Source organism: Musca vetustissima, unplaced genomic scaffold (assembly GCF_032173495.1).
Source record: "Musca vetustissima isolate MV318-11 ecotype Yass unplaced genomic scaffold, APGP_CSIRO_Mvet_v1 utg33277, whole genome shotgun sequence".
Taxonomy (NCBI): Eukaryota; Metazoa; Arthropoda; class Insecta; order Diptera; family Muscidae; genus Musca; species Musca vetustissima.
This window is the reverse complement of record NW_026881784.1, coordinates 186,641-258,729: the sequence shown is the minus strand read 5'-3', so window position 1 is coordinate 258,729 and position 72,089 is coordinate 186,641. Positions and strand designations below refer to the sequence as shown.

At 32.8% G+C, this 72,089-nt stretch overlaps 1 protein-coding gene and 1 long non-coding RNA gene across 2 annotated transcripts; one reads left to right on the top strand and one right to left on the bottom strand.

Annotated features, from left to right (window-relative positions):
- Positions 1 to 30,058: 30,058 nt before the first annotated feature.
- On the bottom strand, positions 30,059 to 30,795 carry LOC133327782 (uncharacterized). The gene is made up of 2 exons (XR_009754270.1): positions 30,311 to 30,795; positions 30,059 to 30,200 (listed from the first exon to the last, which is right to left on the bottom strand). It is a non-coding gene; the product is annotated as an uncharacterized LOC133327782 (long non-coding RNA).
- Positions 30,796 to 35,125: 4,330 nt separating this feature from the next.
- On the top strand, positions 35,126 to 71,574 carry LOC133327784 (aminopeptidase N; the record flags this gene model as incomplete). The annotated part of the gene is given in 14 exon segments (XM_061536321.1): positions 35,126 to 35,388; positions 35,459 to 35,705; positions 35,891 to 35,970; positions 38,254 to 38,425; positions 48,597 to 48,742; positions 52,613 to 52,763; positions 52,878 to 53,572; positions 53,635 to 53,818; positions 56,768 to 56,961; positions 57,016 to 57,330; positions 57,399 to 57,635; positions 61,451 to 61,579; positions 71,289 to 71,346; positions 71,407 to 71,574. Coding segments are annotated over 14 exon segments (3,039 nt in total), but the record flags the coding sequence as incomplete, so codon positions are not given.
- Positions 71,575 to 72,089: the final 515 nt, after the last annotated feature.

Here is a 72,089-nt window from a genome sequence, read left to right as displayed (position 1 = left end):
ATTGTGATGTGCAACTAACCGAAAAAAAACTGTATTTACATTTGCCCGAAGCATTACGAACACATATAACATTACTTTTAGCCATATTCATTTTGATACCCCAATCAGAATAAAAATGCTTACTTTATTAAGACGCGTTGAGACACGCTGTAGTGCAACCAATGGAGATTCATCATGAACATCGAGAAGGGAATCATCGGCATAAAGTATACCCTTTGATCCATTTACTTCATGTGGGAAATACCGAGCCTTGCGGCACCCCACATGTCATTTTACCCAATCTAAACACAAAAACCTCTATTATAAAAAGCTCTTGAATAATTTAACCATGGCAGGTTGAAAACCAATTGAAATCAATTTATACAAAATACCATTATGGTAGGCTTTGTCGAAAGCTTTTTAAATATCAAGAGATACGGTACAATGTCATTATGAAATTTCAATAATGCATGAACAGTGGAATTTCCCTCTTTTAATCCAAACTCATACTGGGATATATAAGAGTATTGCAAACCTAAATTCAGTTTTTCTTTAATAATCTTTTCAAAGAGTTTTCCCAAATTAGAAAGTAAGGAAATGGGCTTTAAATAATTAATGTCATTGTTGTCAGTTTTTTCCAAATAGTTATAATTTTAGATATCTCCCATGCTCGGGGAAAATATATACAATTATTATACAATTATTAAATATAACTGTTAAATACTCAATGGCCTTCAACGGAAGTTTTTAAATAAATAAATTGAAATGTTATCCATACCGCTTGACTTCTTATTGTTGCTGAATTTTAATATTTCAACATGAGACGTCAAAGATGTGTAAATGGGTTTGTCCTGGTTGTTTAAAGATGGCGTAACTCGATCAAACGTACAGATAAAGTGCGGGACACTAGAAATATTTCGGTTTACAGTGTCATCTATGTGCCATGTGTCTCTATTGGGAGGGGAACCTTGATAAATGGAAGTAAAATGATCTTTAAGGACTCCTAGTTGATGATTTTTACCCGAAATATTTAGCCCATTAACCGAAATATCAATTAATATAGATTTATGCTTTTTCCCTATGTGCCATGTGTCTCTATTGGGAGGGGAACCTTGATAAATGGAAGTAAAATGGTCTTTAAGGACTCCTAGTTGATGATTTTTACCCGAAATATTTAGCCCATTAACCGAAATATCAATTAATATAGATTTATGCTTTTTCCCGATAAGTTTGTTATCTGCTTGTACGCCCAAGATCCAGGTTTTATTTTTTCAAGTTTTTTATTAAATATATTAGCTTGTTCTTTAATAATTATTTTTATTAACTGAATTTGTTTTAATATAAACAAATAATTAATCATATTTAATTTTTAATAATTTTTTTAAATGATTCGAAACTATAAATTTTGGGCTTTGTCCTTTAACTTCGGAAGAGTGGACCGTTTGATAAATTTCGGTCAATTGGGGGAAAATAATTCAATAATACATTTACAGTATGTAGACGTTTTTAACATCAAAATCAGTGTTCGCAAAAAAACGTTACACTATCGTAGTGTACCGTACCAGGAACACAAACACTAAAAAAATTTTAGCGTTAGTGTTCCGGAACACAAACATTAAAAAATATTTTAGTGGTACTGTTTCGGAGCACAACGAAATTCGTAGTGTACCGCTGTCGGAGCACTAAAAATCGTAGTGTACCGCGGGCGGAGCACTAAAAATCGTGGTGTACCGCGGTCGGAACACTAAAAAATCGTAGCGTACCGCGGTCGGAACACTAAAAATGTTAGTGTTCCACTTGACGGAACACGGAAAAATCGTAGTGTTTCTCTGACCGGAACACTAAAAATCGTAGTGTTCCATTTGGCGGAACACTAAAAATCGTAGTGATCCTCTTGGTGGAACACTTAAAATCGTAGTGTTCCATTTGTCGGAAAACAAAAAGATGTATTTATCTTTTATTTTTTGTATGAATAAAATTTATATTCTTATTGTTTTTCAATAGATTTAATAAATGTAATATCTTTTTAATTTGTATTTGTTTATATTCTACTAAAAATTAGTAATATTATATTAGCATCAACAGTTTAACATAATAAATATTTTATAACTAAAAAGGGCGTCTAGTGACTAACTCTAACTGAAAATTCCATTGGATTGCATTTTGGCTGATAATCGATTGCTCTGGTCGGAAAAATGTTTTTCATAAGACTACCTGCACAAAAATCATAAAAAAGAAGAATATTAATAATGGATATATGAAATACGTTTTTTATGTGGTTTTGTAGTATTTATCCCAAAATCCGCATAATTTGTTGTGTAAATTAATGAAAATTTTATCCAAAGCTGTATAATTTTGTCACAAGAACTGGCCAAAATACTTACCTTTTGTAATTACAAGTAAAGTTATATTCATTTTTTTATTATTTGATCTCATTTTACTTCAGAAAAACAAAACAGACGTGTATGGTACACTACAAGTACAGTTCAAGTAAGTGGAACGCTACGATTTGTATTGTTCCGACCAGTGGAACACTACGATTTTTAGTGTTCCGAACAGTGGAACACTAACAATTTTAGTGTTCCGACCGGTGGAACACAACGATTTTTACTGTACCGCAGTCGGTACACTACGATTTTTTAGTGTACCGCAGCTGGTACGCTAAGATTTTCGTTGTGCTCCGGAACAGTAACGCTAAAAATATTTTTAGTGTTTGTGTACCGGTACAGTACGTTATTTTAGTGTACCTATCCACCTTGTTACGGTACAGAACACTATGGAACGGTACCATAATGTTTATTTTCGAACGCTGATCAAAATATGCTTCGGTAGTATTCGGCAAACTCGTTATTAGGTGAACGGCGTAAAGAGCCCTACCCGACATTGGTGCAGCAGTAAAAACAAGAACTTGTATTATCGGAAAACGGGACTATGTTTCGTAACCCATACCAACATATTTCAACATTGCTTAGACGATAGCATCAACATTTTAATTAATCAACGTTTTATTGCGTCATATTGCCCACATATGTATATGCTATTAGAGACTGTTTCCACATTCGAGGTGTAGCTATTCTCACTCCCCTACTCCACTAATTGTGACATAAAACGAAATTCTATGATGCTTTAACATTCTATTCTTTTTTAATAAAAACTTTGTGTGCAATTGGATGGATGATCCATTTATCAATGGAACTTACATATGTTATACGTATACGAGTATATACTTTTACAGATGTATATAAGTATATACAGTTGGATTAAATGACTTTGACTGGATTAGTAAATAAATTTAATTCCTTTATTGTCGAGATGTATTAGTTGAGTATAAACGTGAGTGTTGAACGGTCATTTCTGGATGATCGGATCTAATTTGTGTCAAAGGAAAAAGTAGAAAAGAAATAAACAAAATATATATTTAAGAGTGTTTTGAAGATATGTAAATCATGTGAGTAAAATAGGTCTGCGTCCTTTAAAAACATTAATTCTAAAATAAAATCGATTAAGACAATAACATTTTCCCACGAGCAATATATAAAAATGATTATATGTCTGTTCAAGATCCTACGAGAATGTAAAAAAATTTAGTTGTTTTTTTTCAACACGTAAATACAAATTAATTTTTATTGCGATAAAATTTGAATATATTTTGTGAGAGGAACACACGCACACCCAGACAAAAAATTTGAAATGTGGAATGGAATGTGGAATTCAAATAATATAAGTCCCAATTTATATTAGGCGAGTTTAATTGCGGCAAGTCTTTGTTTGTAGGAAAGAGGGGAAAGGGGAATAGAAATTGAAAAAAAATTGCTCGTACCGGCAATTTGCTGGCAATTCGTTTTGTGAATTTTGTTTGTAATGTCAGTAGTTTGAAATACCAAACCAGAACATTGTAAATAAAATATTTTTGAAATCGAATTGCCTTGTATAGACGAATGAAGCAAGTTCAAAAGAGAACGATAAAAATTGCCGCAAGTAAACTCGCCTAATATAAATCAGGACTAAGTTTGAAAATCGTTTTAGAATATATTTGTTTCAATAAACAATCTTTTACATTTGCATATTTATTTTAAATAATAAAAGTGTTTCAAAAATATGTTATTGGCTTACTTTGAAAATGTTCAACTCGATCGGAACAAAATCGCTTAGATATAAGCTCCCGAAGTGAAGGACTCGCTGTGTTTTGCAAGTAGAGACGTAGATTAGATGTTCTGTCTTTACTATATTTACCCTCCAAAATTTGCTCTGTAAATTGTCGAACCCATTTTCTGAGAAACGTGCAGTCGAGTGTATCCGCTAGGGAAGAATGCTTGGAAAGCAACAACAAAATCCTATCTTTTATTAACACAAAATAGTACACAGAAGGACGCGATTTGAGCATAGAATAACATGTGTCAAGCTTGTGTTGTATTGACGTTACTTTTCCTCGAACCTGCACTTACAACCCAATTTATTGTTAATTTGGTTGCAGATCCTAATGTTTTGACTTGTTGTATAAATTGCGTCAACGATTATACATCAACTAATGATAACTGAATGAAGTCTAGAATGGTTTGTCATACTTCGTTGAGTGTAGGTTAGAATTACATAGAAAATCAAGATCAAATTTTTTGAAAGCGAGAATGGAGTGCTCCCTTATATATATATTATTATATTTCTTATAAACAAAAAATGGCTGAAAACGATGACGGTTTACGCAATAAAAATGTCGACCCCGCCAGTACATTTTCAACGGAATTATTGTTAAAATGTTTATATGTTTTTGCAGAGTGCGTTATTAAAGATTAATTTATTACTTCTTAAATCCAATGCTTACTTCAGACGAACACGATTATGGTAAACACTGCATATACGTACAAAAATTTTTTTATATGTAACTTTTTTATTTTTTATAAATTCTGAAAAAAGGTAATTTTGGATGTTATGGTTTTTTTATTGGGAAGTTGTTGGAGTAATTTATTTATATTGTTCACTGTATTTAGAATACCTTGTTACATTGAATGCAAAACATGTCAAGTAGGCTTTGTAAGATATTTTTCATGTATACATATTTTTGTCAAAAAAATATTATAGTTTTGTTACAAACTTCCAACTGCAAACAAGGTCTTCAAAATTTCTTAACAGGTTATCATGGTATAATAATAGAAGGTAACAGCAATGTTGTTGTACAAAAAACGATACAACAACCACATGGAAATTTGTTGTTGTAAGTTCTACTAGTGTCAACTCATTTGACAGAAAAATGTAAACAAACAAACAAATTATCATCAAATTATTTTTATTTTGAAAATGAAATATTTTCAAGTCCTCAAAATAAAAATTGAAAAACATGAATGGAAATCTATCAAATTTATATTTCTATCGCTTCCACATCTTTCCTATAATTGAGCCATTGCCATATATATGTGTAATACATCTTAAATTCTGGGAATAGCGAGTTATTCCTTGAAGAAAGATTTGCTTCCTCAAACTTTCCCAGCAGGCAGATTGAGTAAATTGAATACGGGAGCACATTTAATAAAGAATAATTTCAAATTGTATGCGTACCCAATTTTCCTGTTGGGTAATTTTTAAAAACATAATTTGTCAAATTCATATTGACACTAGTATTACTTTGGAATCAAATTAGCTGGGATTTGCTGTTACCTTTTATAATTGTACCATGACAGGTTATGTGCAAGAATTGTCTTTGGGAGGATCCCGGTATATGTTACTATTCAGAGATGATTATTCGAATTATCGTCACGTATACTGCATTAAAGAGAAATCTGAAGTTCCGATGGTCAGGAAAAAGTACTTGGATCAAGTGGAAGCAGAAACTGGAAACAAGGTTCGCATTATTCGTTCTGATAATGGTTCTGAATTCGTTAACAAGCAGGTATGTGAAATATTGAGTTCCTATAAAGTAATACATCAAAGAACAACCCCATATACTCCGGAACAAAACGGTCGAGCTGAAAGGGATATAAGAACTATTGTCGAAGCTGGAAGATCAATGGTCCACAGTAAAGGTCTTTCATTGAAATATTGGGGTGAGGCCGTGAACAACGTTGTGTATACGCTAAATAGGACTGGCAGATGTCCCAATAAAGGCAAAGTTCCCTATGAATTGTGGTTTGGCAGTACTCCTGATATCAGCGCCTTACACATATTCGGCTCAACTGCTTATGTACACGTTCCAAAGGAAAAGCGACGGAAGTGGAATGCAAAATCTAAAAAAGGAATTTTCGTTGGTTATGAAGAACATTGCAAAGGGTATCGCATACCAGACGAAAAACGAGTTATGATATCTCGGGATGTTTTCATAAAGGAAGAAGACTCACATTGTACACCGAATAATGAGCAGAATAAAGAAAAGTATGCGCAAATAAAATTTATTGAAAACCATGAACACAGTGAGGATTCAGTTTCTGAAATAAATAGTGAAGAAATTTCTGAAGAAGGTAATCGGTCAACTCGGCCAGATGTCAGTGAGTCTGTACAAGATGTTCCAGAAGTGTCAACCCAACCATCCGCAGCAAACAACAAAAGACATCCGTATAATCTTCGTTCGAAGGTATTTGAAGATATTGATGAAATGTTTTACGCATTCATAGATGAAGCCGATGAGCCTAATTCCTTTGAAGATGCTGTTTCATGCGAGTATAGTAAGCAGTGGAAGCAAGCTATGGATGAAGAGTACAAGTCTTTGATTAAAAATGGATCTTGGCACCTTGTAGATTTGCCAAAAGGAAAAAGTATTATATCTAACAAATGGGTGTATAAAATAAAGAAGAACAAGGATGATGCTATTGAACGGTTCAAAGTACGATTATTTGTTCGTGGATTTACACAAAAATTTGGACAAGATTACGAGGAAACATTTAGCCCTCTGGCTAAGTTCACGTCAATTAGAATGATTTTGGTTTTGTCATGTTTGAATAACTACCATCTGACACAATTTGATATAAAGACGGCTTTTTATACGGCACACTTGAAGAAGATATATACCTGCAGCAGCCAGTAGGATACGAAGATGGTTCTGGTAAAGTATGCAAGCTGCTAAAGGGGTTATATGGTCTCAAACAAGCCTCGAGATGCTGGAATAAACGATTCAAAGAAATGCTAATAAACTTCAACTTTAAAGTTAGCAGTGCTGATGGGTGTGTATTCAAAGGAGAAATAAACAATAAACTAATTATTTTAGCAATTTATATTGACGATGGTATAATAGCTGCATAATCGAAAGAAATTGCGGATATATTCCTTGGCTATCTACAAAGTGAATTTGAAGTAAAGATAATTGATTCTTTATACTATTTGGGAATAGAAATAAATCAAGAAAATAACAAAATTCATATATCACAGTCATCGTATACAAAGAAGTTATTACGAAAGTTTAACATGGAAAATGCAAAACCAGTGAGTACACCAATAGAAGACAATTTTATTCCAGGACAACTTACGAAAATGATAAAGTTTCCTTATCGAGAAGCAATTGGTTCACTAATGTATTTAGCAGTTGTGACGAGACCTGATATAACATTTGATGTTTCGTATCTAAGTCGTTTTCTAGATTCATATGGTGATGAACATGTAACATCAGTTAAACGTATTCTCAAATACCTAAGTGGAACAATCAATGACGGCAATATTTTTGAAAATAACAGCGACATTAATCTCAAGTGCTACACCGATTCTGATTATGCTGGAGATCGCGAGAATAGACATTCAACAAGTGGATATGTTGTAACATTTGCAGGAGGTCCAATTTCATGGTTTTCTCGCAAGCAGTCGATAGTAGCTCTCTCAACTACAGAAGCAGAATATGTTGCCGCTTGCGAAGGTGTCAAGGAATTAAAATGGTTACAAAGGCTTTTGGATGAACTTAGCACGAGTGATGAAATTTCTATGCCGAATATGTATTTAGATAACCAAAGCGCCATGAAGCTTATAAAGAATCCACAGTTTCATAAGAGGACCAAGCATATCGAAGTTAAATATCATTATATACGAGAAGTCTATGAAAGTAAATTTTTTGAATTGTTATATGTGCCAACAACAGAACAATTAGCAGATATTTTTACAAAACCATTAAAAAACAGCGATTCAGTGATATCAAGAACAATTTGAACATCAAGAAAAGGACAAAATAAATAAAAGTGGAAGTGTTGGAGTAATTTATTTATATTGTTCACTGTATTTAGAATACCTTGTTACATTGAATGCAAAACATGTCAAGTAGGCTTTGCAAGATATTTTTCATGTATACATATTTTTGTCAATAAAATATTATAGTTTTGTTACAAACTTCCAACTGCAAACAAGGTCTTCAAAATTTCTTAACAGAAGTTACCAAAAATCGCAATTTGAGGTTTATTGATATAAATTTATAAGACTTTCATTAATATATTTCTGGTGTCAAAAGATCGGACAAATTGAGACAATCTAGTGAAAGTCTTTCTAAAATAAATTAAATATAAAAAATAAACACAATTCTTTTTTATAGTCAAATTCGTAAACTTTGGATCATTCCACATCATTTGTTGTACTATAATTCCGAATTCCACCTCTATTCCTACATCAAATATTAAGAATATTGCAATTTCGTACTTTTCGTACTCATAATTACCTCAATCCCGCTTTTATATAGTAATCTTAAGTTCAAATTTAAGAATTTCAGCTCTATCTGTTCACCAAAATCCAAATTGTAGCATATTTGGTACCATTTTGTAGTTTTCAACACATATTCCAAAACTATCTTAACCCTACACTCCGACAGTAATCTTAGTTGCAACTTTCAGAATTTTAGTTCTACCCGTTCACCAAATGTGAAACATGTAGTAGTAATTTGTTCAATACTCCTCCTCTTTGTTTAGAAGTCCAATTAAAGATCTCAAATATTGCAGTCGATTTCTTGGTAAAGGTCATGGTATAATAATAGAAGGTAACAGCAAGTGTTGTACAAAAAACGATACAACAACCACATGGAAATTTGTTGTTGTAAGTTCTACTAGTGTCAACTCATTTGACAGAAAAATGTAAACAAAAAAACAAATTATCATAAAATTATTTTTATTTTGAAAATGAAATATTTTCGAATCCTCAAAATAAAAATTGAAAAACATGAATGAAAATCTTTCAAATTTATATTTCTATCGCTTCCACATATTTCCTATAATTGAGCCATTGCCACATATATGTGTAACACATATGAAAATGCTGGGAATAGCGAGTTATTCCTTGAAGAAAGATTTGCTTCCTGAAACTTTCCCAGCAGGCAAATTGAGTAAATTGAATACGGGAGCACATTTAATAATGAACAATTTCAAATTGTATGCGTTCCCAATTTTCCTTTTGGGTGATTTTTAAAAACATAATTTGTCAAATTCATATTGACACTAGTAATACGTTGGAATCAAATCAGCTGGGATTTGCTGTTACCTTTTATAATTGTACCATGGGTAAAGGTTTGGTTAACAAATCGGCTTCTGCATCTGCAGTCGATAAAGACATACTGGATTGTTTTCGGCAAGACCAACTAATTATTCCTCCATTTAGATAAAAACATAACCGCTATGTGATTGTCGATCAATCTTATTCTCTGCCCAATCAGCATCGACATATCCGTGTAAATTATTATTTGTCACAACACTGCCAAGCTTTAAAAATAATGTTGCTGTCCCCTTCAAATACTTCATAATACGTTTAACTTCATTCCAATATTCGGTTGTTGGCCCTTCCACCTTATGAGAAAGAATTGCCACACTTGCAGCAATCTCAGGTCTTGTATTTGTTGCTCGTTGATACATTTCATTATCCAGTAGTTTTTCTGACTCTGATTTTCTGCTGTAAGCTGGATTTAGAGGGATATATGAATACTTTGTATCTTGAAGTCCGAAATTATTGACTATCTTTAGTATGTAGCTTTCTTGATTTAGCATGTAACTCCCGTCTTTGTTACGAACTACCTGCATTCGTAGATAATGTTTGATTGGCCCCAAATTTGTTATAAGAAATTTATTACTTAGCTTCTTGAATATTTCATTGATAAATTCAGTACTTATACTGGCTACTATGATGTCATCGATATAAATTAAAAGGTAGTGAATATTTTCTCCGCAAATATTAGTGTATAAACATGGATCAATAGCGCTTTGTTTAAAGCCGAATTTTATTAATGCTGTATGAAAGCATTGGTTCCAAGAACGAGCCGCTTGTTTTAAACCATACAAACATTTCTTTAGTAGGTTTATCTCTTTATTAGGTTTATCTCTTGATTGGAATCCAGGTGGTTGTTTCATATAAATCGTTTCACGTAAATCACCATTCAAAAAAGCAGTCTTCACATCAAAGTGATATAAATGCATACCATTCTTTCCTGCTATTGAAAATAAAATTCTTGATGTTGTATTTCTAACAACTGGCGCAAACACTTCATCATAGTCATGGTCTATACCAAATTTTTGATTGAACCCTTGTGCTACTAAACGAGCCTTAAAACGTTCAACTTCACCTTTTTCATTTGTCTTTTTCTTGAAGACCCATTTACATCCGATAGGTTTTCTATCTGGAGGAAGATCGACGAGTATCCATGTACCATTTTCATATATTGATGCCAGTTCTCTCATGGCTGATACCCATTGAGTCTTCTCCTCCTTAATTGAAATGGCATCATTGAAATTACAGTATTTTTCGGTTAATTGCACATCAAAATTTGCAAAATTTTTTGTTCAATTAACCGAGGAACCAATTATCCGAACCCGCTTAATTTAATAGTTTGTTCAATTACAGTAATCAAGTATAATTGCAACTACTAATGATTAAAAAAAATCCAATGTCAAATACAAATTACGCTTTCTCGCAGTTGTTCCTTAGCAATAAACATATGTTTTGAATTAGTAGAGATGCCACCTAGTCTTTTTCACAAATTATGTCAAATATGTATGTAAGAAAATGGAAAATTATAATTATGCAATTAACCGGTAAAAAGTAAAAGGAAATTTATTTTTGATGACATGACTTTTAAACCAATTAAGCGGGAAAATCAATTAACAGGGTTTAATTATCCGAGAAAATTTACATGTACTTTCCTATGAAATATTTTTTGCCCCATCACGTGGTTCAATTAAGCGTGGAAACCAATTAACCGTAGGGTCAATTAACCGAAAAATATTGTACTTGGTTCTTTCGTAATAATAGAAGAATTTACTTTATATCTTTGAGGTAAGACTCCCTAATTAATGCGAGTATATATTCTCCTTGCAGGAATTGAACTTTGTATTGCATCTTCAAAATATTCATTGGAATCTGATATAACCTCGATTTCTTGACTCTGTTCTTCAAGACCTATGTTATAATTTCCAATTGTATCTCCAACATCATTATCTTCCACATTTTCTAAGTTATTGGCAACAGTATTTGTTCCTTCATTTTTTACTTTCCTCTTTGATATAATATGACAGATGTACTAAACTATTAGATTGACCGTGAGATACGTCATCACTGACCTCTTCCCCATCTAAAAACATAACATCCAGTGAAATTTCAATTTTGTTACTACTTGGATCAATAATCCTGAAACCTTTAGAGTTGGAGTCATATCCGACAAATATCTTTCGGTTTGAATTAACATCAAGTTTTTTCTTTTGGTACGTGCACATAACAATAGCAACCGAATACATGCAAATTGTTCAAATTTGGTTTTATTTTGAATTTCAATTCATATGGTGCTGATGTAACACTTCGTGAAGGCAATGGATTCTGAATATAATTTGCCGACATTAGTGCTTCTCCCCAAATAGCTTTACAGTTCTGAATATAATTTGCCGACATTAGTGCTTCTCCCCAAATAGCTTTACAGTGTTTTGAATCAACCAACATACATTTTACCATCTCCATTAAAGTGCGATTCTTTTGTTCTGCAACCCCATTTTGTTGGGGGCTATTTGTTGAATTTCTGTTCCACAAGTGCTCAAGAACATCTTCAGGTTTTGGTTTATATACTCCGCTCCTTTATCTGATCTAATTGCCTTTAGAAAACTTACTGTCTGATTCCGTACTGTATTCCATTTTGTAATAGACTTCATCTTTTGTCCTTAAGAGGTATACACCCTTATTACGGTAGGCGTAGTCGTTGTACGGCAGCTCTCGTAGGCGTTTTTGGTCGGTATTATGTAAAATTTTCGACAACGCCAAATATTGTATTAGATTTTTCTTTTACTCTGTTACAAAACCAAATCAAAAATTGTTCTTTTAGAACCCTTTTTATATTGTATTGGAAAAACTATGTAATTTTGTTTGTTTTCTAATTAATTTTTGTGGTAATTGTAATTCTTATGAATATTGAGTAATGCAATAAAATAAAGTTGAATGTAACAGTTAATCAGTAAATATTTTTAAAATGCAATTTTAACACATTTTTATATATTTTTGTATGCCGTCGTCAAAAAAATCGTTCGCGACAGATTTGGCATATTGTAACGACTTTCATAATACTGATTTGTCGTATAAATGCGACAGTGCCAAATTTTCAACACGACTACGCCATCCGTTATAAGCGTGATACAGTGCAATATCTATTATAGTCATCTATAAGAGTTATGAAATACTTATAGCCACTATACGTCGCAGGAGATATTGCGCCACAAACATCAGAATGAATTAAATCAAAACAGCTTTTCGATCGACTAAAACTTTCCTTCGGGAATGCAGTTCTGACCAGTTTGCTTTGCAAACACACCTCAGCATGTTTACTGCAAACACCAATTCGTATTTCTTCTGCTAAATCTTCTCTCTTTTATTTTCTAATATCCGCTTCATTATGATGACCAAGGACACGATGCCAATAGTGTATACAACCTTTATTACAATTATCGGAGCAAAGAGCTTTTTTCAGAATTAGAATTTAGAATGTATAAACCATTCTTAAGGACTGCTTTACAAATAAATTTAGAATCTTTCTCTATTAAATATTCTTTTTCAGAAAAACTGACTTTGTACCCTTTCTCAGTAATCTTTTTAACTAATAGTAAGTTGGAATTAAAGTCAGCGACAAAATAAACGTCTGTAATACATTGAATAGCTGAATTCGTTCTTATTTTGCATATACCTTTTACTTTTGATTGAAATCCAGTTCACTGAATAATCATCTCCTGCTCCTGCTGTCATCAAAACAAATTCGGTTTGTCGATTCTCTTGGATACATTCACTTATATTGGCAAATTTTTTGTTATTCTTGCACCACTCTTGATATTTAGAACATTCAGATTTAATGTGGCCAGGTTTCTTGCAAAAATAACATGAAGCTTTTTAGTCTTCAGTTATACTTTGAGATCCAATAGCTTGCAATTTATCGAATAACTCCATCATGACATTTATGTGGGATTGCATATTTTCCCCTTCGCTCAAGTGCATATTACATATCTTTCTCATTAGGGTAACCTTTGAACTTATAAAAGCAAATGTTTCTTTATCACGTTTTTCCAAGCTTCTGATTCTTCTGGCGTGGTAGAATCTACGACAGACCACAGATCCTCCTTTATTAAATACATTTTAAGTTTAAAGTTCCAATTATAGTAATTGTCTTGGTTAAGCTTTTCGATTCCAAAAAAACTTATTATTGTCGCCCATTGTAATCCTTTTTTTATCCTTGTACGTTATGTGAAAACTCCGGGCCCATAACCTATTGTAATATGTTTACCGTTTGGGAATTTTATTGGAATAAAAAATTATTTTTACAAATGTGAAATATGTAAATTACAAAGCATATATTGTTATTTTTAATATTTCTAAACAAATTAGTAATTTGTTCAACAAAAACAACCTCAACCTTGCAAAACTTTCAGAATTCCAGCTCTACCCTTCACATGAATCCAAATTGAACCATATTTAGTACCAAAAAAAAATTGGTATGCAAAAAAATAGAAATTGTTCTTTATTAACTCAATCTGCCTGCTGGGAAAGTTTGAGAAAGCAAATATTTTTTATGGAATAACTCGCAACATGTATATATAACATCTAATGACGCAATTAGAGGAAAGATGTGGACGCGTTAGAAATTAAAATTTGATAGATTAATAATAGATAGACAAATTTAAGTTTTTCAGTTCTATCCGTTCACCCATAATCCAAATTGTACTAAATTTAGTACCATTTACTACTTTTCGTACTCATAAGTACGAATTTTCAAAGCTACCTCAATCCTACACTCCAACAGACATTTTAATTCCCAATTTCAAGTCTCCAAATTTATCTGTTCACCTAAATCCTACTTGTACCAAATTTAGTACTTTTGGTACACATAAGTACAATTTTTTACTTTTCATACACATAGGTACGAATTTCTTAAACCATTTCGTACATTTAAGGGTCGAATTACAACAACCCTTATGTATATCTTTCTAACATACCATCAGTGACCCACATTCCAAATTTCAGAATTCTAGCTCTTCCCTAACACAAAGGGTACCATATTTAGTACCCTTCTCGTTCGAATTTCAAAAACCCCAGCCTTATATCACGCTGACACACCAACATCAATCCACACTAAAAATGTTAAGCTTCTAGCTTCAGTCGTTATGTCTGGGCGATGATCTGTCAGTCACTCATTCAGTTATCACCAATGTTATATATATTAGTTTGGGGAAAAAGAAATCCATTATTTTTTCGGCAGATGGCTGTACTGATAGATTTATCGTTAAGTATTAATCAAACAATTTCAGATTTATGCTCGTTGGAAAGGTGACATTTCGCAGTAAAAAAAATATATTTTGCTGTTTTTTGTTTTTGTGCATTCAGTTGTGAGTTCAGGGTGTTGAACTGTTCCTGAACACAGTGAAAATTCGGTACATTTTACAGTTGTTCTTTGACAAAAGCGAAAATGCAAACAAAGCGGCTAAAATTGTTTTAAACCATTTACAAAAACATAATAATTGTGGATTTATTTTTCCCCAACCTAATATTAAGATAAAAAGCTCACGCCACGGCCAACATTTTCCATGTATTAAATTTATTTTATTGCTTTGTATTTAATGGTTTCAGACACTTTAAAATATTGCTTAATTTTAAACCTTTTTTTTAATGTTATTTTCAAAAAGGTGTGGAGTTTGTCTGCGATCTACACCGCTTTTATGGTAGTTTTACATAAAAATATTACAGAAACATATTTTGCGACAATGCCATCAAAAATTTTCTTATTTTGCCTAAAATTGCCATATAGTGCTGTGGTGCGATTCGGGGACTGTTTTACGATAGAATTACTAACGATAGCCGATAAGAGCAAATTATTTGCGTTTAATTTTGTTGAAATATTTGACAAATTAACGACAAAAATAATGCCTTCGGTAATCCCTATCGACACATATAAAAATATTAAAATATTTTTTCGCACTACTGCATCAGCACTATTAGCCCTATTTATACGAATATTATAACACAATTAGTTGTTGTAAGTGTAATATGTATAACATCAATTCCAATTTATTAAAAAACATAATTATGCACATGAAAATAAATGACAAATATATAGAATTATTTCAATATACGATTTAAAAGGGTATACTAAAAGGTAATGGAAATACGCTCTGGTTCGCACTACCTAACATAAGTAAATTATACTGGTTCTAATATTCACTAAAAACTTTGTGTGGTATCTTTCGAACTGGATGCACTGTCTGCTGTCTGACAGTTGAACCAATTTCGTAAATTTCCCGACCACAGACGACGTGTCATTGGATCCATTAGTATAAAGTAAATGAATAGCACAAAGCCCTGAATTGTGGCCGTTAGGCAAAAAAGATAGGAAAATACCAAGCCGGCGCCAGCTGTTGTCATTAGGCCAAATATCCACGTAAATCCCAGTAGGAAAAACAATAACAGTAACAGTCGTACCTGGGATAGTGCAAAGCTTTTTTCTGTATGTCGGACAGATCCCGCCGGACTCTTGACAATGTTGAAAATCACCACAACAAAAATGACCAAATTCGCTAGAATTACTAAAGATATTGGCAGAACAACCCCAATATACAAGGATCTACCAGATGGATAGCATATGGGATTATTGACATTACCGTCGGGAGGAATGTATGATGAGCTATCGAATATCAGGACTAAGGCTACGGGAATAACGGGCAAGCCCCAACCTAGAAGTGTGGATTTTACAAAGAAACGTTTCGGTCTCGTATTTCCGAATACTTTGACATATCTTTTGAACTGTAGGTAGGCAATAATGACCATCCAACAGAACTGGACCAGGACAGAATAGTGCAACAAGGCTCCCAGTGCTATGCAACTCGACAATATATCATTCTCGATCAAATGAAGAGAATATTCTGAGGTATTGACGAAGCAGAATAGAATCATTTGGAGCGCTATTGCGACCGAGAGTTGCAGGAGCACCTTTGAGTTCGCCTTTTGTCGCCACGAACGGAAAGTGCAGGCGGTAACAAAGATCCCCGTTACACCAAATATGGAAAGTGAACAACCGAGCAGGGTAATGATGTTTAAGGCGTTCTCGTGGATTTTGGTGACTACCACTTTCACTTCGGAATCTACCGACAAATTGTAACTACCCCTGATGAGGTAGGCAAACGGCGTCAAATGTGAGGAGCCACACCAAACGGTGTTGTTGTTGAGAGACGAACGATTCACTAGAGTTAAACCATCATTTGCCCACGTTTTGTAGTTCCAGTAACTGCAGTATTGGGGTTCGTCGTTATTACTTTCCTTTTCACCGTCGCTCAATATTATAGGAAGCAATTCCGGGAGGTCCTTATCATGTCCAGGTATGGAAATAGACATAATCTTTCCCATTACTGAGCTGGCCAATGATTCACCTTCTTCATCGTCTTCTTGAAATAGTTTGTCATTGGAGTAGATTTTTATTACCACTGAAGGCTCCGGGCGATTCACTTGCAACGTCTTATTTTTATTCGAGAGACTTGAAATTTCATCAAGTCGCTGCCACAAACTCTCTGGCACAAACGTGCCAATAACAATATTCTCCGTATTCAGCAAGTCATTGGCGCTTTGGTTGGCATAAATGAATTGGAAATATTCACTTGCAAATGCTCCTCCCAGATGGTTGTAATTTTCCGAGACTTCATCGCTGTCGTCGCCAGCTCGAAAAAGGGCAACGCCTGTCACGTTAGCAATTGACGGATTTATCGCAAAAATTACGAAATTTGTTGCAGCTTTAACGACCACTCCAGCGTCTTTGAATTCCAAAACCTCAATTTCCTGATAGCTCTGCGATATTGAACAAATGTTGTAATTCGTCCAGTTGTAGGTGAGCTGTATGCCAGTGGCATATATCTCGTCGACGATAAATTCAAAAGTGTCCAACAGGATGTTGGTCGAGTTGAGCGCTTGAGCCGACTGCAAGACCTTCCGATCGACATTCAGCAGATAGTTGTATATTCGGTCAATTTCTAAAACAATATCCGATAAGTTTTGGGATACATGTGATTTTGGAATCTCGCCGACAAAAGAGCTATTGAATTGGTCAGTTGTGGAAAAATTGTGTTGTTTTAAAACAGTTTTAACCGTTTTTCGAATAATTTTGGCCAAATAATGCAAATCGGCCGGAATCAATTGTTTCAAATTGTTTTCCAATATTTTTCTCACATTTTTAATGGCCTTATCTGGATATTTCTTTGGAGTTTTCATAGCATACATGTCATAGAGTTTCTTCGTTATGTCATTGCCATGTGTGTCGGAAGTGCAGCTAGAGCTGATATGTGAAATGTTTTCCCAAAAGGCTCCTCCCATAAAATCGCCCAAACACTTACGAGTTAATGGCAAACCATTGCCTTGCACGCAAAATGTCAAGGAACTCGCTCGTTCGCCTATCGTCGCTCTTGGCCAATGTTTTTCGGGAATACAATATTCTGTACTTCGAACTGTGTCCACCTTATCTGGTTGAAATCGTTGTACCAGCCGTTTTAGCAAGTCCCTTCCTCGTATGAGAGCTTCAGTTTCCGTAAGTCCATCTTTAACATCCTCAAGACTCTGGCTTCCCTCCGACGAATCCTGTCGGAAATCGTACATTTTGAGTGCAATTGTGACATGACAAAGAACTGTCAGTTCTCCGCGCACCGTTGATCCACTTACTATATCCATTATGCGGACACTATGAATCTCCAGTTCGTCCAGTTTATTCTCAATAACATTATGCGCTTTCAATTTCTTTTCGATATCCTTTGTAAAATATTTTATGATTTTCCGGAGAGGGACATTCGTCCATATCGTGGACGCATTTCTTAGAAGAGAGTGGTTCAAATTCATTGCAAAATTGAAACCTTTTTTCTTTTTGGCAACCACGATTTTAGTCGATGTGACCTTCGTGAAATTGAAAATGGTGTGAGCTTCGCACCAGTAAGGAGCCGGATATTCGTTTTTTACATTCAGTTCGAACATTGTTTTGGTTTGTGATTCATTTTCCCAAACTCGATGGAGGTCGACATTCAGTAGCACGCCATAGCTCATGTACGCGAAACAGTGCAGTGTGAAGTCAATTTTATTGTTCAAGGACCAAATATAGAACTTGTTGTACACCGTCAGTACCAACATGTCGTCTTCGTCGTGATCCATGCGTAATATTATTTCGACATCTTTTCTTTTGGCGACATGCTCAACACATAGACTTTTAGTTCGCACCCGAGCAGGCTTTATTGCCAACTGGCCCCTCTTAAGGTCTACTGTCCATTTTGCATTGGGTATTAAAAAACTACCTTTGACTTCTACATCAGCAATTGTATTAATTCCCTGATTATCGAATATCGTGCGTAGTACATTGAATTTTTCAAAGAATTCAACGGCGTCCAGCATGCGCAGGTCCTGGGGAAACTTTTTACCATCCCATGTAAGGCCATAGCACTCGCTGGGCCGATAACCAAGAGCACCGAAATTTTGTGGGCATCCATGTTTAGCTACTAGCTCATCTTTAAAAATGCACACGGAGTACAGGGAGGCAACACATACCGTCGGTTCGACGTCCATCGTCAGATACGAGCCGTTTTTCTTTAGAAAAGCCGCCACACAATGTTTGTCGGACAAGTTGATGACCTTATCAAATGGTATTTCATATATTTTATTCCAACTTAGTCCGGGTAGCCGCATCACAAAGGGCTTAATGCCCTTCCCTTCGACTCTCTCTATCGGTAACCACAACCCGTCGATATTCTTCCCTAGTAGAAATTCAATTATTTCATGGTCGTTTGCATTTAATACGTAGTTGGAACCGTGACAGAAGGCACTATCAAAGTGCTGGCGGGTTTTTGATATCTTAACGCAAACGACTTTTCCATTAAGGACGACTTCGTCCAAATCTTCAGGGCATTTTATATTTTTGCGTTTAAATTTTTCACAGTTTTCGCCATCTGGCCTCCAATATCTTTGTTTACCATCTCGGAAGCAGTGACGCACAACAATGGAAGCGTTGTGCCAACAAACGTCGGGTTCCGAAACAGCAACATCTATATCATCGTACTTTAACGCCCAAACAAAATCACCATTCGCTAGCGACGTTTTTTCTCGTTTGCACTGATTAACCTGCTAACCAAATAAATCTGGATATGAAACTATTTTACAGATCTCAATAGATGTACATACTTTGGAGCCGCTTGTCCTCGCCACAACGAAACAGATCATCAAAGCCAATTGTAATTGTCGTATTATTACTGATTTTCCATGCATGGTGGGTGGATTCGTACGCCTTTGATCCGTTTGCTTCTAATTTCAATACAAACGATGATGCTACTGCCGCTAAGTTATGAACATCATTTTTGGGACCTGCTGATAAAATTGTTTTCGTTGCATATAGAGTTCTTTTATCTTTTTTTAAACAAGATTATTTGTATACAAAAACAAAATAAAAATAACATGTAGAACTGTGATAATTGGGTTAGGATCGCCTATGGTATACCCTTCGCATACGTCACTTCTTTTCTAAATACTCTATCAAACAACGCTAAGCACTTTTACAACTTCAGCCTAATGGAGGTACACTATGCTACGACAAAAAATGTGTCTCATCGAAATATTGGTTTTAGACCTCAAGATATTTAACTCAAATTCCGTTTCAGAGAATTTGGAGTCGATATACCAATGTCCGATCTGGATGTTGCGCACGATAACTCTCGAAAGGAGTATTCGATTTCATTTACAGCCTTACCTAAAATTCAACTAGCTCGTTCGACGTTTTTCACCACAAAAGTAGAACACATGTATTTATATGAAAGTTACCGAAATACGTCGACGTACGAATTTTCAATGTTGAAAAAATTCAACTATGACAGAACGTACTATTTGCTTTTTTCGTTTGTTGAAAATAAAAGCAAAACAAAATGAAAATATGAATTTTTGAATTAGAATATAAAATATTTGGGTAAATATTATAATTTTTCAATATTGTTGTAATATTAATATTATTTCCTTGAAGATATGAATTCGACGTATTTGGGTAATACGGCAGTACACAAAATATTGCCATAGAGGGGAAGTTGAATAATTTTGTACGCCCCGTCGGATTATAGGTAACGTTGTTAAACTTCGTACATTGTAATATTTCTTCCAAACGGAAATCAAGTTGGAATATGAGGAATATCGATCGACTACTGGTATCCCCTCTACAAAATGTTCACAATTTTGGTGAAAATAATTATACCCTCAGATCTATGGCTATGAGGGTAAATACACTTTGCTACGGTAAAAATGTGTTTCATCGAAATATTCGTATTAGACCCCATCTAATCTAGTAAATATGCCAAAATTAGATGGCAATACTTCAACACAGGGAAAATTATTAAAATACGCTCTTTCCCACGAATGCTCACGGCGAGAATTCAAATGTTTTCAATTTATCGCGAATGATAAAGTTACAATGAATGAACAAGTATTTCCAAGATTCTGTACTACTCGTGTATGGATCTATCTACCAAATGATGAATCAGATAAAATGACTATATGGTCGGCATAGAGCAAATTTTTTTGTGTTTTAAGTTATTGGCCCGCCTCCCGATTGTCGAGTATTAACAGCGCCACCACCAAGAGCAAAATTTTAATATGTAGTATTCGTATTATTTTCGTGGGCAAACATATAGTATGCACTTTTTAAAAGAGGCTGTTTCTTGGTATCAAATCGAACGCCGTTGACAATGAAGACCCATGATGGTTTATTTAGGTTTCTGTTAAGATATATATTACACTAGAGCCCCAACTTGCATCGTTTCGAGTTGCGTCGCTTTTCAAAAACCAGAAAATTCGATTTGCGTCGTTGCAATTTCAAGTTGCGTCGGTCCGAGCTACATTGTGGATTACTATTTTTTGCATTTGCAGTGCCTGATTTAGCATCTTTTCTGTCGTTTAACATTTTTACAACTTCTGGCAATTTTAATAACAGCCATATTGGTTGGTCCGCACACGTGCAGAAAAAACAACCGAAATTTCTTATGGACCAATGAAATAAAAATAAGTTTTTTTGTTCAGTAACTACTATGGCATAACTGTAAGACGCCGCAACTGAAAAATCTTGTGTAGTTTACCAGAAATGCAGTTAAACACGGAGGTTGTGGCGGAAGTGACAACCTAATGGTGAGAAGCTGTTTTTTCTTTTGCAGGGCGTTTAGCAATGCGCCTTGGTAGAGAATCATTCGAAAATAAGGGTCATATTTGGCATTTTATACAAAATTATGATATTACATTAATTTTGAAACTTGCAGCAAACTTCTAAGCAAACTGTCAAAAAGAATACAAATGTCGCTCAGAACAATGGTGGATGCGAAGAATAGTAATAATATAAATATCCTAAACGACAATCTGTGCTAAAACAACCCAATGTACTAATATAAATTTAGGATTTGTAAAATGTACTTATTATATTGTTCATTCATTTTATGACATTTTTCTTTCTATAGTGCATAGAAATTAATTTATTTTGACAATCTTCACAAACATTATTTTTTAAGTACAATTTGTGCTGTAAAAGCCAAATTTAAACTGGATACCGTTTTAAAATGTAAGAATTCCTTTAACTGAACGAAAACTGTGCATACTAAAGTGTGTACTTATTATTCCGGCCACGTGTGTATATTTGTATATTAGGTCTATGACTTTTTTGCGACTTCGTATCCCAGTTGACATTTTGATAATTGTTTTCATAATATTATATACATTTTTAATGATTAGGCGATTCTATAAAAAAACCAAATTCAGAATCATTTTGAGAAAAAAATCAAAATTCATAACCCCAGTGCACATTCTAAATACATAAAAACATCAATAATAGAAGGGAAATGTTTTCTTGATTATGCATATATGACTTCCGGAGAAAATAGGTTTCAGATTTAATGCAACAATCAAAGCACTCAATTTTTTCAAATGAAAGAATAAACACATTATACCCAACATTCACAATGGAGGGTATTGGAACAAAAACGATAAATATAGATAAAACTTGCGCTGGTAGACGATAATTTAAATACACAGAAGCCAGTGTTCCTCTTCTTCTAAATGTGTGGTTTCTTAAATGCCGTTTGTCTGCCTTATCTACCCGGCACTTGCAGCCATTGTATATCGTACTTTATCTCTCATATCCAGCAAAGTTTGTCAACGTATAAAATAAAAATTGAAATAACATTGAATTACAAACAAGCGATGCGCTGAAAACAATACACTTATTGAAGTTACCAAGCTACGGTGTTTAGGTTTCTCGTTTTATTCAGTTCTTCGATACGTGTTCAACATCTACATATTTATGCACTGCGTCGGCTCTCAAGTGTATTATTTATACGTTTCCACACACACACACATACTGAAATACAGTTGACATACAATTAGAGATTGGGGCAAATACGAAGTCTGTTCATTATTTGTTTAAATTATTACATTACATTTCAATAAACGGCACATTTTTTTGCACCTTCTGTTTACTAGACTATCATATGTTGATATAAATTAAATGTTGAAATGTCGGTATTGCGAATTTTGAACCAAAAAAAAAAAAAAAAATGCTAAAATACAACCAAATATGTTGAAATATAAGAAACGTCCATTTATGTGTCACATATTCATATCTAAATCACGGATTTTTCGAAAATGCATTACCACCAAATTAAGATAGATGTGGATAAAATGGATATGATTATGACTCGAAATGAGATACCCCAGATACTTGTGACCACAATCCTTTTATACATACTATTTGTGCTATAAAACCGTTCCCTTACAGCAATATCTAGTAAGAAATCAAATGTAGGGGAAAAGGGGGCACCTTTGAACAGCGCTCATTACATCTCGGTTTAAAATTTTTCCGACCCGCAATATTTGACTTAATGAATGTATAGACACCAATGTACTCAAAATGTGCTAGTGAAGTGACTGAAACAATTTTATGTAATATATTTATCCTGTTAGCTAACTCAATTTGAGAGAGCGTTGGCGAGAGAATTTTGGTGTCTATTCCTTCATTTTTCTATGGTACATTGTTCAATTCGAATCACTCTCTGAATAAGCAAGAAATTTGTCCCATCCCTAACAATTGAGAGTATTTTTCGAAAATAAATTAATTTTGACAGCAAGAAAACATTTATAAAATTTTCAAAAATTGGTTCTTATTACCGTACAAAACAAGACACAAATGTGTGATAAACAAAAAATCTCCAATTTTACCTACAATGTGTAGGTAAATTATTTAAAATCGATTGTATTCACTTCCTAAAATTTGACCATGGTTTAATTATTACAAGGTATGGCATAATACAACCTGATTGCAATTTTGTTCAAGGTAGCTTGTTTTATCAAATCAAAATACTGTAATAAAATACCTTTTACTTTTGTTGGCTTGCTGATAGAGTAAGCTTGATGGATGTCAGCACAAGTCTGACTTCTTTATTTTTCCTTTTCGTATTTATAATAAAATTCTTAATTCTAACAAAAATTCTTAAATCTAGATATCACTCAATACACTTTTCTGTTAACCAATCAGAAAAGAGTTCTTACAAATCTATTTTACAATGAAGATTTGTATGTGTGTATGTGATATTTTTACATATGTTGTCATGCATTTCATATTTTCATTCATACTCATATTTTGGAATTTCACTCAATCAAATTTACTATTGGGATATTCTTCATTCCCATTGGCCGAACTCTGATTCATTACAATATTATTTGAGTTTCCAATTGGAAACTCTATACTGTCGCCCAACATATGAGTAAGCATGAAGCAATGAACTTCATATGAGTAGCGCTTTGAAAGCAAAGAAACAATGAAAGCAATGAACTCGTTGTGGCACTGACCAACTCAACAAAACAAAATACTGAACATCAAAATGCATGGCAACATAATGTGATGGTGACACACTACACCCTCACCCTTAAGGGGACCCCCCATTCTCGGGGTCAAAAATTTTTTTGATTTAATTCGAATCTACACTAAATCAAGAATGTCTCTACAAAATTTCAAGTGAAAATCTCAAGAACTCTTGAAAATATAGCCGATTTATTGTGTCAGCATCAAGTGACGGCTAAAGGGATTCTCAGACTTTAAACGCGTTTTTCTCTTTTGCGAATGGCGGGCACGATAACTCAAAAACTAATAACCCAATCGATTCCAAATTTTTACACGTTTCTCTGTGAGTGTGTAGCTCTCGTATGAACTAGGATAAAGCCAATCGGTGAAGATCTTCCTTATTTTTTAACTTGGTTTTTGGTAAAAAATCAGCGATTTTCCAAAAATATTTTTTCAAAGGTCCGCCATTTTGTTAACTTTAGAGCGAAGTCAATAATCCTAGTTCATACGAGAGCCAGACATGTACTCTTTCTAACACCGTTGGAATTTTCGGATTCCGATGTTCCAGTGAGGAGTTATCATGCCCGCCATCAAAAATAAGGACTTTTCTTTAATTACAAAAAACAACAACAAAACAATAACAAAATTTTTTTGTAAATTATTTTTCTTCTCTTTTAAATCTTCAAATATATATGTGCAAAGTTACAAACCTTAACAAGCATTGGTATTGATTTATCAGCCCATTGAATATCTTGAAAAATTAAAATCGAGAATGGGTGGGGTCCCCTTAAAAGAAATGTATACAAATTTTTTTTGTGTGCATAAACAAATTGTGTGCATTTTATGACAAATTCTTTAGGTTTCAAGTAACACATAATTTTTGTTTCTTTTTTTCGTTTTTTTTATAAGTAGTTATAATTACATAATTGTTTTCATTGAATATGATCTTAAGTGGGCTAAGTATTTTTCTTTGTTCTTGTTTTTTTTTTTGTATTTGGTAATAAAATATTTTTTTGGCTACATTCATACATATTAAGTGTTTTGTTTAAAAATATTTTGGCTTAAGATTAGTTTTGATATTTCTTTAACAAATTCTTATGAAATGTTTTCTCTTTGTTATTAATTCTTATAGTTACATTTAAATTTTCAATATTGATTACTTCATACGGACCATGATACAAATTCTGAGCCTCTGTCAGATTTTAGAGTCTTAAATATTCCGTACTTTAATATTAAATGTTCATTTAAACTTCTAGCTATTGATTTTGTGTGCATTGGTACTGCTATTATATATTTTGTTAATTCACATTGCATAGTTAAAATATATCTATAATTATCTGAGGGTCTCAACGGTCCTACAGTGTCAATTACCACTGTATCAAAACTGCTTAATGGCGTATCAGTTTTCATTAATGGTTCTTTGGTATGTCTAATCTGTTTATTTCTTTGGCACAAATCGCATGAAGATACGTATTTCTTTACCATTTTGCACATATTCTTCCATATATATTTTTGTTTAAGTTTTAATAATGTTTTTCTTACTCCAAAATGACCTCCGCATGGTGTATCATGATATAATTTTATCAATTCATATTTTTCTTTTTCATTAAAGATTTTTCGAGGATTTTCATATAAAAGAATTCTGACGTCACTATTTTTCAAATATTTATTAATTTTTTCTTTAAATTTCCCATGGGTTATTATTTCAAATGTTTCGTCACTTTTACTAAGTGCGAAATTCTTAATACTCAATCTGCTTAACTCAGATGATAGTTTCTCCAAAATATTATCTAGATAATAAGGATTATCGCTACATCTTATGGCCAATTCGTTCACAGAATGATTATCAAGAAAAGTGAATTCTTTTGTCGACTCATTAATTATAAATTTTAATTTTTTAGCTAGCTTTATATCTTTAATGGATGTACATTCCAATACTTTGAGTTGATCAGGCTCATCAGGATATGTCATCTCATTTTCTTTATTTATAATATTGCGCAATTTATTTTTCATTCCTCGTGTTATCACCAGCGATTTCTTAATTTTTTCATCAATATTCTGAGGTATCATTGTTTTTAATATATCGGAGTCTATTTTTATACGTGAAAGTGCATCAGCATTAGTATTATTAATTCCTTTTTTATACACAATTTCAAAATCATAGTCTGATAATTCTAATCTAATTCTTGTCAATTTGGAACTTGGATTCTTATGAGAAAACAATGAGACTAGTGGACGATGATCCGTAACCACTATAAATTTCCTACCGTAAAGATAAGGATGGAAAAATTGAATTCCCCAATGTATACCTAATAATTCCTTTTCAATAACCGGCTTATTTTTCTCATGCTTGTTCAAAGAACGACTCGCATAAGTTATTGGTCTATCGTTTCCTATCTCACCTTGCGATAGTATTGCACCCAAAGCGAAATCAGAAGCATCAGTAGTTAAAATAAAAGGTTTATCGAAATCTGGATACTGTAAAATTGGTGGTGTTATCAACCTATTTTTAAGTGTCTCAAATGCTTTTTGACATTCTTCTGTCCATTCAAATTTAGTATTCTTCTTAGATAATGAATTCAAACATGTAGTTATTTCTGCAAAATTTTTAATGAAACGTCTATAGTAATTACAAAATGCAACGAATCTTCTAACATCATCCGCGTTCTTCGGAACCGGATATTTTGTTATCGCATCATATTTTGAAGGATCTGGTCTAATTCCATTAGGAGTTATCAAGTGACCTAAATAAACTACTTCTGATTTCAAAAAACAACACTTATTAGGGTTTAGTTTCAAATTGTATCTATTCAGCCTATCAAGTACCTTAATGAGATTCTCATTGTGGTGTTTGAAACTACATCCAAAAACTATTATGTCATCAACATAAAGAAATGCTTCAGACTCTAAACCAGATAAAGCTATAGTCAACATGCGTTGAAAACTGTTAGATGATATTTTGAGACCAAAGGGTAATCTCGTATATTGATAATGACCATTGGGTGTTGAAAATGCTGTTAGTGGCCTCGACTTACAATCAAGTTCAATCTGATGAAAAGAACTAGTCATATCTAACGTTGAAAAATATTTCGCTCTACCTAATCTATCCAAAATATCGTCCAAACGAGTTAATGGAAACTTGTCATTAACAATCTTATCATTAAGTTTCCTAAAATCAACAACTAATCTCCATTTCTTCAAATCTGTTTGCCCTTTCTTTGGAACTAATAGCAATGGTGCATTATAAGGACTAACTGACGGTTCAATTACTCTACTCTTCAAAAAATCTTGTACTTGAGCATTTATTTCTTCTTTATGTGCTTGTGGTAATCTATAATTCTTTATATAAACAGGACTTTTGTCTTCTAGGTTAATTTTCTGCTTATAAAAATTGTTCGTCGTTAAATCTTCATCTTCAAGATGGAATGTCGACTGATATTTCTTCAATATAGTTACAATTTCTTTCCTATGACTTTCGCTTAAATCATCCAAATTAATTTTGCTTATTAACCTCTCAAAACGTTCGTCAGTATAACTACCGTGTAAGTAACAATGGTTGACTGTAAGTATATCATAATTGCTCAAAGGAACTGTTTCTAATTTCATATGATCTATCGTCATGTCTTGGTCAGTAACGTTCAGTAATTTGATATGCTTATTTCCATCTTTCGGAATTATAGAATTAGCTAAAAACACACCTTTCGTAATTTCCCTATTTAATACTACTGCGTCTTCTACCAAATTGATGGTAAAAGGTAGAATGATTTCACTCCTCTTTGGCACAACTACCTGATTAATTTTGAAAGAACTATCATGTATAGGAATTGTGATGCTTTCACTATTTAAATTAAAGGTTAGGATATACCTGTCATAATCAACATTACATTTATACTTTGATAGAAAATCTCTACCTAAAATCCCATCTGTACTAAGTGGAATATCATTTGATACTAGCTGGATACTATGTTCAATAACCATACCATTTATATCTATTTTAACTTTAGTTGACCCAAAAGATTTAATAACTTCCCTCGAAATGCCTGTTAGATTGCAGTATTCATCTGGATTTTCCTCATATCGGTACAAAAATTTTTCTTTACATAAAGAAATATCTGCACCTGTATCAATCAAGAAAGTGAGTGGATAATCTACATCTATTATATTCAATCTCACGTAATTTTTGAGGTTAGATGATATACTGAAAATGTTTCTGTTTTTATTGTGTGTTCTCCGAAGACGAAGGTCTTGGGGTCTCCGGAACTTGAAAGTTTCCCTGATCTTGTATCTGGTTAACATTATAATCCCTACTATTGTAGTTATTGTTGTTTCTATTACTGTTGCCATTATTATTATTATTCTTATTCCAGTTGTTATTGTTGTTCCTATTATTTCTTATTATTGTTGTTATTACGTCCATTCTTGTTATAATTTTTGTTGTTTTTATTCCCTTTATTTCGGTTGTAGCCATTATTATCGTTATTGTTACCGTTATTGTTGTTGTATCGTTTGTTATTATTATTGCCGTTATTGTAATATTTCTTTTTACCATGTTTATTATCCCTATTAGCTTGTGCATTATGGTACATCACATCTTTCTGTTTTGTACGAGATACGTATCTTTCTGCAATTCGCAAAGCATCGGCAAATGTCGATACACGACTAGCCTCAATAGTTGAAACAATCTGTTGATCCTGAAGTCCATTCAAGAACGTATTGAATGCTGTCAGGTTATTAGTAGCTATAATTGCATCCCTACATTGCTCACCTAAATCAGAAATTTGAATCTCGTTGAGCTCAGAAACAAGACTTTCTATTTTATTAGCGAAACCTTGCAAATTGTTGTTTCTTTGAGTTAAACCAGACAACTCATTCAAAACAGCATTGGATGACTTTACGGGCTTATAGGCCGTCTTCAAGGCAGATATTAAATCATTGATATTCTTTGGTATTCCTTTCTGTTTAATTCTATTCTGGACCCGACTATCTAACCTTGAGCAAAAAACATATTTAAAGAAGAATTCTTTCTTTTCATTAGGAATTGTTTCGTATACTAACTCTAGGTTAGCAGTGAAACTTTCCAAATCTTCTTTTTTGCCTGTAAAAACCGGTACTAAAGCAACGATAGTCTTTAAATCATTAGTCTCCATCTTGTTTTCTTGTTTTACTGTATCCTTTTCTTTAACCTGTTGAGCTAACTCTGAGTGTTCTAACAACAAACTTAAAACTTTTGCTTTTAACTCGCTAAATCTTGTCTTATATTTAACTGAATCTTCCAATTTTTCCTTTTCTACTAACTCGTTGAAATCCGTCTGTAGGTTTACAATTTCTAATTTCTTTTTCTCTATTGTTTCCCTCGTATAAGGCTTGCCTAATGATTTTTTAGCATTCGACAACAAAATTTCTAACGATTGTAAAACCTTATCCATGGTACCAAATCAGTGATGTGTGAGTGGACTTATTGCTATTACAATTTTACAATATTAATCATTTTTACAATATACGATATTAATCATTAATATATTTTTGAAATTATTGCAACGCGCTTAATCGAGCTTGTTGCTTACGTGTTTGCTTCTTTACATATTTCTTTAAGTACTTAATAATAACCACCAAAGTTATTATTATGCAAACTAATATTAGTACCTCAATGCTAATACTAACGGCTGTTGGTGCATTGGCCGTAGCCTGTATCACCTCGCTTATTTTTGTTTGGGTACTTCCCATAATTATCAAAATATAGTCCTATTTTTCCCTTTTTTTTTGTTTTTATAAACTCATAGTTCTTCCTTTTTTTCTATTTTAATAATATTTTTTTTTTATTTAATTTTTAATAAAGTCATAGGTTTTGTTATTGTTATTTAAAAAAAATATATATAATCTGTTGACCACGAGCGCAACGCGCTTACTGGTCCTAACGTCTGCAGATTGATGCAGCGTTTTATTTATTTTTCTAACTCCTAGTGCTGAGATAGTTCCTCAAGAGGAAATCTATTTCATCGATGCGTATCCAGAGCCTGGAAGTACGTTCCCAGGGAGGTGGCGGATCGGCATTTATTTCACGTGTCAGGAGAGCTCTCTCCTTTTTAAGCCTCCAAGTGTAACCTCCTCTCGTCCTCGGTCTGGTCACCTTCGGGATCTTTATTTCATCCTCATTTGCACTATTTAGCCTGTTTCTTCTTCTATACTCGTCAATCATTAGTGGCTGCGGTCCCGACATCTGTTTTTAATCCACGGCTTGGATCGGACTGCCCGGACAGTATGGCAGTGTCTTCAAAAATGTCTAGCAAGGATCTGCGGCTGATTTTTTTTTTAACTGCGGATAGAACGCAGGAACTGCGGATGGAACGCAGGATACTTGCTGACTAGAGAGCAAGATTTGGCAGGATCGCCATGTAATATGTTACTTTTATGTTTTGTTGGCTTGCTGATAGAGTAAGTTTGATGGATGTCAGCACAAGTCTGACTTCTTTATTTTTCCTTTTCGTATTTATAATAAAATTCTTAATTCTAACAAAAATTCTTAAATCTAGATATCACTCAATACTCTTTTCTGTTAAACAATCAGAAAAGAGTTCTTACAAATCTATTTTACAGTGAAGTATATTTGTATGTGTGTATGTGATATTTTTACACATGTTGTCATGCATTTCATATTTTTATTCATACTCATATTTTGGAATTTCACTCAATCAAATTTACTATTGGGATATTCTTCATTCCCATTGGCCGAACTCTGATTCATTACAATATTATTTGAGTTTCCAATTGGAAACTCTAAACTGTCGCCCAACATATGAGTAAGCATGAAGCAATGAACTTCATATGAGTAGCGCTTTGAAAACAAAGAAACAATGAAAGCAATGAACTCGTTGTGGCACTGACCAACTCAACAAAACAAAATACTGAACATCAAAATGCATGGCAACATAATGTGATGGTGACACACTACAATACACATTTTGTGTATGTGTGTGTATTGTTTTAAATATCTGTCAAATTAATTATAATATATTCAAAATAAAATGAAATGAATATTATTTATTACCGCTTTCGTCTGGAAGTAATTACATACTCTGTTTGGGATGAATCAAACATTTCATGGTATTTCCTACTGGATTTAGGGAAGAAATCATGCCTTTCATTAATTTTTCCCGTTTTTAGTTTGGTTTGAAAAATAAACACAACCACTTGCTGCGTATGTTTTATATAGTTGACAGTCACTACCTACATAGCTGTTTTTTTATAATTTTTTTTTTGTTATAAAAAATTGAAAAAAATATATGACAGAACATATTTTTTCATTTGTTGAATATTGAAATAAAGCAAATATGTATGTATTTTTTAATAAGAATGTGAAATATTTTAAAATTTTTTTAATATTTGGACACATTTATACTCGTTATGAGGGTTAACACTTTGCTACGCCAAAAATGTGCCTCATCGAAATATTGGGTTTAGACCCCATGTTTTTTGGACCAAATCCGTTTCAGACAATTTTGAGTCGATTTACAAATGCCCGTCTAACATTATATTTACCAAGCCTACATCAAGTCTGTAGTTGGCAACCGCCCGCCTTTTCCTTCTGGTACCTACGGATAACCGATTTGATCAACATTAAATCGGAAACCTCTTTGATAATAAAATATAACTTATATGAAGCGAATAATAAAAACCGCGTGTAATTCCGAAAACCTTCACAAACCATAGGCTGAGGGTATATATCTGTCGGCAACACCGACTGACACTTTTTTACTTCTTAAGTTTTTAATTTTATTCCTCGTTTTTTTGTTAGTTTGAGATGAATGGATTCCGTGTACTAGGGTAGTACGGTCGAACAAAACATTTTTTCCGTAGTGGGGAAGTTTAATATTTTTTACGACTCGTTGGAATATTTAGCTCACAGTGACTCAAACAATTTTCAAAATTTTTTAGAAATTCGCTTACGTACAAAAATATTTTAAATGATTGTGAGTGTGAAAATTTTTTTTCATAAAGCACAACCATTAAGAATTTGTCTAATCTTTGGTAAAAACTCATCAAAGTATTATATAGGGATACGATGTTGTAAAAAAGTCATAACCCTAATGTTTACCAATTTTTCAAATTATAAATTTTAATGTTTTTAATATTCACATATACGTACTTTTATTTCAGATATTGGAATACGATGAAAATCAGTATATTAACCTTATTGATCCTATATGGATCAATATACCATGGATATGCGGTAAGCATGCTTTTTTTTGGTTATTGGCTTAACCATATGGCCAATAACCAAAATAATTATATATGGATCAATATAGTCCTGTAGCTCATTTAAAAATTGGACAATCATGCGGTTTTTTTTTAAATTAGTCTATACAGATCTGAGATAGATGATATAAATGATATAGATGTATACATTATTTTGATCAGCTCTCTTTTTATTTGTATATTTTTATTCCAAAACAATTAGATGTAGTGTACTATAGAGATTTAGTGTGAAGATAGACAAATATTGCATGCAATTTTTCCATAAATAACGGTTTTCGTGAAAAACATCGACTTTGAGCTGGCCACATAATTAAAACATCGAGTGATTATTTACTTTACTGCAATTTATTTGAAAATATATATATATATATATATATATATTTATTAAAATAATTATTATTAATTTATTAAATTTAATATTAATGGACATATATATTATTTTTTCAATTATTATAAGAAAAAACACCTCAAGTGTCATTACTCAAATATCTCCAATATTGAAAATTTTACAGCATGTTTTATCAAAAAAAGGTACAAATGTGCCGGGTTATTGATTGTAGTGTTAAATATACTATAACTCTCATAGTAATACTGTGCGTTATCTCGATTTAATTGTAAATCGAACTAAATTTACAATAGAAACTTCAAGCGAGTTTAGTAGACTACAAATTTGTCGTGAGCTCGTTTTAACATACAAAATTTAAACTACTCAATATCTAGATTAGCTCGAAATTCATATTCATATTTACTGTGGCAAATTTTCTATCAATATTTTCATAAAAGTCTCGTTTTAAATTGAATATTCATTATGAATGTATCTCAATTTTCATTCAGCTGCCATATTTTTGGTAGGCAACTATTTTGAATTGTAACATATTTTGTAGCATACTTTAAGGAAAATTAATTATTTTTTTGTTGCAAACCACCATTTTTTAAATGAAATATTTTTATGCATGTGTGACCTAATGGATAACAATTCCAATCAAACTTATGAAAGAATGTAGTGTTTGGCGGGTTATTTGGGATACCATTTGTATTTTGTTTTTGCAAAATAGTCAGGCTTAATCCCAGTTTGTTGTTTTTATAAAAAACAACTATTTATTAGTGGGGAATGTACGGCGTTGTCCGCCGAGGGGTAAGGCAGGGAAGACTATAGCTTCGGATCTCGCCAGTGATCCTCATCAGTTCCCTTAGTTTTTTGTTGGGATATTCTCCCCAGAAGCTATTAATAGCTTCTTTACAAAAAATCTTTCAAACCCAAATGTCTCTTGTGACAATTCGAAGTTCTTACGTTACCAGCGATACGACCCCAATGAGAAGTTCGTTTCGTTGGCGCCTGACTTCGTGGTCAACAAGGCATTTACAGACAACTACAATACATTTCCCACTGCTATGTGTCGTCACTTTGTGACGAATGCGTTGTTGTAACGTTGTTGTTAGTATTGCTAGTTAAAGCAATAAACCAAACAGTATGACCGTGCCTCGTCTACAACTTCAGTAGTGAAACTATAGTCTTCCCTGCCTTACCCCTCGGCGGACAATGCCATACATTCCCCACTAATAAATAGTTGTTTTTTATAAAAACAACAAACTGGGATTAAGCCTGACTATTTTGCAAAAACTTATGAAAGAATTTGAAAAAAAAACACTACATTGCATGTTCTGGAAGAAAATATTTTCTATCTATGTATCTTTTTGTAATGACAGTATACCAATGTTTCCATTATCTATTATTAAACATTTTTATCCATTATTAAACATTTTTCAGCATTTGTATTCAAAAAAAGGTACAGATGTACCCGGTTATTGACCGTAGGGTTAAATCGAATTTATAAACTTGTAAAGGTGGAAAATAACAAATATTGTTAACAAAATTTATAAAATCTAGGATAAATATATTAATCTTAGTAAGAAATATATTAAATAAAATTGTTCTACTTTTGCCACAAACTGTCATTGATTTTTGTTTTGGTTTGAGTCACTTCATTTGTCTATGGTAGCAATGGATCGCTCTGCAACTACTTCATTGCACCTGCCAAAAAAACTGCCTTTGAAGTCCGCAACCATTCTCAAATTTTAATTTCGACCATTTTTAAAATTAGCATATATTTATTTGAAGGTTTAAATTCACAGAACAAGTACACCTAAGTCTGTTTTTACACGGTCTTTTTGTACACGGTTTTGATATAACACGGTTTGAAAATTGAATATTTTTAATTTTTGTAGACGATTTTATTCCATTTAGCACGATTTGAAATTTTATGTACTTCTTTTTTTTTGTCAAATTTAATTTTTGCGAAGTATGTTCATATCACAAAAAAAGTATTTATTTGAAAGAAAAAAGTCTGAAACCATCAATAGTATCGATAGTTTGCGAACACTAGCTTAAAGATTTAAGTGAATTCCCCTTTAGCGCGTACAAACAATTTTTACTGGTCAAAGCAAATGTGAATAGCACTAATTTAGGGGAATTCCCTTTATGTATAAGATCAATGTCTTTTTTTACACGGCTCCTTCTGGAACCAATCTACCGTGTAAAAACAGACTTAGGTGTATACACGTGTACTTTTTATTTTAACCATGTGTGTATATATTAATACATATTTATTTTAGATAAAAATAAAACGTAGCATTAACTTGTCGGCATCATATGCCCTTATCCCCGATGCACGCCTATCAGAAGATATAACACCATATGGGTATGAAATAGATTTGCGTCCCAATATTGACGATAATTCGTTTTCGGGACATGTAAAAATTAACTTACGTTGGGGCGTACCTACCCGAAAAATTTCTTTACATGCACACTATGATTTACAAATAATAGAGCGATCTATACGGCTCTCCAAAATAACTTCGAATAATGGGTAAGGTAATTTATTGAAATTTTCATTTTTCGCCAATTTACTGTGTTTCTTTTATAAGCAGTAGCGATCCAACGTTTGAGAACATACCAATACTTCGGGGCGATCGCTTGCCAAAGAAAACTGTATTTGTTGTCTATCTGAAGGATACCTTAAAGGAATGTCCTCACTGTGAATTAAGCATGGACTTTGAAGGCGGAATTTGGAATACTAACGATGGCATGTTCAAAGGTTCATACATCACTTCAGATAAAAGAGAACATTTTTATCTGGCTACTTTTATGAGGCCGAATAATGCTCGCAGACTATTTCCCTGCTTAGATGAACCTGGATTCAAGGTATGTTTTACTGTGCATACTTGCATAATTAATTTAAAATATAAATATATAATTTTCACACAAGGATTAAACAACAGTGAGCATCATATACCAGATTACTTGTCTTTACTATTGTAGTTGATTTATTGTTGAAAATTGAACATTATGACCCGTCGTAATAAAACCAGTAATATAATCGTTAATAGGTTCCATTCAATGTATCTATTTCGAGGCCAAGGAACTATATCACCCTATTTAATACCCCTCTACTTCGGACCGAAGAACTGTAAGTATTTATAAATTATACATTTACGTATTTTATTTCTATCTCCATGATTGATTTACTTTGGGAGTGTCAATTTGGCGGAACCGCCAATTAATGCTTAATGTGTCTGTCCGTCTGCTCAAATCGTTTTGTATTATTGCAATAAATCTTTTATCTATATATTACATATATATATATATATATATTAAAATTAGCTAGTAGCTATACTATACCTTGAAATAATTATACCATGTACAGTGGCGAGCAGAAACGAGTACATGTTTGGACACTTTCTACGTCATAAAAATAAAACTAAAAAAGCTAATTCAAAAATGTTGGTTGCATTTTATTGGGTATTTTGTACTTAACAAAACAACCTAAATTTAAAAATCTAACTCTTTAAAATGACTAAGAAAAAATAAAGAAAACGAGATCAATCCCAATGTACTCACTTTTGTACGACTGCAATTTTTTAATAATGTGCAGAAAAGGAATGTAAAATCACGTTTTTTAATCTGTTTTTTGGTTTTCATTAGTTTTTTAAGAAAATATATAAGTTTTACATCATTTAAATCCCGTTTACTAAAAAATTTACAAGGTTTTGAACAAAAATCAAATAAATAACTAATAATAATAAATCAATAAGAAATATATATAATAACCACTGAAGAGGCCATTCGGAAAAAGCTGAAAAATCTGTTCTACCCTGAAAATTGCAAAGGGACTTAAATTGTGTCAATTATTGGTCATATAGGTACAAAAACGGTGTTCCGTTGTTACCAAACCTGAAATTAGAGGTCGTACGCCGCTTATAAGTTGTGTGGACCAACGTCTAATGATAAGGGAAATGTAATTTGATAAGTTTTAACACCAAAATAGGCTTCGTAAGTACTCGTCAAACCTGTTAGTCATTGAACGGTGTGAAGAGCCCTTCCCGACATGGAATATAACAGCATTAAAAAAGACTAAAAACCTGTATTATAGGTAAAAACTGCAAAATAAGGGTAAGGACTTTTTAACTAGACCAAAAGTTGAACTGTGGTCGACTGGAAACGTGTGATCGGGTCCGACGAATCCAAATTCAACCGTTTTCAATCCGACGATAAGCATTTTTGGTGATGAAAAATAATTCAAAGGCCCAATGTGAAACACGGTTAAGGTATTGCCATGGTATGCGTAGGCTTTAATTTTGGGCCCTGGACCGATGTTAAAAAATTGACAATATAATAATGAAAGAAGTCCATTTAGATCATTGAAAATCATATCAGTCAGTTTAGGTAGCTAAGTACGCCTATTCTGTAGAAGAAGTTATTATGTGCATGACGGTGATCAAAGATATACGTCAAAATTCGTGAGAGAATTTCTTCGTGAGCAAAATTTTGAATTAACACTGTGGTCAGGACAAAGTTTCGACGTCAATCCGAACGATAATTTGGGGCCAATCGCAGAAAGAGAGGTGAGACAGTACCAATCAGCCCCTAATAATTTAGACGAACTTTGACAGTGGATCTGAGTAGAGATAAGTAAATCGACTTTCGACTAATCGATTATTCGACTCTTTGTATTGAAAAGTCAAAAAGTCGAAGTCGACTTTTGATCTTTGAGAAAATCGTAAAGTCGACTATTTAAGATCGATTTTCAATTTTCTTCATAAATACTTGGTTTATTATCACAAAGCCGAAATTGCCCAAAAACTACACATTCCAGCACATTATTTCATCTGTTGACAACAATTCCTATAAATAATTAAATTTTTAGTCGATTTTGCTTTAGTTGGTAAAAGTCGATAATCGATTTTGAACAGGTTTGACAAAATCGAAAAGTCGACTTTTTAGTCAAAGGCAAAAATTTAAAAGTCTAAAAATCTACTTTTTGGTCTGTGGCGAAAATCGAAAAGTTTAAAAGTCGACTTTTGGAAGAATAATTCCAATGAAATTGTACTAAAATTGGTTGAAAATATGCCAAATTTCATAAATCATACATTAAAAATATAAAACTACGGTATAATTAATACAAACATTCGAATTCTGCAAATTTGTTCAAAAGTGCTAAAGTGAGTACATTGGAGTTGATTTACTTTTCTCTGTTTTTTCCTTAGAAATTAAAGAGTTAAATTCTTTAACTTTAGGTTGATTTGTTAGGTACAAAATACGTTATAAAAAACAACCAACATTTTTCAATTTGCTTTTATATTTTTATGGCGTAAAAAGTGTCCACTGTACAAACATGTACTCATTTCTGCTCGTCACTGTATATATAGATTTGTAAGTATTAATTTGTTTCGTTTCATTGTTCTACTTACAGGAAAGCTGATTCGGATTATGTCCTGGATTATTTTGAAATCACTCCACCAATGTCTACATTTACCTTTGGCTTTGTGATGACTACGTTGGATAAATATGAACCCAAAAATAACAACAATAATATACCTAAAATAAATATTTGGGCAACGAAAGATTTACAGAATGATTTGGAAGTAAGAATACACAAATTTGATTTGTATATAATATGTATTGACACTTCACATATGTATGGATATATGTATACATCGAAGTATGACTAATTTCAAATCTACAGTCGTAATCGCTTATAAGGGACCGGCGAATTTGGTACTTATAAATGCTATTAATAAAATTTGGATGATTCATGCTATTTATAGTAATGTTTAGATATATATTTTGCTGTTTTGATAGAAAGAATGCAAAATGTGTATTTCGTAGAAATTAAAGAATTAGGAACAATGTAGGGCCGAAATTCGGTACTTTTGGATTTCGTCGTTATAGCCGATATGTCGTTATAAACGATGTCAGTAGAATAAGGATGTATGGTTTAACATACAAAGGATTAGCCAAAAGTCATTAAAATGGTCAAAAACTCATTAAAGTATCAAATTACAGTAAACAAATCGTCTGTCCGTCCGTGTATGTGTGAACACGTGCGCTTTTGTTTACAAATAGTGTGTGTGTGTGATCCTCCGTTCTGAGTATGGCAATTTATGTATGTGCGTGTGTGTGTGTGTGATCCTCCGTTCTGAGTATGGCAAAGTATGTGTTTGTGTGTGTGTCTCCGTTCCCAAACTGTGTTGATCGACGTGTGTGGGCGCGCTCTTGACCTTGAGTATGGCAATGTGTGTGCGTGTGTGTGTGTGTGTCCGTTCGGTTTAAGAATATTAGGGATGGCAAACTATGTGGGCATGCGCGGAGCTTACCGAAATGTTTACAAGGGGAAGGGGGAACAGATATGTGGAACAAAATATAGGGAATAACAACAACAACAGCATGGTTAGCGATAGAAATGGTCAGGGGCATGAAGAGACAGACGCAGTTATGTTTATTTCTGATCGTATCAATACCAATGTGTTTATGTTAAATCGAGCATTGTTGAGTGTTGGGCATGCGTGGAAAGGGTGGCAAATATGTGGCAAGGGGAAGGGGGAACAGATATGTGGAACAAACTATAGGGAAAAACATACAACAACATGGTCAGCGATAGAAATGGTCAGAGGCATGAAGAGATAGACGCAGTTATGTTTATTTCTGATCATATCAATACCAATGTGTTTATGTTAAATCGAGTGTCGTTGACTGTTGGGCATGCGTGGAAAGGGCGGCAAATATGTGGCAAGGGGAAAGGGGGGGGGACAAATATGGGAAACAAACTATACGGACTATAGGGAAAAACATACAACAACATGGTCAGCGATAGAAATGGTCAGTGGCATGAAGAGATAGACGCAGTTATGTTTATTTCTGATCATATCAATACCAATGTGTATATGTTAAATCGAGTGTCGTTGACTGTTGGGCATGCGTGGAAAGGGCGGCAAATATGTGACAAGGGGAAAGGGGCGACAAATATGGGAAACAAACTATAAAAAGCATAATGAATTTCGCAATGTTATGCAACTGTGATTAGGAGTGAAAAGGGAAGAGGCAGGAACAAATATGTGTTTGCGAAATGTTTGGATGCAAAAGGAAACAGGGAGAGGAATATGTACGCCCTAGCTTTGAGTTTGATGTTTATTTCTGATCATATTAATACCAATGTGTTTATGTTAAATCGAGTGTCGTTGAGTGTTGGGCATGCGTGGAAAGGGCGGCAAATATGTGGCAAGGGGAAAGGGGGGACAAATATGGGAAACAAACTATACGGACTATAGGGAAAAACATACAACAACATGGTCAGCGATAGAAATGGTCAGAGGCATGAAGAGACAGACGCAGTTATGTTTATTTCTGATCGTATCAATACCAATGTGTTTATGTTAAATCGAGCATTGTTGAGTGTTGGGCATGCGTGGAAAGGGTGGCAAATATGTGGCAAGGGGAAGGGGGAACAGATATGTGGAACAAACTATAGGGAATAACAACAACATATATTCAAAGCAATATATATGGGTTATAGGGTGCAACAACAACATGCCTGCATCAATTGTAGGATACAAGAGGAAAGGGGGAGGGGGATATGTACGCCCAACACTTGTTGATAAGAACTATTGGGCACAAATATGTGACACAGCATAATGAATTTCCCAATCTTAAGCAACTATGACAATGAGTGAAAAGGGAAGAGGCAGGAACAAATATGTGTTTACGAAATGTTTGGGTACAAGAGGAAAAGGGGAGAGGAATATGTACGCTCCTCGTTTGACGATACTCATGTTTATATTAATACCAATGTGTTTATGTTAAATCGAGCATCTTTGGATGTTGGGCATGCGTGGAGCTAACCGAAACATTTACAGGGGAAAGGGGGACAAATATGGCAAACAATCTTTACGGATAATAGGGAACAACAACAACATGCATGCATCGATAAAATGGTCAGTCAGTATGATTTTAGAGACTGATGAATGCCAAAACCGAACCACAACATTATGAATTTAGCACTCTTATGGAGCTATGACACGAAGGGCATGGGGAAGAGGCAGGAACAAATTGACAATCGACATTCGGAATGTTTGGTTTCAAGAGGAAAAGAGCATAATGTGTTTAGCTCCACTCCTCTTTTCATCTATTTTTAATGTGTCAATGAACTTTAGGTAACACCAAGATTAGCAGCAATGCAATTAAACAACTGAAATATTAAAAGGAAAACGAAACGGAAAACGGATTAAGATGAAAAGGGAAATATATATTTTCCTATATTCAGGGAAACTTTTAATAAATTTAAATGTTTGTGCAAAGACAAAGAAACCATAAAAGACTTGAAAAAATAGTTTATGAAAACACATGTAGGGAGATTCAAATCAGAGATTTGCACTTAAAATATAAATTTGCACTTAAATAAATCAGAGATTTGCACTTAAAATATAAATTTGCATTTTATATGCTTGCGATGTTGTGGTTAAAACGCTTAACATTGTTCGCTGATATATCATAACAACAGAAAAAACGCCATCTATTGCAGTTTGTCGACGTATGAGTTGCCGTATATTTATACTTTTATGTCTTTGGTTTATGTTGGGTTAGCAGACCCACTTATTAAATATGTATAGCAAATGGCTCAGCCTGTAGATAACGAGGATTAACTCTAATATTAAAGGAATCTGTGTTTGAGAATTATGTTATGGAAATAAGAGAGTTTTTTACTGTGTAGAAGTACTTTCTGTAAAACCAAAAAGAGGTCAGAGACTAACAAAGTGAACAAAAGTGAATACGCTGTGCGAAATTTCATCGTCCATGATATTTTTTAGTATCATGGACTATGAAAATGTACACAAAATGTACACTTTTATATATTGTGATATACAAGAATTGTAAGAAATTAGTTTACATAATTTTTCGATGTGTAGAAAAATGATGATTGGGTATTAAACAGTGGTTACCCGGCCTCATCCTCACAAATTATTTAGTTGAAAAGGAATATATATATATATATATATATATATTATATATATTATTTTTAATATGTGGTATGATATATATGAGCATTTATTTGACATATATGCAATGGAATTGACAATTTAAACCCACTGTTAACGAAATTCCGTACAAAGTAAATGTACAATAAACTACATTTTGTACGTTATATATTTTCGTATTTTGTCCTCTTTATTGTTAATTTAATTTGAACAAAGAAGAAAAAATTTGGTGGCAAGACTTTGTTAAAATGAGTTTTCATTATTTGAGAAAAAAATTTAAAAAACGACAAAAACGGAAGCACGAAGCAATATTCGTAGTTGCCTATTTAAATATATAGTCCTGCATACTATTGAGAATTTTGTCCCCTTGCGATTTTATTTGGTTTTTTTTAAGTTTAAACTTTCATTGGACGGAATTCTATGCATTGTGATCGGATGACTCTAAAATTTATATATTCACATATTTCTTTCTAATCATTTACTAAAAGTAAAATTGTGGAATGTAATGCTTATGAAAAGGATTTTGCGTAGAAGATGATAAAGGAAAACCTCATATATGTATTAATTATTTCCTATAAGAAACATCTAATGTATAAACTAATATAGAGCAAAGGATTATCACTGCAGACATTGGGTGCATACTTTAGGGGTAAATAAAAATGTATCAAACATATATGCGACAAATATAATTTTTTGTTTTCTCGCTTTCTTAGGTAGCAATTTCAATGTTTTCATAGGAATTGCACCTAATAAGCCAAAAAATTATTTATAATTTTAATGCCTATTAATATTCATTATAAATTAAAATAAAAATCATCAGCTGTAATTTAAACTTGCGTTTATAGAATTATTATATAAAAACCCATTCCATGTTCATAATTAATATTATGAACGTAAAACTGTCAAAAACCGTTGGCGTAGTTTGGGTTCAATGGGTTTTGGTTGGTTGTTATAACGTGAAATTGGGTTCATTTGGGTTTGGTGTGGGTTTCGTTTAGGTGCGTTATCGGGTACATGTTTGCCATAGGTTCCTTTAGTCGCATTATAAATTACTCATTTACAATTTGTCTTGTATATGAATTAACAAGTATCGTGTTATTATTTTTTGAACATACTCGTATTTTATTAATATTATTTATAATAAATATAATGTAACATTCTGATAGTCGTGTTATAATTTTGTGATATGTACTTTTACACATAATTTTTGTACATAAATAAAATCCACAAGTCCTAATTAAAAAATAAGTTTGGCTATACATAGCATGTAATTATATGATAATTGTACATCATAAAATACTTAAAGGTCTACAAAATACATATTTTTATATGCTAATATGCCAATTATCAGGTATACAATTTTATGCGATGTATTCTTCAAGTTATTTGAATTTTATAGATGAATTACAAAGGGTTGTCTTTATCAATTATTATATAGTATGTGTTAGAATTGACGAATTAGATTTAATATAGTATTTAATATATTATGTCTGCTTCCCGTAGTTCTTCAATAATAGAAACTAACTCATTAGTATAATCATTATGCCCAGATTGTTGTAACTCCAGTAACAACTTTAATCTCTCAACTAATACGTTTGGATCATTCCAATGTTTATATTTCGGTTTTGCAAGGTTGAGTTTCATTAAGCCATTTCCACTATGTGTATCCCCAACCAATTGTTTTATAATATTCTTATATTTGTAGCCTCTGTTTGATTTTACTCGTTCATTAGGTTTATAGTCAACTTTGTATGCATTTGAGTCCAATAAAATTTTCTTATAAATCTCCAGTTCGGAAGCATCATAATTTGTTGGCTTTTGATGGAAGAGTAGTTCAAACAAGCCTGGCGTAAGCGCCCAATGTTGGTTTCCAATGATAATTTTTTCATTGTTAATTTTTAATGGTTTATCTCCGAATTTCCAACCTCCGTTTATATCCTTATGTGGACCATATACAGTATCCAGTTTGTTTCTTTGTTTCAAATATGAAATATTCATGTTATCATCATCGTCATCATTATTATCAGAATAAAATGTTTCGTCTCTTGTTTCATCATAGTTATTTGGTTGGTATTGTGTATAATCTGAATTGAAATCATCCTCTTCTGGTGTTTCATCTTCTTTAATTTCATGTATATAGCTCTTGTTAGGAGTACTTGTATATTCATGTTCCATGGAAACATCTACATTTCCAGTATTGTGTGTCAAATACTTAGGAATATTTTCTTTTTATTTGAACTAATTTTTGTAGCTCTTCTGTTATGGGTTTAAATGTTCGATTTAGTTCTGTCGTTCTAGCATCCTCTCCCATTTTAATGCTTTCGAATTTTTTCTTCAGTTCATTTCTGGAATGAACAAGTTTTTTCAACAACTGTTCGTTTTCCATGGTCTCTGTTATACTACTAAGACATGATTTGTCTATACCCTATAAATAGAGTTTTTTTCTTATTGATATATTCTAATAAATTAGTGTTGCCATATTATTCCTTTCATATATTTGTAGAGTTGTAGTTTTTTAGGTACATGACCGAATCAGCACAATATAAAACGTAACTAAGCATAATTTTAAATTAAAAAAAATCATCTCGACATTTCACATTTATACGAGAGTAGAAGATATATAAAATGCTAATCCCATTTATTAACAACTGTAAATACAACTTCTTTCATATATTGTATATATTTCCTATCCATTTATTCTTCAAATAGTACTAACAGTTTTATTTAGAATTTTACTTATGTACAAAAATTATGTGTAAAAGTACATATCACAAAATTATAACACGACTATCAGAATGTTACATTATATTTATTATAAATAATATTAATAAGATACGAGTATGTTACAAAATAATAACACGATACTTGTTAATTCATATACAAGACAAATTGTAAATGAGTAATTTATAATGCGACTAAAGGAACCTATGGCAAACATGTACCCGATAACGCACCTAAACGAAACCCACACCAAACCCAAATGAACCCAATTTCACGTTATAACAACCAACCAAAACCCATTGAACCCAAACTACGCCAACGGTTTTTGACAGTTTTACGTTCATAATATTAATTATGAACATGGAATGGGTTTTTATACAATAATTCTATAAACGCAAGTTTAAATTACAGCTGATGATTTTTATTTTAATTTATAATGAATATTAATAGGCATTAAAATTATAAATAATTTTTTGGCTTATTAGGTGCAATTCCTATGAAAACATTGAAATTGCTACCTAAGAAAGCGAGAAAACAAAAAATTATATTTGTCGCATATATGTTTGATACATTTTTATTTACCCCTAAAGTATGCACCCAATGTCTGCAGTGATAATCCTTTGCTCTATATTAGTTTATACATTAGATGTTTCTTATAGGAAATAATTAATACATATATGAGGTTTTCCTTTATCATCTTCTACGCAAAATCCTTTTCATAAGCATTACATTCCACAATTTTACTTTTAGTAAATGATTAGAAAGAAATATGTGAATATATAAATTTTAGAGTCATCCGATCACAATGCATAGAATTCCGTCCAATGAAAGTTTAAACTTAAAAAAAACCAAATAAAATCGCAAGGGGACAAATTTCTCAATAGTATGCAGGACTATATATTTAAATAGGCAACTACGAATATTGCTTCGTGCTTCCGTTTTTGTCGTTTTTTTTTCTCAAATAATGAAAACTCATTTTAACAAAGTCTTGCCACCAAATTTTTTCTTCTTTGTTCAAATTAAATTAACAATAAAGAGGACAAAATACGAAAATATATAACGTACAAAATGTAGTTTATTGTACATTTACTTTGTACGGAATTTCGTTAACAGTGGGTTTAAATTGTCAATTCCATTGCATATATGTCAAATAAATGCTCATATATATCATACCACATATTAAAAATAATATATATATAATATATATATATAATATATATATATATATATATATATATTCCTTTTCAACTAAATAATTTGTGAGGATGAGGCCGGGTAACCACTGTTTAATACCCAATCATCATTTTTCTACACATCGAAAAATTATGTAAACTAATTTCTTACAATTCTTGTATATCACAATATATAAAAGTGTACATTTTGTGTACATTTTCATAGTCCATGATGCTAAAAAATATCATGGACGATGAAATTTCGCACAGCGTATTCACTTTTGTTCACTTTGTTAGTCTCTGACCTCTTTTTGGTTTTACAGAAAGTACTTCTACACAGTAAAAAACTCTCTTATTTCCATAACATAATTCTCAAACACAGATTCCTTTAATATTAGAGTTAATCCTCGTTATCTACAGGCTGAGCCATTTGCTATACATATTTAATAAGTGGGTCTGCTAACCCAACATAAACCAAAGACATAAAAGTATAAATATACGGCAACTCATACGTCGACAAACTGCAATAGATGGCGTTTTTTCTGTTGTTATGATATATCAGCGAACAATGTTAAGCGTTTTAACCACAACATCGCAAGCATATAAAATGCAAATTTATATTTTAAGTGCAAATCTCTGATTTATTTAAGTGCAAATTTATATTTTAAGTGCAAATCTCTGATTTGAATCTCCCTACATGTGTTTTCATAAACTATTTTTTCAAGTCTTTTATGGTTTCTTTGTCTTTGCACAAACATTTAAATTTATTAAAAGTTTCCCTGAATATAGGAAAATATATATTTCCCTTTTCATTTTAATCCGTTTTCCGTTTCGTTTTCCTTTTAATATTTCAGTTGTTTAATTGCATTGCTGCTAATCTTGGTGTTACCTAAAGTTCATTGACACATTAAAAATAGAGGAAAAGAGGAGTGGAGCTAAACACATTATGCTCTTTTTCTCTTGAAACCAAACATTCCGAATGTCGATTGTCAATTTGTTCCTGCCTCTTCCCCATGCCCTTCGTGTCATAGCTCCATAAGAGTGCTAAATTCATAATGTTGTGGTTCGGTTTTGGCATTCATCAGTCTCTAAAATCATACAACTCCATGCGTCCGTCTCTTAATACCGCTGACCATTTTATCGATGCATGCATGTTGTTGTTGTTCCCTATTATCCGTAAAGATTGTTTGACATATTTGTCCCCCTTTCCCCCTGTAAATGTTTCGGTTAGCTCCACGCATGCCCAACATCCAAAGATGCTCGATTTAACATAAACACATTGGTATTAATATAAACATGAGTATCGTCAAACGAGGAGCGTACATATTCCTCTCCCCTTTTCCTCTTGTACCCAAACATTTCGTAAACACATATTTGTTCCTGCCTCTTCCCTTTTCACTCATTGTCATAGTTGCTTAAGATTGGGAAATTCATTATGCTGTGTCACATATTTGTGCCCAATAGTTCTTATCAACAAGTGTTGGGTGTACATATCCCCCTCCCCCTTTCCTCTTGTATCCTACAATTGATGCAGGCATGTTGTTGTTGCACCCTATAACCCATATATATTGCTTTGAATATATGTTGTTGTTATTCCCTATAGTTTGTTCCACATATCTGTTCCCCCTTCCCCTTGCCACATATTTGCCACCCTTTCCACGCATGCCCAACACTCAACAATGCTCGATTTAACATAAACACATTGGTATTGATACGATCAGAAATAAACATAACTGCGTCTGTCTCTTCATGCCTCTGACCATTTCTATCGCTGACCATGTTGTTGTATGTTTTTCCCTATAGTTTGTTCCACATATCTGTTCCCCCTTCCCCTTGCCACATATTTGCCACCCTTTCCACGCATGCCCAACACTCAACAATGCTCGATTTAACATAAACACATTGGTATTGATACGATCAGAAATAAACATAACTGCGTCTGTCTCTTCATGCCCCTGACCATTTCTATCGCTAACCATGCTGTTGTTGTTGTTGTTATTCCCTATATTTTGTTCCACATATCTGTTCCCCCTTCCCCTTGTAAACATTTCGGTAAGCTCCGCGCATGCCCACATAGTTTGCCATCCCTAATATTCTTAAACCGAACGGACACACACACACACACGCACACACATTGCCATACTCAAGGTCAAGAGCGCGCCCACACACGTCGATCAACACAGTTTGCGAACGGAGACACACACACACACACAAACACATACTTTGCCATACTCAGAACGGAGGATCACACACACACACACGCACATACATAAATTGCCATACTCAGAACGGAGGATCACACACACACACACTATTTGTAAACAAAAGCGCACGTGTTCACACATACACGGACGGACAGACGATTTGTTTACTGTAATTTGATACTTTAATGAGTTTTTGACCATTTTAATGACTTTTGGCTAATCCTTTGTATTTTAAACCATACATCCTTATTCTACTGATGTCGACTGTATTTTAAAATACATATTTTGTATATAATAATTGCTCTGTTTCCGAGACCGCAAAAAAACTTCTTTTTAAACGAATTCTATTGCGATTTTCCCTTTATAAATTTATAAACAAACAAATGTTGCCTCTTTTAGAATACCGAAACAGATCATAAATAACAAAATGCCTGTTCCAGAATCTGCAAAAATTTGCAACTTTTTACTGCGATAACAATGTTTACTTTTCGATATCGAAAAAATACTTAATATCTATATGATTTTAACAGGCCAATGAACAATTTAGTTTAGCGTAAAACCCTCGAAATATCAGTTTTAGATCTAGTCTATTGGTAGATGACATTATTCTATTGAACGTTTTAAGTGTGTGTGTGTGGTCTTGATGCTATATGTATGTATTTAATTTAAAAATATTACTACTTTCAGGGCGTCTATTCAAAACTTCTCACCATATACAATCACTTGGAAGAATATTTCAATTCATCGTTGCCACTGAAAAAAATTGATGTAATTGCAATACCAGGACTTTCGTTGATGCAACCGGCAGACAATTGGGGCCTTATAATGTTCAAGTAAGTTATATTTCATTTTATACCCATATAAAATCAAACAAGTAATTTAAAAGTATATGAAAATAGAATTTATGAAAGTAATTTCTTTTCATATATATTTACATGATAAATATATATATATATAATCTTAATTACAATTGAGAATAGATAAATTTTGTTTTGATTTTGTACCATTAAACAATTAAATGGATGAGTAAAAATAAAAATAAATAATACAAATAACAGATTTTTTTGCTGTTATTCATTTATTTTCTATTTTCCATTTTTATTCAGTAAATACTTACTGGAAAAGTAAACGAATATACCTATAAGTATTACTTTCTACCAACAACTTTTTATGTGGTTGTTGTTTCGATTGTTGCACAACAACAATTGCTGTCTACCTTATATTATTATACCATCACAGTAAAAAAAGTTTATTTTACTTTTAATACCGAGCCGGTGTGCATATATAACAAATCCAAAAAAGAATTAAATCTATTCCATTATGGAATACTTTTAAGATTGATTGAAAGAGAGACAATGAGAGAGGGAGAGAATTGTTTATTATTTTTTAGAGCATTAAAATAACACCAATATGTATTACGGCTTAAACCTTTTTGGTGTTAAAATAAAACCAACATATTTATATTAAATACCTAACTAGGAATTAATTTAATGTAGAATAAGTTATACACCGAACTAAGTGTTATTCTTATTCTTAATAAGAATTTGATTAATACTATTCGGAATGTTTTATATTCTCGAATTGTTGTTATTTCAATACCCAACCAAATGAATTGTATGCTAAAAGGATGTTGTTATACCCTTCACCACACTGTGGTGCAGGGTATTATGTCTTTGTGTATATGTTTGTAACAGGCAAAAGGAAACGACATAGACACATGACTCCTTTTGAGAATATGCATAGAATCACTTTCAAGTCCATTTATGCATATCCATCCGTCAGTCTGTCTGTCCATGTTAAATTGTAAACAAAGTACAGGTCGCATTTATGATCCGAATTGGATGAAATTTAGCATAGGTCACTTATTTGGTCCAAGGACGAACCCTATTGAAATTGAGAAAAATCGGTTTAGATTTAGATATAGCTCCCATATATATTTTCGTACTTTTTAAGGTAAATGATGTACCAAAGTCCCTATATATCTTTCGATTTGCACAAAATTTGGTACAGCGTACTAAATTAGGTCTAGAATGATGTGAGTTAAGTTTCCTGAAAATCGGTCCCGATTTAGATATAGTTCCCCTATACATTTTCGTCCAATTTAATGTAAATGGTGTACCAAAGTCCCTATATATCTTTCGATTTGCACGAAATTTGGCATGGCGTAATGAATTAGGTCTGGAATTATGTGTCTTAAGTTTCCCGAAAATCGGTCCAGATTAGATATAGCCCCAATATATATATATATATATATATTCGTCGGATTTAATGTAAATGGTGTACCAAAGTCCCTATATATCTTTTGATTTACACGAAATTTGGCATAGCGTAATGAATTAGGTCAAGAATGATGTGTGTTAAGTTTCCTGAAAATCGGCCCAGATTTAGATATTGCTCCCATATATATTTTCTTCTGATTTTATGTATATTGTGCATTTGTGTGTCCGATTGCCACACAATTTTGTACAATGAACTGTGGCTAAAGTCTCATTGAAATCGGTTCAGATTTTGATATAGCTTCTACATATATATTTTCGTCCGATTTTACACAAAATTGACACGCACTGAAGTTAGTATAACCTAGAGGTTGGATATAAATGCTTCAACAAGGTGGGTCCAATCGGCACAAATTTTTGCACTACTTACTGAAGTTACTATAACATAACGTCTGGAAAATTTAGTTGAAATCGGTATGTATATAATTTTTTTCCCATTGTAAGAAGCAACCCTATATCTGACCAAATGAAAAATTTAGTATAAGTGGCAGAATGTTTATGGATCCATTTTAATTTCTATAAAATTTTATAAATAAAACAAATTATAAATAAATCAAATTTAGTCGTTAGTTGTTTAATATATATTTCATTTATTGTATAAGAACATAAATTAAGTAATACAATTTCTATACAAGGAAAGTTCAAAAGTCGGACGGGGCCGACTATATGATACCCTTCAAATGAAATCGAGTAAAATTAGGCAAATCTATATTAGCTCCCATATATAAATCTGAACCAATTTTCAGGATACTTAACACACATCATTCTAGGCCTAATTCAGGTGCAAATCGAGTGACATATAGGGACTTTGGTTCACCATGTACATTAAATCGGACAAAACTATATATGGGAGCTATATCAAAATATGGACCGATTTTCTTCAATTTAAATAGGTCCAAATAAGTGACTTGCGCCAAATCTCATCCAGATCGGATTATAAATGCGACCACCTGTACTTTGTTTACAATTTAATATCAACCGACGGACAGACGGACGGACATGCATAAATCGACTCAGAAAGTGATTCTATGCATATTCTCACAAGGAACCATGTGTTTATCTCGTTTCCTTTTGCCTCTTACAAACATATGCACAAAGACATAATACCCTATACCACAGTGTGGTGAAGGGTATAAAAAGGAAAGGAATCAAACAGATTTCTACTTACCTTCTTAAAATGTATGCTGCTGATTGTTGAAGTAGTTTCTTCAAAGCAAAACTCTAAAAAAACAACAACTACAGGAACTGTACTGTGATATTATTCCTGTCAGCTCCTCAAAATCAATGTCGGCACCGTCGCGATCTTTCACCACAAATGCTCTGCCTTCTACATTAAGATTCAGCTTGTTTACAACATTGAAAACATTATTTAACAAAGTATTTCATTGGTAAACGCTTGTAGGCATTACTCACTTGAAAGTGTTTCGGAGTGAAATCCTCACTTTCTGGATCAGAAATCTTAATTATGTAAAATTGTCCACAACTTTTAACTTTCACGAACATTGCTTTTTTTCTTACTTTTCTTTTTCTTCTTTTATTTTTCTTTTTCATCTTTTATTTTTTTTCTTCTTTGTTTTTAAACTTTAAGGAAAACAATTTTTCTATGAGAAAAATTTAATTCTTTTTTGGTGTTAAAATTGAACTAAAAGTAATAAACTAAAGAGAAACAAATTCCTAATTCCTTCTTTGGTGTTATATTTAAACCAAATGTAATAGTTTTTTCTTTTATGGAAATAGTTATATCCAATTTTGGTGTTATTTTTATACCCAGTAAGCATTAAAAAACTCTCAAATGTCTCATGGTGGTAAAACAATTCCCTGAAGTATTTGAATTTGTACCATATGGTTTAAAATATAAACTATTTTGGAATTAATTTTAAGTTTAATTCCAGAGAAGTTTAAATTTAACTCCGCTAAATTTAAAAATTAATCCAAAACTTTTTACTGTGATGATATCTAATATATTTCATCTGAAACGGCTGAGCCGAACTTTGTTTGTGGATTCCTTAAGTCTAAGAATACCTTTGGAGATATTTTTTATAGCAATAAGTAAATAGTAAAAAAACGTCATAAATTTTTCTCATAAATTTATTTATTTTCTAATTTTTGGTTTTTTATAAATTTTAACTAATAGGCGCAAATGTAACCCTTACACTGAATATACATATGACATACTTTAAGTTCGATACATAACATAATACATAATTTGTTAAAAAAAGAACAAACTGTTCGAAAATTACAAAATTCAGATCAAAATGTATTATAGTCCACAAAGGCATGGGTGTTACTTCATAACATTGGAACATCCAATGCTTAAATAACTTCTTGGAATTTGGAACTTCTTCCGCATATGCATCACATATTTTTGCCATATGTATGTGTGTGCCTCAATATCATTCATAGTTTTTGTTTTTTTCTTTTTTTAAGAGAGCGCGAACTTCTTCAACCCGGCTATTATCACTTGGCACAAGAATTGATTTATCAATGGCTAGGGTCGTGGGTTACGCCCTATTGGTGGGATGATGCTCATGTAAACAAGGCTCTTGCGAGTTTTTTGGCCGCGAATGCAGTTTTCGAGGTGCGTTTAAATCCTGGGAAGCGTAATCTTAACGGGTCAAGCATCTTTACTGTTAAAAACATCTTATTTTGTTTAATTAAGCACGTTATAATGAGAATTTCGTTATGTTTACAGATTGACAATGGGAAAGAATTCAATGGAAAATACCCAATGACTATTTTGTACTCCCTTTACTATGAATTTAGTAAGAGATATCCACACTCGCGCATTACTGGCATGAAACAAGAAACAACTTCATATAAAACTGAACTAGTCATGAGAATGCTAAACTACACATTAGGTGATAATTTGTTCCGAGAGGGAATACGGAAATTTATAGATGAAAATAAATTCGGAACATTTCGAGAACATGAATTGTGGGACACGCTTACTAAACAGTCAGTCCTTGATAATACTCTGCCACCGGGATATAACATATCCGAAATAGTGCGGTCATGGGTCATTAAGGATCGCTTACCTGTCGTAAACGTTCAGCGAAATTATGGCGATAGAACTGCCCTTGTAACACAAAAGATCTACTTGAGGGAACGACCCCACGACGTCCCGGAAAAAGATAAAATGCTATGGTGGATTCCACTTGTAGTCGCACAAGAAAACGATTTAAATTTCTCGAGTACGAAACCAGTAAAGTGGCTTGCAAACACGAAGACACAACAATTGGAGGATTTGCCAACTGACGACGAATTTATTATAGTTAATCCTGAGGAAATAGGCCCTTTCCCTGTAAACTACGATACGAAAAACTGGAACTTACTGGCAGAATTTTTGCAGACAAGAAGAGGCCTCAGTGTTATTCCTACGTATACAAGGTAAATATTGATAATCGGCACGTGAATATTATGTCTGTGATTAAACCATTTATTTGTTGTAGAGCAAAACTATTACATGATGCTTGGAATTTGGCATATGCCGGAGATCTAAATTTCGCAACGGCATTGAACATGACTCTTTTCATGAAGCTGGAACGTAATCACATTGTGTGGAATCCTGTATTTACTTTTATAGACCATATTGGGAGACACATCGATATTTCAAAAATTCATGAAACGTTTGAGGTACGAGTTTTGTTGGTGTATATATGTATATTAATTGTTTGCATTTTGTTTTTGGTTTGTCTTTGTCAAGTCTTCAGTGATTTTTACAGCATTTTTCTTTGACTACATCTGCTGACATGACAAAATTTAACAAGATATGTAGTTGATCATCTAAGTTTTTAGAAGCTTTCAATAGATTCTAATATTATTCATATTTGCATATTGATATTCACATATTGTATACCGTCCAATTCAAAATGATTAAATCATGTTTTTTTTTGCATTTTCAGTCCATTTTTATTTTATGGATCAAAAGAAATATTCAAAAAATAGACAAATTAATTCAAATAAATATGGTAAATTACACTGTGCAACACAAAAAATAATTACCGGGAAATTCCAAACGATTATAAAAGAGGGGCTAAAAAAAGAAGACACGTGTATCGGCCTTTTTGCCCCCCCTAAAAAGGCGGGGCAATATTTCCCCTTTTCAAGTATTTTGATAATTTTCGAATTATGATTTCTTGAAATCCTTGCATTTTAGGTATATAGTGTATTCGGCAATATTACTGATAAAATATCGAGGAATATTTGGTATGCAACTTTAACCCTCAACCGACTCATTAAAGGGGTCTTTTCGGTCCCCTTTTCCAGGAGTGATCCACTTCAAGTCTCAGAATAAACTATATATTTATATTCAATAGTTTTTTAAGAAATTTACAGTATTAAATTAACTGAAGTCTGCAAAAAAATTGTTGTAATTATATATAATTTTATAATGTAAATTTCTTAAAAACTATTGAATATAAATATATAGTTTATTCTGAGATTTGAAGTGGATTTTGACGTACAATATTTTATTCTTTGACATTATATGCCTAAAATTAAGTTTCATGTTACTTTAATGCACTTTGTCGAAAAAAATACTGGGAAATGTCTTTGAAAAAAAAAATGTAAGAACATTTTGAATTTTTGGTTCATAATGTATGACTATATATTCGGTATATATATTATATGTACAGATTTCTCTTGTTCAGTGACTTAAGCTAAAAATTGATGAAGAATATGTTTGTCCCTTATACTATCCTTATAAAACGACATCTTGTGGGAAAAATGGGTAAAAAGTAGTAATATGTACGATATTAACCTAAAATGAGTTTTTGTTTATTTAAGATTTTTGACGTTTAGGCTGATTTTTGAGTTTTAGTCTATGCTGAGTCTTATAGTAAAACTTTATGGTGAACATTTCTGTAGAATATTCTGAGCAGCTTTAACCCCGTTTTTAACGAGTTTTCAATCACTCCTGGAAAAGGGGACCGAATATTAAATACAAGTTCTACTAAAAAAATTTTTGTTGTTATTTAATATGATCTTACAAATGATTTCAATGTTTGGAAAAATCGCAAAAAATCCCAAATGATCTATTGAGAAAGCCGGCATCTTTCTTTAAAACTATTCGCCAATGTGTTTATTGTATCCAGCACCAAATCAAAGCCAGTCAGGGTATGTAGACTTCTAGTTGAGTATAGCCATGGTAGATTGTAAATAATTTTGAGTATCTTATTTAGTACTTCACCGGTTAGAAACTGTTTTGGAAATGAGTTTCTTATTTCCAAGACTTTGTTCAGATTTCCTGTTTATTGGAGGATACATACGTCTGGTGATTTTACTGAGTTTGTCCACTATAAATGGAATGTGATATTTAAAACTTAATCTTGTATCTGTCCACTCTACTGTGCAGTTGTTAAATATTAATGACCGTTGTGGGACAAAACACGATTTGGACATTCTTGTAAAATATATAGCTTCAGTTTTATCATGGACCAGTAAAATTTTCCATTTGAGGAAAAAAACCATTAAGTTCCTGTCGCATAAAAATCTGAACAAAATATCAGCAAATATAAATGAGGAGCATCCAGTTGGTGATGGCATGTTAGAAGTAAAAATATTATATAAAATAGGCGATAAGCATCCTCCATTTGTATTCATTACATACATATACATACACATATATTCAAAACTTTTTACATGGAAGTTCTTCTACACCTTATAAGAACTTTTGAATTATTTTAATGAGTTTCGTGGGAAAATTAAGTTTCTTTAATTTATGAAGAAGTCGGTTATGCCTAAGAGAGCCAAAAGAAGCCTTAAAGTCTAATAAAGACATTATTGTATATTTTCCCTCATTAACATTTTTGGAGACCAATGTTCATCATTTTAAGCAGAGGTTGTGTTGCGTTTTTTCTTGAAACCGAGCTGTTTCAGGTTGTTTCGTTTGAGTTGATAAAATTTAGAATCTTATGCTTTATAATCTTTTCTAATATCGTGCTTAATGGATTTGATTCAATTGCGTTTAATTCTGTGACGTTTTTGAGGTAATTATCATAAACATTCCTATCGCATTAACCTCGGATCGTTGTAGGTTTGCTAAGATGATTAGACATGTTGTGATTGTTTAGGAAATGAGTAATATTTATCTATCTGGGAATAATAAAATTGATTATTTTGTAGTTATATTTTGGGTTTGGATTTGGTGTCCAATTCAGATTGAGTTTTATTCCAAGACTTATTCCTATAAGTCAATAACTCGCGATTTATTTGCTTATTTAGGCGATTCATATAGATACGATCACAAAGATCTCTAAATATATATATATATATATACATATATGTTTATAAAATATATATGTTTATAAAAATGGGTATAGATCTCCTGTGTTCTACGACTTCTTATGAAAATATAGATTAAAAAATTGCAACAGAAATTATGAAACTAACAGTTGACTGGCAACTTTATATCACTTTAATACTAACTAACCTGAACAGCTACATATATGTACATTTAACCATATTGGGAACATATTATTTTTAAATTTTATTGAGACTAACGATTTTTGATTTGTTTTTTAAGTTTAGTTTTTTTCAATTGATTCTTTATCGACTGATTCTAATTTATTTGTAATTTTTTAGGAATACGTTATACACCTATTGACACCATTATATATTGAAACGAGTGGATCTAATACATCCGATCAGTCCTTGTCTGATTTGAAATCTATGGCTGAAACGTTTCTCTGTCGTGCGGGATACAAACCGTGTATACTAGAAGCACGAGAATCATTTAAACTGTGGATGGATAGTGTCAACCCTGATGAGAAGATAATGTAAGTAAACCTAAATGGAACGTTACATTTATAATTACTCCAATACTACATTAGGGTGCCGAATAAATTTCTATGTCCAGTATTTAAATGGGGTTCAATGGAAGAATGGCAGTTCGGCTTGAGACGTGTAATTAACTTTCCAAAATCACGAACACAAAGCGAAAGAACGTATTTGTTAAAAAACCTAGCAGGTTGTCCTGTACATTCCGAAAAAATTTTGCAACTCCTAAATATTACGATCATCGAGAGAAATACGAATTTCACGGAAAACGATATATTTCTAATATTCAATATGCTCAGCGGTGGATCATGCGGCTATAGAACTCTGTTTAACTTTTTGGCAGACAACTGGGCCCTTATTAGACAGAGGTATGGAATGCATTCGCAACTCATTTGTTGCCACAACTATTTATTATTATTTGCCGTGTTGTTTACAGGTTTGAAAACAAAACTAATTTATGGGATAGTTTAGTGGGTGCAGCCACTGGCATGTTCACAACGGAAGAGGGATATGAAATGGTCAGAAAGCTATATGATGACCATAAAAACGAATTTGGCAGTGCGTTACACATAATCGAAAAATCCATGAGAAATATTAAAGAAGAATCCAAATGGAGTGAAATAAATCTCCCTGTCATAGAAAGGTGGTTAACTAAATATTTGGAAAAAGCGATGTAATGCAAAAATTGCTATATATTATTAAATTGACGTATGCTAACAAAACGTTTAATGGTGTGCATTGATTGTATCTATTATATTTTAGAATTCTAAATAACATGTGTGTTTAATTTGAAATATAATTTCATTTGAATTAAAGTAAATTCTAATCCATCGTCTTGTTCATCATCTTGTTCACTACCTTTATATACGTCTTTGAGTATTTCGTACTAAAGACAAAAAGTAGTAGCAAAATCTAACGAGTAACTATGTCAAAGCGCCGCTTTGTGACATCTTAGCTTTTAATTACACTCGTTCTTTGGTTCGCGATCAAAAAGCATCAAACCCTGTAGCAAAGGTAATATTAATTGTTCCACGAACAATTCAATAAAACATAAACCAAATCTACGTTTGGTAAAAAATTCTAAACAATTGTGTTATTTCTTTATTTTCATATTTTGCATCAACGCAAACATTGGTCCAATCGAGCCGGATTGTTTTTGACGAAAACAAACCCCTCTCCTTTGTTTCTCCTTTCATGAAGGAAAACATCGACATCGTCGAGGACAACAACAAACCCTGCACAAATATCCACGATCACCACAACAAATCGTATTTATTTTTAAAAAATAATTATTTTTCAACAACACAGGTATGTACATTGTTTAATTTATTTTTCGAATAAAAGTGCTACAAATATATTTGTGTTGTGATCATGGTATAATAATAAAAGGTAACAGCAAGTGTTGTTGTACAAAAAACGATACAACAACCACATGGAAATTTGTTGTTGTAAGTTCTACCAGTGTCAACTCATTTGACAGAATAATGTAAACAAACAAATTATAATCAAATTATTTTTATTTTTAAAATGAAATATTTTCGAATCCTCAAAATAAAAATTGAAAAACATGAATGAAAATCTATCAAAATTATATTTCTATCGCTTCCACATCTTTCCTATAATTGAGCCATTGCCAAATATATGTGTAACACATATGAAAAGGCAGGGAATAGCGAGTTGTTCCTTGAAGAAAGATTTGCTTCCTCAAACTTTCCCAGCAGGTAGATTGAGTAAGTTGAATACGGGAGCACATTTAATAAAGAACAATTACAAATTGTATGTGTTCCCAATTTTCCTGTGGGGTGATTTTTAAAAACATAATTTGTCAAATTCATATTGACACTAGTATTACGTTGGAATCAAATCAGCTGGGATTTGCTGTTACCTTTTATATTTGTACCATGTGTTGTGATATATAATTAATAAAATAAAAAGCCGTCGGTCGTTTACAACGAGCAATAGCAAAGCGCATAAATGTCCGCCCGTTGCCGTCGGTAAATTACATTGCTAAAAAACAACATCAAGTGTCATCCCCACACATTTGTTTACAACAACAAAACATCAAAACAAACACAGAGATATAATTTTCGTATTTATTCTCTCATTTTCGTGTTCCACGGAATTTTTTATATATTTCATTTTTATTGTTGTACTTTTCATTTATTCTTCTTCTTTGGTCCAATCGAGCCGGATTGTTTTTGACGAAAACAAACCCCTCTCCTTTGTTTCTCCTTTCATGAAGGGAAACATCGACATCGTCGAGGACAACAACAAACCCTGCACAAAGATCCACGATCACCACAACAAATCGTATTTATTTTTAAAAAAATAATTATTTTTCAACAACACAGGTATGTACACTGTTTAATTTATTTTTCGAATAAAAGTGCTACAAATATATTTGTGTTGTGATAAATAATTAATAAAGTAAAAAGCCGTCGGTCGTTTACAACGAGCAATAGCAAAGCGCAAAAATGTCCGTCCGTTGCCGTCGGTAAATTACATTGCTAAAAAACAACATCAAGTGTCATCCCCACACATTTGTTTACAACAACAAAACATCAAAACAAACACAGAGATATAATTTCTTATTTATTCTCTCATTTATTTCACTCATTTTCGTGTTCCACGGAATTTTTTATATATTTCATTTTTATTGTTGTGCTTTTCATTTATTCTTCTTCTTGTTTGACAAACAACGAAGAAACAGAAAAACAATAACAACTTCACATGAGAGAGCGATTGTCATCTCTGCTGATTGTTGCCACCCGTCACTATCACATGTGACATATTGTTGGAAACATATGATCAGTTTCCTTAGGGGTGTTCACACGTCCCAAAAAGTTGTATGAATATTTATAAAAATATTTTAGTGCTGTTTTCCGGAATTTTTTTGAGTTGAATCCTTCGGATATCAACTGAAAATAAATTTTAATTACGTTTTCACTAGAGTGCACCCTATATTCGGCATTATTTATATAAATATATTTAATTTTAATATATAATATCTCATATTATATTTATCAAAAAATTTACTTTTTTATTTGAAAATATTTTTTGATTTAAAATACATTTTGTTGTTGTCCGTTACCGATTGCTTGAGTGCAGTTTACAGTCCGTGCAACCTTCAATCAGTTTTAGTGATTTTTTGAAATTTTCCGAGTTTTTCGACTCTTAATAATATTTCAAAGATATTTTTGTGGGCAATAGTTATCTTCGATACATTGCCATTGTTGTCGTGTATTATATGATACACTGCAAAAATTTTTGAGAAATCCTAAATACACTGCAAGAAATTTTAGTTGAATTTTAATTTTTTCCCTAAAATTTCTAAATTTTTGCTGGTTTTAATCACGTTAAACCACATTTTGTTGTATTCACGATACAATAAAGATAAAAGTTCACGACTTTTTATAAATTCAGTTTATTTTCAACATTTGATTTACAGTATCACGTGCTATTTTATAATTTCTTTGGAAAATTTCAATTTATTTGTAGATTTTCAATTACATTTGTTGACATCACGTGTCAAAATCTTCAAATTTATTGCATTTCGTGCAAGCTTATAAATTGCAATTGTTTTTCAAACAATTCAGAACAAATTACTTGGTGTAACAAATTAAATTTTGAAATTTATTATTACAAAAATATAGTTTTCAATTTCCCATATTTTTCTGAAATCTATACATTTTCAATTTCACAATGCCACTCACTCCTCTAGATTTATTCATCCGAGCTACTGATGCTTTGGTAAAATTTGACGCCAAATTCAGTTCCCCACGGGACGACGAGCTCGATGTCTATGTTTTAGAATTACAGGGAGCTGAGGTTAAGAGATTATGGGAAAAGGTACAAACCACGTACGACAAATGCCAAAATTATTTGACAGAACAAGATTGTTCTAGTGACCATTTCACTGCTGCAGAAACCAAATGCGATGTCGCTTATAATTGCTTCCTTAGGGTTCTGTCTTCAATCAATAGAAAATTAGATGAGGCTCCGCCTCAGGGCAATTCAAATGCTCCGCATCAACAAATTGGTTTAAATAACACATCCTGTGATGATAGTTCTGCTCATAGGCTAAACTTACCGCCCTGTGACATAGAAGTTTTTGATGGCGACTTCCTTAATTGGCCTACATTTAGGGATTTATTTTCCGCCGTATATATTAACAATTCTGGCATCAGTGGCGACGCCCATGAAATTGTGGCTAAGTTTTCGCTTACCAACACAAATTTTGGTCTTGCGTGGAAAGCGTACGTACGACAATCCACGTATCTTGGTGAACCACCAACTTAAACTTTTATTCGATTTGCCTGTTATATATAATGAGACTAGTTCCGGCCTAAAACAATTGCAAAGGGGTATTAATGGGTGCATATCATCCATGTGAAATTATGACGTCTCCACAGAAGACTGGGACGCTATTCTAGTGTTCATATGTCTTCAGAGGCTACCACAAAATTGCGTCACTCTTTGGGAACAAAGCATCAAAGATAAGTCCGCTTTGTCTACCTGGAATGATTTGGATAAGTTTCTTACAGAACGTATCCAAACCATTACTTGCCTACGTGACATTCGTGGTATTGACAACGTCAATCAATCAAGTAAAAAAAGGTTCGTTCACATTTCACGAATGCTGACACGAATCGAACCCCTACTTTTCCACGAAACTCGCCTCCATCTTCTAGGCAATCTTGTACCTCTCCCAATAAGTCTTGCATTATTTGTCCACGACAAATACATCACCTAAGAATGTGTCAAAAATTTTTACAACTTTCAGTCCCTGAAGGACTAAATACCATTAAACGACAAAATTGCTGTGTAAACTGTCTGTAAGCTAAACATCTGGTCAACCATTGCAGTAGCCCATATAATTGTAGGGTATGTAATAAAAGACACCATACTCTTTGGACAGGGAACCTTCCACTGCTGGTTCGTAATCGTCGGCCACAACACCACAAGCTCGTAATGTAGTTTCTCCCCAGTGGTGTAATCCCTCTCTACATCGAGAGGGATTACACCACCTTCTTCAAATAGACAGGTATTTCATACCACCCAGAATAGAAAAATCTTGTCAGGAACGGCAAACGTTCATATAGTTCATAAAGGTACTACGTACCAAGTCAGAGCTCTTATTGACCCTGCTTCTGAAGCATCATTCAGTTCTGAAGAAATGCGAAATCGAAAAGGCACACCCACAACTTCGAACATTTCCACTATTTCTGGGGTCAGTGGATTTTTTTCAACTACTTCAAATAAAGAATGTCAAGTCCGTATTAGTTCTCCCATTGATGCTACGCAATCAATGGAATCTAAAGTCTTTGTCCTTCCAAAAATCGCAGAAAATCTGCCTTCCTTCACCGCACAAACCGACATTCGATCAAATTTGCCAAATCTACGTTTGGCCGACCCCCATCCCTTCTCTTCCCGTCTTGTCGACATATTACTTGGTGCAGATCTTTATCCGAAGATCATGCTACAGGGTACACGTTCCAACGTACTAGGCTCGCTAATAACCCAGAGTACAGTTTTCGGTTGGATCATTACTGGTCCAATGCCCTCTTCCTACTTACGTCCTTCTCTTTAGGGTAACATTATGCTCCCTTTTATCCATAGCTGCCGATAGTAACTAAAATAATTGTGCTAGGTCAGTTTTCTCACGGAAAACCTAAAGATTACATCGCCTACACTTTTTCCTATATACATGCTACGCAAATGTAGATTCTACGATCTACATTCCGGGACTTCATACCAGTTGGCCAGTGTTACTTTTTTTAATACAAATTTAAACGCTTTACGCGAGCAAGATTTTATCATACAGTCCACCACTCTCCCAGAGTCATACAGCTCTCAGCGAGAGTCATTGGTTTGGGACATATCGTTGCTCCTTCGGAGTCCATGTCCGTGCGGCTTAACCAATATCATGCTGGCTTGCAACTTGCCGATTCTCGGTCCAACGAAGCTGCGACGGTCAGCATGATACTAGGCCCAGAGGTTCAACACAATGAATGAAACCACAAAACTCATTCTAGCACTGGTTTTCCATGTAGTATTGAATCATCACTCGATGGGCAATCTTCAATTGCCTAGCCGCAAGACTCTGCGAGTCCTTTGATAATAAAAAGTTAACGGATCCCATCTTGACGAGATATTGCACGATCCTGCTTGTCGAGCAAAACTTTAGAATTAACATGTTTTTCGAAAAATCTATAAAAAAAAACAAAGAAAAAAATTAACAAACCAAACGTTACTTATATTAATTTTGCAACACAGCAAGATGTTGCAACGCGGGCGGCAATGTTTAATTTGAAATATAATTTCATTTGAATTAAAGTAAATTCTAATCCATCGTTATATCTTGTTCACTACCTTTATATACGTCTTTGAGTATTTCGTACTAATGACAAAAAGTAGTAGCAAAATCTAACAAGTAACTATGTCAAAGCGCCGCTTTGTCACATCTTAGAGTCTAAACGCAACCAGAGAGTAACGAGTCAGCGTCGTACTTTTTCGCCGGCGTGAAAACCAAACAAAAGAGTTATCGTTAGCGGTACAAAATGTCAATTATTTGTTTTCATTTTTCGACAGAAAATTTTACGTTGTGCAAACCAAAATCAATTTATTATTTAATAAACAATAATGTCAAGGAACTTGGATAATATTATTGAAAAAAATATTTTTCTTCCATTTTATTATTAATTCGTTAAAAAAACGTCCACAATCCTTAAAATATTTGTTTTTTTTTAACAGCACTGCCATATGTTTTGATATAAATTCTCATTGAAATTTGGTAGCACTGTTCATTTTTACATAAAATATGGCAACTCAATTGAGAGCAAGAGAGAAATTTTGAGTATGACGCTGAGCAAAAATGAATAAAATCTATTCTAGCGTCATGCCACTAGACGCGAACGTCAGAGTCTAAACGCAACCAGAGAGTCACGAGTCAGCGTCATACTTTTTCGCCGCCGTGAAAACCAAACGGAAGAGTTGGCGTTAGCGGCACAAAATGTCAATTATTTGTTTTGATTTTCTGACAGAAAATTTTACGTTGCGCAAACCAAAATCAATTTATTATTTAATAAACAATAATGTCAAGGAATTTGGATAAAATTATTGAAAAAAATTATTTTTCTTCCATTTTATTAATAATTCATTAAAAAACATCCACAATCTTTGAAAATAATTGTTTTTTTAACAGTACTGCCATATGTTTTGATATAAATTCTCATTGAAATTTGGTAGCACTGTTGATTTTTACCTAAAATATGGCAACTCAATTGAGAGCAAGAGAGAAATTTTGAGTATGACGCTGAGCAAAAATGAATAAAATCTATTCTAGCGTCATGCCGCTAGACGCGAACGTCAGCCGTCGCGATTTCCCGTTGCCTATAAGAAACACACGGCAAACGACTGTCGCTGACTCTAGACTCTATGGTTGCGTTTAGACTCTCAGCCCTCGCGATTTCCCGTTGCCAATAAGAAACACACGGCAAACGACTTTCACTGACACTAGACTCTATTGTTGCGTTTAGACTCTTAGCTTTTAATTACACTCGTTCTTTGGTTCACGATCAAAAAGCATCAAACCCTGTAGCATAGGTAATATTTATTGTTCCACGAACAATTCAATAAAATATAAACCAAATCATGGTATAATAATAAAAGGTAACAGCAAGTGTTGTTGTACAACAATCGAAACAACAACCACAAAGAAATTTTGTTTTTGTAAGTACTACTAGTGTCATCGACACATGAGTAGAAATGTAAACAAAAACAAATAAAAAATATTTATACATACATACATATTTTGATGTTTCAATTTCAATTCAAATACTTTTTGCAAACGGACAACTCGATTTCAACGAAACTTCATACAACGTATTATCTTTACCAAACATAGATCAAGTATGAAGATAGGACCCTTTGGTCCATTCCTTCTGGTACCTCCTCCACAAACGGTCAACATCTTCATCATTTGTAAATCCAACATCAGGAGTATGGAACGTCCGATGTGAACCAAGCGTTGCACAACCCATTTTCTTTACAAAGTCTAGATTATGTCCGAAGATGGGTCCCTTTGATCCACTTCTTCTGATACCTCCTCCACAAATGGTCAACATCTTCAATATTTGTAAATCCAATATCAGGAGTATGGAACGTCCGATGTGAATCAAGCGTTGCACAACCCATTTTCTTTACGAAGTCTAGATTATGTCCGAAGATGGGTCCCTTTGATCCACTTCTTCTGATACCTCCTCCACAAATGGTCAACATCTTCAATATTTGTAAATCCAATATCAGGAGATGGGAATGTTCGATTTGAACCAAAATTTGCACTACCAAGCCTAGATCAAGTAGGAAGATGGGACCCATCGGTCCACTATTTCTGAAACCTCCCCCACAAAATGGTCGAAATTGTGCTAAAAATTAATTTTATAATAACATGCAAACGGACTATCCGATTTTAATGAAACTTTGTACATCCTAATACCCTTACCGAGCCTAGATCATGTAGGAAGATGGGACCCATTTGGTCCACTCCTTCTAGTACCTCCCCCACAAATTGTAAAAATTTTCAATATTTATAAAGGCAAGAAGATGGGACCCGTTGATCCACGTCGTCTGGTACCTCCCCCACTAATGGTCAAAATTTTCAATATTAATAAATCCAATTTCAGGCGAATGGAATGTCTGATTGAACCGAACTATGTACAACCAATTATCTTCACCAAGAATAGATCAAGTTTGAAGATGGGGCCAATTGGTCCACTGCTTCTGGTACCTCCCTCACAAATGGCCAATGTTTTATAAAATGTTATCAGCAATAAATCCGAAACCTCTTTGATAAAAACATATTTCATATATAAAACTAATAGTAAAATCTGTGTGTAATTCGGAAGACCTCCTAGAATTCTAGAATTATCGACATTACAGCAGACAGGTCGGTAAGGGGTCTTACCCTGATCAAAAATATATATACTTTATATGGATATGATATGATATATATATATAAATAGATAATGTTTTTATATATTTATATATATATATATATATATATATATATATATATAACATATAATAAAATAAATAAATTAATCTGTTGAAATTATAATATTAAAAGAAATTAAGGCATTAGATACTGTTTAAATAATAGGAAAAGATGCAGATTTGAAATTATAAATTATATAATGATAAATAACATATTTGAAATTATGAAAATGTTGACGTAATCCGCATATTTGAGGAAGTATTTCTCTAGATGATTTTGAGAATCTGGAAAAAAAACATATTACACATTTTAATAATGATAAAAATAAACACATTAATACAATATATAAATAATACATATATCCAAAAAAAGTTGTACTTTCGTTGAAGCTGAGGTTCACCTTCCCATAACTCGCGAACTGTATAAAAATCCCAATTTCAAAAAAAGGGTTTACGACAATTAAAAAAATATTAAGTTTATCCTTACATATATTCTTATTTTTAAGTGCCAGTGATATAAAAAATTGTATGACTAATAATCACGGCCTCCTGGTTATTGTTTGTGCATATTTTCTTAATCTATAAACCTAAAATTATAGGTCAGCTCGCAAAAATTAAAAATGTTTATAACTGGAATTGAAACTTTCCTTGAAAAACACAAGTGGTCAAAACAAATGCAGTCGTTTCTGCTAAAATCCGTCCCACAAATGTTAGCCCAGACTTGCCTGCGTTTTGGATTTAGTGGGATTTTGAAAAAAGGTCCTTTCTCTTTTGGTTCTTTTTTTTGCACAAAACGCACTTTCGCATGTCTAGAGAATTAAACATTATTAGTTTTTCACTCACTATATATTTTATTATACTTACCGATTTCTTTGCAAATAAAAATTCAAATTTTGTATTTTTATATTATATTTATTTCAAAAAAAAAATTTTTTTGAAAAAACGTTTGACAAAAACAAAATACAATGACAAAATGTCAAATGTTGAATTTGACACTAATAGAACGTACGAACCAAATCATCTGGGACTTGCTGTTACCTTTTATTATTATACCATGAAACCAAATCTACGTTTGGTAAAAATTCCTTTTGAAATTTATAACATTTCATTCAATTTTGAATTCGAAAAATACTATTGGCAACACACAAAGAATGTGTATGAATTGCAAATGAATTGTTGCGAATTACAACAGAAATATTATTAAGTAAAAGTGAAATGTTATGAATTTCAAATAGATTTCGTTGAATTGTTAATTATTTTCTTTGAAGTTCAAATGAAACTCTTCGAATTTCAAATGGAAATATACAAATTACAAATGGAAATCTTTAATTTTCGAATGTATTTCTTGAATTTCATATGAAAAGTTTAAAACTACAAATGAAATGTTGTGAATTACATTCTCGAATTACTACTTAAATGTTATGAATTGCAAATTGATTTTTCAAATTACAAATGAAATTCTCGAATTTAAATTAAAATGTTTTGAATACAATTTGAAAAAGGTATACACTCTTTTCACATGTTATTCAAAACATATCAAATGTAATTCGGGAACTCCATTTGTGTCATATATAACTGATAAAAAATTCTATAAATGTACTAGCTTACCCGGCAAACGTTGTTTTGCCTTATCAATATTGCATCAATATAAGGTTGGTAAAACCATTTAGTTTATGTCACTAAGTTTATGTCTATAAAAAGTATTAACTGGTACCCCTATGCAGGCCCAAGCACATAACAGTTTATAATTTGGTAGAATATATTTCACCAAATGTTTTAATAGAAGATCATATATATAATATGATAATATGATTTTGTTCTTGTCCAGCTGTCATTTTGATTCTTATATTGGAAATTTTAGATTTGGCATAGAAATTTAGTGGTTTCCACTCAGTTATAGGTATATTTCATTTTTAAATAAATTGTTAATTAAGAGTTTGGCCAATGTTGACGCCGTATACCTTCTTTTAATTGTAAATGCCTTTTTTATATCTTAACTCTAAATCGTGAAATTTTGTAATCGGATTAGTTATATCCTCACATTTTTTAACCACTTGATTTTAATTTAACATTTGAATAAATTGTTGTTTAAGGCTACATAGGTCCATATCCAAATTTCAAGTTGTCGGCCAAAAAAAGAAACATTGTCAAAAAAAATATGAAAATGAGATTTTCTCGATACAAAAATTGGGGGATTGTAAATATTACCTTATATATTTGTTTTGGCGGAATCTCACTATTAGATTACAAATTTTACTATTCCGACCACATACGATTTATAAGTCCTTTGAATCGTCAAATCGGTGTAGACGTTCTTGAGTTACAAACGATGCAACTAACACAACGTTCAATTATTCCAATTTCGCGACTTTTTGATGTTTTTCTTTGTAAAAAAAACTTCGTAAAAACTTCCCAATGCAATTACAAATAGCCGAAGGACAACATGAGTGACATCGGTACAGTCGATACACCATGTAAACATTTTTCACATCTTTAAAAATACATTTGAGGAACAATAAAGGCACACATAAGTTAGACACAAACAGCATGTAATGCGGAATTGCCTCCACGTATGATTCGCATTTAAATGTATTCTTCCCGAATATAAGAAAATGTTCAATAATACCTTCGTATTTTGTTGACGTATTTTTAATCGTATATAGCGAATTACTAACATTATTGAACTGTATTGAATACTTTGAAAGGCGTTTTCGTTTTTTACTAAAACATAAAAACATATGTCTACGAATTGGCAGTTTTCTCAAAAATATTCCTGATGTTGTTTCCTATTAAAGATACAATCAAGATTCGGTCAGCTATGTGTGTATTTATAAGTTCAAAAAATGTGTTCCATTGTTGTGCGCTTTTAAGCATCCTTATCCTAAAGTACTTGTAAAGTAGAAACAAAATATCTATTTAATTGTCTTTAACTCGGTAATCCCTATAAGGTAAGAAAATTCCCTCATAATTGCCGGTATAGTTTCTAGTATAGGCTCCATATAATGGAACCGCTTAATCTTTACTTTACCATGTCTTACTGTACTTACTAAAAAAAATTTCACAACCTATACATACCATGCAAATATAACTCATATTTTCAAACTAAAAAAATCTTGATTTTATGGAAAACGTGAACAAATAATGATAGCTATTAATCTTACTCTCTCTTTTCGATTTCTTATTATTACATTTAACTCTAACGAAAATATATGTAAATTTATTTTCATATACAATAGTTTTTTTCAAGGCAATGACAATCCAATAAATTGTAGAAAATTAACATATTTTGAGAATTTTCCATAATTGACAATTACTTAAAGATAAACGCTGCCCATTTTCGCCCAATATGTCCAAAAAGAACTACGAAGAGATGAAACATAACGGTTCGATACAAAATGTGCTAATATCTTTCAAAATATATTGCAACATTTCGCGGATTTTTCTCAAAATGTTCTTTCATTAAAACCTTTCTACGTCAGTTACAGACTACTAACAGATACATTAAGTCAAATCGGTCCAACCGTTTCTTTAAAATAATTTTTGCAAGATTTTCACGGATTTTTCACAACATTTTCTTTCATAAAAACCTTCCCACTGTAATTACCGACAACTGAAAGAAATTTTGAGTCAAATCGGTCCACGCGTTCTTAATTGATGCGTTAGTATACATGTTTCTTGCTCCATTTTTATTTATATATGTATATAGATTTAGACAAAATGAGTTTTATTTTCTGACTGAAAAAATAAAACTCCTGAAATTATTTTTATTTTTGACGAAAAAATTTGTATTTAACAAACTTGCTACAAATATACGATGACAATCCTCATACAAGTTAATTTTTTCGTTAAAATCTTTACAAAAATGTTAGCTGTAATGTCAAGTTCATCATTTTAAGAATTGTCAAAATGGACACAAAACCTACCAGTTTATATTTTTCCGCTAAGCCTATGTTTTTGCTTAACTTGGATATAACGAACTTCTTTTATAACGAACTAATTTGTTTAGTCCCTACTTGTTCGCTATAACCGTACTCGACTGTAATTAGAGATACATCCAGAAGTCTATGCTTGAATCTGAAAAAAATGCAAAGTCCACGCTTTTGTGTCATGCATAAATCTGAAGTAAATACTGATGACATAACAAATATATTTTTTCTAAAGAAGACTTGATTTGCAATACAGATTATGTTTTTGAATCGCCCATGTGCTGCATTTCGAGTTTGCTGGGATGTTAAACGTTTTCCCACATTTGGTGTGTTCCATTCCGAATATCCAAAAAAATATTGGGAATATAATTGGAGCATATGTAGCATTGTGGATCGAAAATTAAATGAAATTGTACGTGTTTTTCTGAGCACACACAAGTTAAAAAAGAACGTAGCTTTTCTATTATAAGTAATGAAAATGCAGGATTATAATGTAGAGCATTGCTTTGCAAATATCGAAATATACTCTTAAGATTGCCAATAGTCCTTTCAATAATGTTTCTTGCAGTGGTGTGCACTTTATTTTATCAATGTTGACAAGATCGATGATCCACTTGTGTATAGGGCATCATCAAAAGCTTAGCCACCTAGAAGCCAACTATTTTGCATACCATTTGCTCTATTGTTTATGTTATGCTTCCTAGCTGCACTCATATGACAAATAAAAGCATCATAGCCTGATCTTGGTCTGTAGCTGTATGCAGCTCGAATTCTCATTTTAAAGTCACACACCCAACAGAACATTTACATCTCCTCTCAAAATGATGTTTATTCACGCTGCACACATTTTCCCTTCCGGATTTTTATGACTCCCCACAAAATTTTACACATTGAGATACAAAAAGAGATACAAAGCTATAACAATTATAGTTGGGTCCGATCAAGTACCTTTAGTCTTTATCTATCAGAAACCAGAGCAATTAATTTTTTTTCTGCACCAAGAGTCGGACGTCTTTTTTTTTTTTTTTTTGGTTTTAGAAAGTTGAAACTTGGCCAATTTCCAGATAACGCCACAACAAGCAATCGGGAGGGTTCCGCTAGGTCGTTAATGTTTAGAGCAGGTGTTTACAAGTTAAATTTGATCTTGTGCAAAAATTCAGCAATGGCAGGAAGATTTTTAATCCCATGTTTGTTGATGAAATCCACAGTGGATCTTGAGCTCCGCATATAGTGATTAGAATTTCTTTCCGACGAGAAGCGATGGCACTGAAATAGGATATGGTCGACATTTTCCTCAGTGCAACAAGTTTCACAGAGGGCAGAAGGAATTGCTTTCATTCTTTCCAAGGTGGCATTGCAAAAGGCGTGGTTTGTGACAACTCTGTTGAGTGTTTTTGTATCCAAAGGGGTAGATGTGGTATTGTGGAACCATGGTCGTTTGGTGACTTCAGGGAAGATTGTGAAGTAATGGGAGGAGCCGGACAATCCTCTTTCTTTATACTCATTTGCCCATTCTATCCACAGGTCGTGAGTTATATGGTTAATTGCGTCAGAGATAGTCAAGGGTGTCTCAATCTGCGAGCCAATCTCTCTCGCCATTCTTGCGGCTTGATCAACTGTTTCATTAAGTGGGATACTACAGTGCCCCGGGATATGATGCAATTCAATCTCCTCAAAGTGTTCCGAAGCTAGCCAATTAATTCTGTCAACAAGATAATTTCCCCTCTGATTGTTTTTTATTGCTACAAGACCACTAAGACAGTCACAAAGAATGGCTAATTTTCGAATTTGATTGTTAGCTGCATATTCAAGTGCTTTGACTATTGCTATAAGTTCGGCCGACATTGAGGACAATGCCAGGTCCCCGAAATACGAGAACACAATACCAGGGCCTTCATGAATAAAGGCCGAGCCAGAGAAGTCGGAAAAAACGGAACCATCTGTGAAGAAAATTTCAAAACCTTTGTTTTTTAACTGATTTATTTTTTCATTATATAATTGCCCAATTATCAAAGAATCCGCGTCAGCTTTCTTTGTAACTATTCCCTTGAAAAACACGTCATCAACCACTATAATCCGGGTACCCGTTCCTAATGGGGAAGTTTTCCCGACTTTTTGGAGAATATCTTTGAATTTTGTGTGTACTCTATAAATGCCAGTGTTAATAGGGTGGGACAGATTCCCGAGGGTATTTACAATAGGTCGCT